The 71,079-nt window shown below is 46.9% G+C and overlaps 2 protein-coding genes across 4 annotated transcripts; one reads left to right on the top strand and one right to left on the bottom strand.

Annotated features, from left to right (window-relative positions):
* Nucleotides 1–39,229: 39,229 nt before the first annotated feature.
* On the bottom strand, nucleotides 39,230–69,511 carry MAB21L3 (mab-21 like 3). Of its 2 annotated transcripts, XM_073309207.2 has the most exons (8): nucleotides 67,200–69,511; nucleotides 56,668–56,844; nucleotides 53,306–53,446; nucleotides 49,687–49,758; nucleotides 46,460–46,751; nucleotides 43,358–43,539; nucleotides 41,868–42,062; nucleotides 39,230–40,905 (listed from the first exon to the last, which is right to left on the bottom strand). In XM_073309207.2, the coding sequence occupies exons 2-8, from the start codon at nucleotides 56,713–56,715 to the stop codon at nucleotides 40,672–40,674; spliced, it is 1,164 nt and encodes a 387-aa protein (XP_073165308.2). In that variant the 5' UTR covers nucleotides 56,716–56,844; nucleotides 67,200–69,511; the 3' UTR covers nucleotides 39,230–40,671. The 2 variants fall into 2 exon arrangements, with proteins under 2 accessions (XP_073165308.2, XP_073165315.2); XM_073309214.2 differs by lacking the exons at nucleotides 49,687–49,758; nucleotides 67,200–69,511 and having other exon boundaries at nucleotides 56,668–57,208.
* LOC140896986 (uncharacterized) lies at nucleotides 60,034–69,402 on the top strand. 2 transcript variants are annotated; one of them, XM_073309228.2, is made up of 3 exons: nucleotides 60,034–60,408; nucleotides 64,826–64,887; nucleotides 65,043–69,402. In XM_073309228.2, exons 2-3 carry the CDS (start codon nucleotides 64,839–64,841, stop codon nucleotides 66,011–66,013), a joined length of 1,020 nt encoding a protein of 339 aa, XP_073165329.1. In that variant the 5' UTR covers nucleotides 60,034–60,408; nucleotides 64,826–64,838; the 3' UTR covers nucleotides 66,014–69,402. The 2 variants fall into 2 exon arrangements, with proteins under 2 accessions (XP_073165329.1, XP_073165338.1); XM_073309237.2 differs by lacking the exon at nucleotides 64,826–64,887.
* Nucleotides 69,512–71,079: the final 1,568 nt, after the last annotated feature.

Below are 71,079 nucleotides of genomic sequence, written 5' to 3'. Positions count from 1 at the left end.
TGGAGGGCCTTAACCACCCTGCAGGGTCAGGCCCATAATTACCTCACTAGAAGCAGTGGTCTTTTGGGGGGGGCATACCAATGTCCAGGTGATCTCTGGCTGCCAGAATGGCCCTTTAGGGCCTGTGGGCAGCCAGGTGTAATTTAGAGAAGCCCCGAAGCTGCTTATTATGTTGGGGACTAGCCCGGCCCCTGACTGGCTCCAGGATCAGGAGAATGCAAAGATGGTGTAAAGCTACCTTTGCTCTCCCCTTCCCAATAAGCTGAAGCTAGGCCAGGGCCTGCACTCTGCATGGACGCTGCTTCCTGACTTGTGGACGTTCTTTTCTTACAGAGCAACCCAGTCGTGCCACGAAATCCATACAGAGAGAGCATCTAAACGGAAAATAAAAAGGATCCAAATGTTTATCCGGCCTATTAAGAGGTGCTGATTTATGACCAAGTAGTTGGCCAGCAGCGAGAGCTCTACAGGTGGTCGGTATTGCGTGTAATAAGCATGTGATGGAAAAACATTTCTCCCTTTCTCTCACTAGAGGCTGGGTGAGGATTTTCATTCATCCAGAGAAAGGGATAGGGCAAAATGACAAGGGTACTCATCTCAGAGCTGCTGTAAGGCATAAACTGGTCACCTGGTTCAAGGAGGACTCCTGTTTCATGCTTTCATCAGCTTGTGGGATAACACTGCATGGATACAGGGGGCGCATTATGGAAAGGTCATCCCTTCCTCCAAAGCACCGGGCCGTCTACGTGCACCCCTGCTGGAAGCAGCATTCTATTGGTCTGTTCTGGTACGGCAGGGGACAAGGACACAGTACTGGATGGATCACTGGTCTGATCCAGCGTGGCAGGGAACCAGGATTAGGTGGGCCACTGGCAGCTTCTCTGGTGGATTTCATCCCATCTACACATTCCTTTTCTTATCCCCACATGACTGTTGCAATTTGTTTTCCCTTGGCTGGGAGCCAGTGGAATGTAAACCACGCAGGCAGCCGGAGGACTAACCTAGTCCTCCCAGCGTCCTTCATATGAATGGACTGACCTGGAACAGCGCATGCTGCTGGTGCAGGGTTTCTTTGTGACCAGAGCCATCCTGCCACTCATGTGATGGTAGACAGAGAGAATGCACGGCTCTGGGCTTTGTCAATGGAAAGGGTGCATCAGTGTTCCCTGTAAGGAACACCAGGTTACAGAAGTCTGGTATGACAGGCATTTACTAGACTGCTGCGTGGTCGGAGTTGGACTGTGTTTTGAAGCCGTTGCTCTCCTGAACTCCTTTGAACGCCCAGATTGGAGTGTCTCCACCGGACCCCTCCCATCCTGTTTGAGTGTCCCCCCTGGAAATTCCCCGCCCTTTCTGAACGTCCCAGTGGGCTGTGAATGGATATGTGTGCTGTATGACTCCACCACTAGATGGGACTCTACAGCATTTTCCCTATAAACCTGGGTAATCTCCAAGCAAATCAAAGATTCAGCTTGGAACCATTCCCCAAAATGGGGTGGGGGGGCTTATGTGACGCTTGTCTAAACTTTCCAAGCTTCCTTAATTTGCCAGACTGGGTTAGAAATGTTGTGGCAACCGGCTTTCTGGTGATCACCTAGAATAAGAAAGTCCTGGCCTAAACAGCTCACAATCCTGGTCTAATACAAAATACAATAGGAGGGTGAAACAAATGGGCAGGCAGGAAGGCTGAGGGTTTAGACTAGCTGTGCACTCAGCTTCTAGGCACTGAGGGTTTTCTGTTAGTTTGTCTCTAATTAACACAATCATAAATCTTATTTTCTTCTAAAAATCCAGGACAGGAAAACTGTACCCAAGGTTATACACACAAATCTCCTGGGCCTAATGGCCTCGTAACCCACACAGGATCCCTATCCTGGTTACCATGATGCAAACTGTATCACTTGAACTCTTTGATGTCGCTGAAGTAGTGGTGAGTGTCACCAACCTCAAGCATTCAGGAGTCAGGCCCCAAAATATCATGAGACTGACTTTAAAATAATGAGATTTTAAAAAGTAATCATTTTGGGGGGTTCTTTTTATTTGCCTCTTAGTGTTTGAGCCTTCAGGTTCATATTTTCAAGCTTTTCTGGCCTAAGTGGAAGAAGAGCATCTTCACGATCTTATGACCCACCATGTAGTTTAGTGCAGATAGCAGGAAACTACAGTCAGCCTATGCATTTAATCCACAGGGAGTGAAGCTGTTGATAGTTGCCTTTGCTGAGGAAAGAGAGAGGAGTAACTCTGACATGTACTTAGAAGGAGAGAGGAGTGTTTCCTTCCCAAAAGGGATAGAGAAAATGTGGATGCTAGTGCCTGGAAGCCAACATAAGGCCCTATCTAAACAAGCACAGCACTGTGATTCTGGTATCACTAAGTGGTAATACATAAGAGACTGTCTAGTGATTTTAACTAAGGACATTACAGAAAAGTTACAGTTAACGTTTGAGCTTCCTCTATTCCAGACAGTGCATCTGAGACAACAGTCTGAGCTACTGAAATGCCGTCACTCAGCAAGAAAGTAGTGAAAGCCTAGTGCAAGACATAGCAATGTAAACATCCCCCCGGGAAAAGAGAAGCACTGTAAAAAATGCCCTAAAGTGCACTGAGTTCCATGGGTACAAATTGGCTAGTGTGTTGAGGATGGGAGGACTACTGGAGGGCACAGTCCTCTGGTTATTTTGGGCGACAGGGACTCAGAGGTGGCCAGGATAACTGTCGTAATGTACAGCAATTCCAAGGGCTGTTCAAAATTGCACTGGGTGCTGGGCCCAGAGTTCAGGGTACACAGAAGTAGCATTAAGCCATCTTTGCCCTTCCACTGTCCAGGTTGAACCACCCGAGAGACACAATGGAGAATCCGGTCCTATGCTTCCAGCACCCTCAACATGCACATTCTAGGACCTTGTTGATATACTGATTTAGGGCTCATCTACACTTGACATGTAACATGGATTAAGGTCTAGTGTGAAGTTAAAGTGCAGAGGCCATTCCAGAATAACTCCATGTGTAGGCAAGCCCTTAGAGAGATGTAGGCTCACACCCTTGTTCCAAGATGCAACTTGCAAGCCCTTTGCAACATCACCCCTGAATTTGACTGACTGAGGCTCCAGCTACGCCACAATCAGGGGTGTCAACAACAGCTTGCGTACATGGACCGCTGCTAGCTGTGGTCTAGCTAGCGCGCTAAAAGTAGCAGCTAGGTTGCAGTGACATGAGCTTCAGAGGGGGCTGTCCAAGCCTGCTTGGCTTCCCAACAACATACATGCATTGCGAGCCAGTGCCACCATGTCCTCACTGATGTTTTTAGTGAGCTAGCTAGATTATAGCTAATGCAAGCTGCAAATTACATCCCTGGGTGCAGTGTAGATGCAGACTCACCGAAAGTCAGCTCAGCACTGGTGTAGCACTGCCTCCTGGACAGGGGGCGCAAGGGCCAGAAGAGAGGAGTGTAGCAGGAGAAACAACTGCGAGGAGGGTGAAAAGAGGTGTAAGTTTAGGAACTGTAGGGTTGGAGATCACTGCAGGGTTGGGACAGTGCTTCTGCCTTATGGTCCAATAGCTCTCGGCAGGGAGTTATTGGACCCCACCCCGCCCTATCAGCTGACAATGGTGGTACGGAAAAGCGGGATTACTCAGCCTTCTCCCTGCCTCTCCAGCTGTCACTCATTTGGAGAGACTCTGCCTCCCTGGGCGTGGAGCCGGACCAGGCTGCAGAGCTGCAGCAGGGCTCCATGCCCTCTGAGAATGGAGTCAGAAGTTGGCCTGGAGTGAGGCTGCAGCTTTGAGAAACCTGGAGCCTGTTCAAATGGCTAGAAAGGATCTGGTTTATAAGAGAAAAGGGAGGAAGAGTGCCTTCCCCAGTGACTCACTTGGGGCGTGTGCATGCCACAGAATGGCTCCAAGCTTCTTCCAGAGAGAGAGAGAAAAAAAGCAGTGTGCAAAGGAACTGGGCTCACAAACATCACCAGCCATTTGTTAGCTCTGGTTATTTGTTATGGAAAGTTGTTACATACATTATCTAGAATAATAAACCCAGTGACACACTAGTTTAATTAAAAAAAAAAAAAAAAGGAGAGTCTTTGGGGTTGGGCTGAAGAATGTAACAGACCAAGAAGGCACAGATGTCCATCCCAAATGAGCTGGTACAGTATGTTCTCCGCAGAAGTTAGATCTGCCTTGACAAGGGAGGCACCCTGCAGGTGCAGGTGCGGTCAGGTCATATACAAAAGGCCAGTCACTCCTATTAAGAGAGCTAGACTAAAAGGAGAGAAAAGCCAGGCCTCAGGTTAGAACTGGTTGGAACATTGTGAACTTTTCACGAGACAAAAAAACAAACAAACTGTTCAGGAAAACCATGGGGCTCCCCTACCGCTTCCATCCAGCTGGTGCTCAGGTAGAAAAAGCAGCTTTGAAGATGATGTCTGGGATTACATTTCCCAAAGGGTGGCTTTCTTTCTGCAGGCACCACTTGTGCCTGCAAGACTGTGTGCGGGCATTTTTTGCACCTGCAATTGAATTTCTGGCATACATTTAAGCTATCTGATTGTGAGTGCCAATTCAGGCATGAGTAGCACAAGAACGCCGCTTTCTACCTGGAGCTTGGTTTTGTGGTTTTTAAAGAAGGGAGAGTTGAAACTCTTAAAGTTTATCAAATGTCACCAAATGAAATTAATAGGCAGAAGGTTTAAAAACAAACAAAAGGAAGTATTTTTTTCACACAATGCACAGTCAACCTGTGGAACTTCTTGCCAGAGGATGTTGTGAAGGCCAAGACTATACCAGGGTTCAAAAAAGAACTAGACAAATTCATGGAGGATAGGTCCATCAATGGCTATTAGCCAGGATGGGCAGGGATGGTGTCCCTAAACTCTGTTTGCCAGAAGCTGGGAATGGGTGACAGGGGATGGATCACTTGATGATTGCCTGTTCTGTTCATTCCCTCTGGAGCACCTGGCACTGGCCCCTGTCAGAAGACAGGACACTGGGCTAGGTGGACCTTTGGTCTGACCCAGTATGGCCGATCTTATGTTCTTATCCCTTGGAATCAAGAAATTCCAGCAGCTTCTGCCTGAGAGGATGTTTGTAATTAGGGAGGCAATTAATTAAAACAACGTGGCTTCCTCAGATGGTGCATAATGTATGGATTTATGTACAGTATATCCTAAATATAAATCCCAGACAGCCAAAGACATGGCCCAGTGTTGCTGAGTCTCATGCATTTATTGGAAATCTTGTGATATTTGGTGTTTTTTTCCCAAGCTCAAGCTCCTGGTGTCATGTGATTAGATGAAAATCTCAGCTTTTAGGGTTTTAAAAAAGTTTCTAGTGCAAATGGTTTCAGAGAAACGCTTGAAAACAGGACCCAGATGTACCCCAAAGGCTCCAGAACCAGAAAGCAAAGAAGAAAAAAAGCCACCTAAATCTCATGGTTTTTTAAGCCAATTTTGTGAGTTTTGGGGCTTGGCTCATGACTTCTGAGCACTTCAGAAGGGTGGGAGGGGCAGTACTGATAGTAACAGGCAGGCCATGGTGGGAGGGACCAGAGGGAGAGGCGATTAAGGCGATGTATTTGCATTGGCTTGTAATTTACCTCTGGTCATTTTCTTGCAAAGCAGCCATGCTAACTCTGACCCCATTAGCACCTCGGAGCTGGAGGCCCTTGAGCACGGTTTACAAATATAGGTTTCAGAGTGATAGCCGTGTTAGTCTGTATCAGCAGAAAGAAGGAGGAGTCCTTGTGGCACCTTAGAGACTAACCAATTTATGTGAGCATAAACTTTCGTGGGCTAAAGCCCACTTAATCAGATGCATGGAGTGGAAAATACAGTAGGTATATACATATTAGTTTACAGGGACCCTAAATAAATTAGTTGAGAGAATAAGAGAGAGATAGAAAAAAAGTGATTGTTGCAAGACTAGGATCTAATGTAACTGGGCTAAACTTCTACTGCCCTCGTGCGGCCATTTCAAGCACCAATTTACAGCTGCAGTAATGCAAAACCATAATCCATCTTCTCCCCTCAGCTTTCTTTACTTCCTGCTTAACTTGTTTCCTCACACAATAAATAGCTTCATTTCCATTCCCTAGTGTCTAGTTCTGCTTATCTTATTCTCAGGCAGTTTGTTCTGACATCAGTACTTGAAACCGCTGGCAACGGAGTTTCTGGCTAAGTGGATTATGGAAGAGCAAAGTAACTCAGGCTTTAACAAAGGGAAATGTCTCCAAACAGTGCTGAGGATTTCCACAGCTGCAGGAGTTTGGCTAGGAATGAACTCCACATATCCCCCCTACACTTCCACTTGCTGTTCTCATTCTACAGCATGAAGAAGATCAGGGGACCCATCCCTGCCTGCTCCCCCCACTCTCTAGTTTCAAAGGGGACATCCTCCTCCCCCCCACAAAGTGGCACTCGTTTGACAAACTTTTCCTTTGATCTACCTCAAGGTGAGCCTGCTGGCCATCTTGGCTTCTGACAATGAAATCAACGGTTGCATGTTCTACAGGAGTTCCTGCATGTTCATGCAGAAGTAAAGAGGCCTTAGTTGATATTAGCTTAATATTCCTACCCAAACCCTCAATCTTCTCTTGCTCCCATGTTATAGCGGGAGGGCAGAAGGAAGAGGCAGACAGAAGAGGAGACTTGGTTAGGTTAGGTCTGGTTAGGTCTGAGCTACAAGACACCACACCCCAGCTTTGCTCCTGCAGCCCCTTCCCCAAGTCACTTGGAACCAGCTGGCCGGGAGTTCTGTTTTACCAAACCAGAGGTGGCTTGTCAGGCTGAGGATGGTAAAGGCTCCCACAGCTAGAGGATACTGAATGATGGCTGCAGAAAGGCAAGCTTATAACGGAAATTCAGCGGCAATCTTACGACAGAGTGACTCCATGGCTGTAATAGTTCACGGGTACAGAGGAGCACTCAGCTTTGCTAAGTCAACAATGACACAAGAGGACAAGGGAATTCCCCATGGTCTAAATGTGATGTTCATTTTCCTCCTTTAGCTTTCTGTGTAAGACAACACATAAGAAATGTCACATTTGTCCTTTTAAAAATTAATTTCCCCAAAGAAACAAAATAAAAAGGTAAGTGACCTGGCCCCCAGCTTGATCCTTGGCAACACTCCAGCAACCTTTCAACACTTTATGAATGATATATTCTGAGATATGCTCCTTTCTCACTTCCCTGCCCGAAGGTTTAGTTGGCTCTAGCTTCCAACTACTGACTCTGGCTCCCCCGACGCCTGCTCTGACCAGTGGGCCGGAAACTGCTACCTGCTCCCCCTTATCAACAGGCTCTTAGACCTGCTATATGCAGCGCATATGTTCAAAGTTAGATCTACGCCAGACCTATAACCTGGTGTGTATGTGTAAGGGACATGAGTGGAAGACTGCCTGTCATACCTGATACGGCCACTACGGCTACTTAGTCATGCCATTCAGCCTACGCAACACTCCAGCAACCTTTCAACGCTTTATGAACGATATATTCTGAGATATGCTGGATCACTTTATTACCTACCTTGAAGACATTCTGATTTTCTCCAAAGACCTGGCTCTTTATGACAAGCACATGCTTAGTGTTTTTGAAAGACTATGCCAGAATCATCTATATGCCAAGCCAGAAAAAATGCAAGTTTGACAGGGACACCCTGGAATTTCTTGGATATATTATCTCATCCAAGGGACTGGGAATGGTCCCCTGCAAGGTGATGACCATCACCAATAGGGTGGCACTGAAGAATGTCTGCAGAATCCAATGCCTCTTGGGTTTTGCTAATTTTAGTAAATGACTTATCCCAGGATTCTCTGCTTTGGCCACTCCTCTCACTGCTTTGTTGTGAATGGGAGTCCAGTTTCCATGGTCCCCAAAAGCACAGGCTGCCTTTGATCATTTGAAACAGATTCATCGCCGTTCCCATCTCAACCCGCCGAGAGTCTGCCAGACCATTTACGGTGGAGGCAGATGCTTCAAACTTCACCCGGGGGGGGGGTGTGGGGGAGAGAGAGATCAGCACCAATCCTTTCCCAACCCGCTGCTCCCAATGATCAGCTTCACCTGTGTGCTTTTTATGTGTGAACACTCACTCCCACAGAGAGGAATTATGACATCTTGGACAAGGAACTGCTGGCCATCAAAGCAGCCTTTGAAGAATGGCACCATCTTCCAGGGAAGGAGTGGGACTAGGTTCCCAGTCCACATTCTGATGGATCACAAACATTTGCAATACCTAAAAAAGACCAGACACCTTAACCGGCAGTAGGTATGTGTCACATGATTCAAGTTTGTGGTTACCTACCAGCTGGGGACAAGAAACAGGAAGGTGGATGCATTGTTGCAAGAGGATGAGTACTACAAACCTGGTGAGGAGACTATGGCCATAATTCTCAAGAGGAGCTCAGCCAGCAGCCGCGCCCTGCTGCTTCCTCCTCCCTCGCACTGCATGGACACAGAGTGCTGTTGCCGGAGGGAGTGCTGCCCCCTTGTGGCTGGACGTCCCCACCAGAGGCCTCCCAACAAATCTGGGGAGGAGGCATGTGACCCCGCCCAGAACCTTTCATTTCTGCCTCCCACTCGGCACCAAACAACCAGCAAACTTGCTAGCCATTTGCACCAAAGAGATGATTTGGCAGGGCACTTATAAGCCACATCATTTAAGGTTATGACTAGCTCAGGAGAACGCTTTGCACCAAGTTAAGGGGAAGCTTTTAGCAAACCCTGAGTTCTAAAGGTGCTTGTGTGGGAGGGAGGATTAGGAGGGTGGAGGAGGAAGAAGCAGATACCCCAACAGGCGAACCCAAACATCTGATTGACGGGAATGTGAGATGGAACAGAATGGGTTTTCCCTTCAAGAGAGTACTTGTCTCCCTCCTGGGGGACCAAACCTCATCCTCCCACACAACAGGTGGGGACATACAAGGTGCTAGAGACAAGGAAAGAGGTGGTTTTAGGGCCCACACAGAGACCTAAGAAACCAGCAAGGGCAGCTACACGGTCCCCACCAGGCAAGAGCGCTCCTTTCTCACTTCCCTGCCCAAAGGTTTAGTTGCAGCAACAGCTGCATAGCAAGGCAGGTATTGCTTCACTCATGCACACAATTTACTCCTTGGGCCATCAAGTGGCTGGACTGCACAGCATGCCCCTTGGAATCGGGAGGGCAGCAAAGATCATGTGCTTGGTTCCTGGGAGAGCACAGAGCACAGGGCCCTGTCTTAAGCATCTTCTCCTGCTGGAGCAGCGCCCTGGGAATCAAGCTCTCAAACACTGGAGCAAGGCTCTGGGGTGTGAGCACTCGGCCCCTCTTGGAGGGAAGGGCTCTAGGGTCAGTGGGGTCACACCCTCCAGCATGGGAGGACTCTGCAATCCACAAGTGGTGTCACAGAGCACTCATCCTCCTGGCAGGGGAAGATTCTGGTCCGAGTTCAGCTCTTGGCAGTGGAGATAGCTCTGTACTCACCCCCTATGGGAAGGGAAGACTCTGCTTGCTGCGTTATTGTAATGCAGAGAGACTGCCACCATCTGAGGGTGGGATGAAGACATAATCACTATTGGGAGACACTGCCACCCAAACTACCATCCCATGCGGGATTAGACACTTTCAGCATTTCTCAAATGCAGCCACAGCCTTCTGAGCTGTGATGGCGGCGGGCAGGGGGAAGCAGTGGCCCCTCCCCCTCCCTGGTGCTCCTGGATACACCGCCTTGGTGTTGGTTGCTGGGTCCACCAGCAGGGGTTGGACCCTGCCCCACTCTGGAGACACCTCGGGCACAACACTCAAGGAGCAGCTGGTGAGTTCCCCACCTTCCAAGGAGCAGTGGTACTCAGGCTTTGGGCTTCAGTCCTGGGGTGGCGGGCTCTGGCTGTGGGGCTTCAGACTCCAGCAGTGGGCTGTAGCTGCATGGTGGCAGGCCCCAGGCTCTGTCCTTCGGCCACGGGGCTTCAGGCTCTGGCCCCCTACTGCTCAGCCCCAGCTGCCCCCCCAACCCCCCATCCAGGGCTTAATTTGTCCCCAAACTTGCTAGGGGTGAGTAAGTCTGCTGTGAAAAGTGATACCTGTATGCAGTGATGAGCTGCCAAAATCTGAAGAACCAGTTCATAGATATTAAGATCAGAAGGGACCATTATGATCATCCAGTCTGAGCCCCTGCACAACGCAGGCCACAGAATCTCACCCACCCATTCCTGAGATAAACCTCTCACCTATGTCTGAGCTACTGAAGTCCTCATATCATGGTTTAAAGACTTCAAGGAGCAGAGAATCCTCCAGCAAGTGACCCGTGCCACAGAGGAAGGCAAAAAACTTCCAGGGCCTCTTCCAATCTGCCCTGGAGGAAAATTCCTTCCCAACCCCAAATATGGCGATCAGCTGAACCCTGAGCATATGGGTGAGATTCACCAGCCAGATACCCAGGAAAGAATTATCTGTAGTAACTCAGATCCCACCCCATCTAACATCCCATCACAGGCCATTGGGCCTATTTACCATTGGGCCTATTAATTAGTCACTCGGGGTCTTCGGCGGCACTTCGGTGGCACGTCCTTCACTCGGTCCAGGTCTTTGGCAGCACCGAAGTACCTGTCGCCGAAGTGCCGCCGAAGACCCAGAGCGCTGCTGGATGAGTGAAAATGAAAAGGGGAGCCTCCCCAGCCGGGAGCTCAGGTGGGCTGGACAGGACGGTCCTGCGGGCTGGAGTTTGCCCACCCCTTTAACAACTGGTTCTAAACCGGCTTCAAAATTTAACAACCGGTTTGTGCAAACCGGCTCCAGCTCACAACTGCTTGTATGTTTGTTAGTATCACTTTTCAGAACAGACTTGCCAGCTAGCAATAAATAAATTACAATGATTTGGAGGTGTAGATGTGCATATGTATTTGTTTTTCCCTACAGCTAATTAAGTATTTTAGGAAAAAGTGTGAGAGCGGCCACCAGCAAGAGTTGGTGGCTACACTCTGAAGCCACCAAATAATTTGTCCCAAGAACCCCTGGATTAGATACAGAACAGCAGTGCAGAGTCACTCTCCCCATCTGGGTGGATTAGAGTAAACAGCAAGGCAGAAACTGCCCTCCTGAGACAACCACAAACACAGGGAGGATGGCCTCCCCATGGCGGATTAGAGATGTTACTGCCATGCAGAAGATGCACCTGCTTAGAAGGTTAGGCACAAAGCAGTAATGCAGAGATAGGGCCACCCCTTGGTGAGACAATGACATTACAGTAACACAGAAACTGCCAACAAAATGCTGGATTAGATGTGTCACTGCAATGAAGAGACATTGCCACCCTGTGGTGAGTTAGCAAGATAACAGCTATCATACACTGTCCTTCTGTCACCACCCTTCCTGTCTGGCTAGATCCATGACAACAGTGGGGGGCTTAGAGAAATCACAGTAGTGCAAATACTCCTCCTGTGTTGTTGGATAGAGACATAAGAATGAGGCAAGTACACCATCCTCCCCCTCCCAGTTTTAGGTTAGAGACATAACAGCAATGCAGATAATGCTCCCCTCATGAGAGCATTGTGTTTGCAACCAGTTTAAGAGCTGCTTGCCAAAAACCAAATGAAAGGCACTCGTATTAGAGACATGCATGGTTAGGGCTCCCAGCAGTTCTGTATTATAAGGGATGTCCCTTATTTGTGTAAAAAATTGCCCGTCCCTTATTAAATCAGTGCAGATGTCTTTTATCCCACATGTCAAGCAGGGACTAGTAGTGCCAGAGTGGCCCAGAGAGTTGCTCTGGCAACTGAAGTCCGGGAGAAAACAGCACGCCACTTTGCAAAGTGCCGCTGGGTTGATACTCACTCCCTTGTCGCAGACTTCAGGGTCACCCATCCCAGACATCTCTGGTGCTCCTGCTTCTGGCAGCTTCCCAGGTTTTGTCAGCTCTGCTCCCTTCCCAGGGCTGCTTCCCTGTGCACCTGGCCTCTTACTCCAGGGACCCACCACCGGACTCCACTCCACTCCACTCTGGCTTCCCTTCCCCATGCAGAGCATGTCTCAATCACTCCTCCCTCCACCTCTCATTTCCTGCCCTTCATAGGCCCAGGTGCAGCCTAGCCCCCTTTAATTGGCTGGATTGGGCTCACCTGCTCTGACATACAGCACAGGGTCCAGCTCGACTTACAGGGACCGGGTTTTTTCTCTCTGTTCTTTTTACGCAACATTCTTTTTAACACTCCAGGACCCCAACGTTCCCCCAGACCAACCAAAACATTCCTCTTAGTGTTTTAACATACCACGGTTCTCCCAGTCCCAGGAACCCTAGCACAGTCCCTCCATCACAATCCCATGGCTCCCGTCACCCCGAGTCTAATACAGTGGGGGCAAAATCACATCCCCAGCCTCACCGGGCACATGCAACATGCAGTCTTATCTTTGCTGCCTGGATTCAAGGTCCCTGTATGCTTAGGCCTTTCTGTCTCTGCGCACAGAGTTTCTACCTCAGCCTCAAGTTCATGAACCATGAAGAGTAAACGTCCTTTTTCCTCCTGGGTGTACAGAGGATCTGTGGCAAGTTGTTCTTTCTTGAACTTGAGGTATTGTAATTCATGGTCTGCTGCTTCTAATCACTCTTTAAGTTCCCTGGCCCTCCGGACAGGAGACATAAAACAGGTACCTGCTATCTCCTTCCCCATACCAGAGCCCTAGTTTCACTGCTGGCCCTTCATCTGGGCATCTATTTGTTGGTGTGGGCTGTTTGAATCCCCATGCTAGTTTGCTTAATGGGACGTCCAATCTAGGTCCTCTCAGCCCGCTGCCTTCATCCCCTCTCAAATATTCACAGGAAGGCCTCAAGGTTCTGGTCTGAGCTTTGCTAGGCCCGGAGCCAGTCACCTCACTGACTGCGTGTCCTGGTGCCTGTTGGCCCAATCATTTCTGCAGCCACTCGTAGGGTTGGAAGTGGACTTCTTGCCACCTCTGTTGTGCTGCAAATTGGGCCTCCTGCTGCTTTTCCATGAACAGCACGAGCAGGGCCCCAAGTCTGCTGTTGCTGCTGCTGCCCAGTCACTAACAGGTGCATTACCTCCTCATTCTGTCCTTTACCTCCCAGACTAGATGATGTCAGCTCAGCTTTCTTCTCCACACTTCCCTTATGTCAGGGCCAGTCTCTCCACCCATATGTCACAGCGCAGGGCTTCTCCCTGGCTTCCCAGCACTCGCTGCCACACCTACACGGTCTTCTTTAGGGAGATTTATTTTCTTAAACCAGGCAAGTAAACAAAGAGAAACTTGTAATTCAGTCCTTTTTCTCTCAGGCGTCAGGATCACTCCTTTCCCCCATCCATGTCTCTGCTACTCCTGCTCCTGGCAGCTTCCAAGTGTGAGTCAACGCCGCTGTCTTCCTGGAGGAGCAGACCCAGGGCTGCTTCCCTGTACACCACACCTGGCCCCTTGCTCCAGGGACCCACCACTTGAGTTGACTCGACTGCCCTGCACTGTGGCTTTTACTCACAGGGACCAGCTTCCCTGTGACACTGTTTTACTCACGGGAAGCCTTTGCCAATTAGACATTCAAAGTGGAATGTCAATCCAAATATCACAGCCAAAGCATGGGTTTTTCCTGGCTTCTGCACCCTAAAGCCAGATATACGTCTGTAGCCCAGCGATCACATTGCTTTATCTTTGGCAAAGAAAAATGTTTGTGATAAACACGTGATGTATTGCGTCACTCTTTGAAAGACATGCGTGTGTTATGAATCCAGAGGAGCCCTTGTGGAAAGGCAGTAACGAGACCCATACGTATACCAGATAGACAACCTTGGCTTGTGTTTATGAGGCAGTGGATACTGCTTGAAGGCATTTGGAAATCAGACATGACATATTTAGATGATGGCTTGAAAAACACTTTTTAAAAAACGATTTATTTCAAAAGTTTTAACAAGTTTACAAATCCTTGCCTTGTAAATATCAGAAACAAAACAATCATTACAGCAGTTAGCTTTTGCTTAAAGAGGCATTACACAGGAATATAGGCATCAGAAGATCTTTCTATTAGACAGGGTGTTATATTACATAGTGAGTGTCATTTCTAGTGATTTTATTATGTTGAGTGAAATCTCAATATACACAGGTTTAACAGACCAGGCATATCTAGCGAATGTTAATATTAAAGATAAAATTGGATAGGTGTGCTGGGTTGTTGTTTTTTTTTTTTTTTGCAGGTGAATGTACTTTTCCTGAGTATTGAATAAAAGGCAACCAGATATCTAAGTATCTATCTGTCCTCTCTTTATTTTCCTGGGTATCTCCCTTTTTTTTTTTTTTTTTTTAACCATTTGTCTCGCTATGGACTATTTTTTTTTTCCCAGTGAGAGGCTATCACTAGCCAAGCAGTTACCCAGGAAATTAATTCTTCATTTCCTTTTGTGTGATCATTTCCAATGGCAAACCCCAGGAGGATTACCATGGGATCATTTGGTAATAAATGTCCACTGATGTGTGATATTTGGTTACAGATTGCATCTCGATACTCTCTGACTGGACATGTCCACCAAATATGCACAAAATAGCCTCTTTCACCGTATATCCCCATTCAGTCTCTCTATATTATTTAATCTGATGGGTGTAAGGTAACACTGAAACAGTATCTTAAAAAAAACCAACACTTTTTTTATTGTGCTACAGACTCAGGTTGTTGATCATTTTTTCCAGATCATACCCCAGTCCTTTGGTACAATTTGTCTATCCACATCCTTTCCCCCAACATGTCATATATGGACATTTTTTGTTAGGAAAGCGATCTGCAAACATTGATATAAATTAGCTATAATTTTTTTGGTTTCTCAGTTGATTAGGTGCCATTTTTTTAGTAGAATGAGCTTTCTGTAGAGAACAGATTTTATAGTAATAAATAGAAACGTAATGCCTTACTTGAATGTACTGGTACTAGGGGAGAGTCAAAGTTCATTTTGATTTCTAAGTTAGAAAAATTTCTTTACTGGGTAGTTGGCCAACGATGTGTATTCCATGGCTCTGCCAATCTTCGAGGCTCTCTGCTTTGCACTTTGAGTTAAGATCAGGATTATTTGCAATCTGTGTCACTGGGGAGGGAAAAGCATTGATCTATCTGTAGTTCTATCCCAAACTCACAGAGCAGCCTTTGTTAAAGGATCTGAGTAAATTTCTGGAGGTGAGATTTTTTATTTATCTATGGTAGCCTTGTGATATTTACAGTGCCGCAATTTTCTTGTTCAATCAAGTCCCAGTGTTTGTCTGGGTGAGGGCGCTCCCAGTCCACTACTGCTTTGAGCTGGCTGGCTTGATAGTACCATAGAACAGCTAGTCCACCCTGTTTAATGGATCTGTAAAAAGTATCTGCATACACTCTTGGTCTCGTCTTATTCCATACAAATTCTAACATCCTCTGTATTCCTGCTATGGTTTTATATGGGATAATCACAGAAAGATTTTGAAACAAGAACAAGATCCTTGGCATAATGGTCATTTTGAATGTGGCTTTTCCTCCTAATCAAGACATTACGTATTTCCCCTCGCACTCCTAGTCTTTTTTCATTTGCTGAAACAGCGGATTGCCATTTAAATCATAGAACTCTTCTAGGATGTTTGAGAATTGAATTCCCAGATATCTTATAGAATGTGTTGCCCATTTGTATCCAAATGTTTTCTGGATGAATGCCTTCTCAGAGGCCAGCAAATGTATAGCTGGCATTTTAGATTTTGCAAAATTTATTGTACATCCAGGCACATTCCCAAAGTCCTGGATTTTCTTAGCAACTAACTCTAAGGAAATATTTGGTTTAGATAAAAATATTACATCATCTGCATATAATGCTCTTTTCTGATGTGTTCCTGCAAGTTTTATTCCTGTGATGGATCCATGGCTCCTTATCCTCTGAGGCCATTGCCAGTGCAAAAAGTAGAGAAGATATTGGACATCCCTGCCTAATCCCTCTTTAAAAAGAAAAGGAGTACTTGTGGCACCTTGGAGACTAACAAATTTATTAGAGCATAAGCTTTTGTGGGCTACAGCTCACTTCATCGGATGCATGCAGTGAGACGATTTTATATACACAGAGAACATGAAACAATGGGTGTTACCATACACAGTATAACGAGAGTAATCAGGTAAGGTGAGCTATTACCAGCAGGAGAGAAAAAACAACAACCCCTTTTGTAGTGATAATCAAGATGGGCCATTTCCAGCAGTTGACAAGAACGTGTGAGGAACAGTAGGGGGGAAATAGTTTTACTTTGTGTAATGACACATCCACTCCCAGTCTTTATTCAAGCCTAAGTTAATGGTGTCCAGTTTGCAAATTAATTCCAGTTCAGAAGTCTCTCATTGGAGTCTGTTTTTGAAGTTTTTTTGTTGAAGAATTGCAACTTTTAGGTCTGTAATCGAGTGACCAGAGAGATTGAAGTGTTCTCCAACTGGTTTTTTGAATGTTATAATTCTTGATGTCTGATTTGTGTCCATTTATTCTTTTACGTAGAGACTGTCCAGTTTGACCAATGTACATGGCAGAGGGGCATTGCTGGCACATGATGGCATATATCACATTGGTGGATGTGCAGGTGAACGAGCCTCTGATAGTGTGGCTGATGTGATTAGGCCCTATGATGGTGTCCCCTGAATAGATATGTGGACACAGTTGGCAACGGGCTTTGTTGCAAGGATAGGTTCCTGGGTTAGTGTTTTTGTTGTGTGGTTGCTGGTGAGTATTTGCTTCAGGTTGGGGGGCTGTCTGTAAGCAAGGACTGGCCTGTCTCCCAAGATCTGTGATGAGTCGTCCTTCAGGATAGGTTGTAGATCCTTGATGATGCGCTGGAGAGGTTTTAGTTGGGGGCTGAAGGTGACGGCTAGTGGTGTTCTGTTACTTTCTTTGTTGGGTCTGTCCTGTAGTAGGTGACTTCTGGGTACTCTTCTGTTTCTGTCAATCTGTTTCTTCACTTCAGCAGGTGGGTATTGTAGTTGTAAGAATGCTTGATAGAGATCTTGTAGGTGTTTGTCTCTGTCTGAGGGGTTGGAGCAAAAGCGGTTGTATCGTAGATCTTGGCTGTAGACAATGGATCGTGTGGTGTGGTCTGGATGAAAGCTGGAGGCATGTAGGTAAGTGTAGTGGTCAGTCGCAATATTACAACAAAAAATCTTCAAAAACAGGCTCCAACGAGAGACTATTGAATTGGAATTAATTTGCAAACTGGACACCATTAACTTAGGCTTGAATAAAGACTGGGAGTGGATGTGTCATTACACAAAGTAAAACTATTTCCCCCCCCCCCCCCGCACTGTTCTTCACACGTTCTTGTCAACTGCTGGAAATGGCCCATCTTGACTATCACTACAAAAGGGTTTTTTTTTTCCTCTCCTGCTGGTAATAGCTCACCTTAACTAAGTAACTCTCTGGTCACGCAATCACAGACATGAAGGTCGCTATCTTAAAACAAAAAAACTTCAAATCCAGACTCCAGCGAGAAACTGCTGAATTGGAATTCATTTGCAAATTGGATACTATTAATTTAGGCTTAAATAGAGACTGGGAGTGGCTAAGTCATTATGCCAGGTAGCCTGTGTCCTCTTGTTTTTTCCTACCCCCTCCCCCCCCCAGATGTTCTGGTTTAACTTGGATTTAAACTTGGAGAGTGGTCAGTTTGGATGAGCTATTGCCAGCAGGAGAGTGAGTTTGTGTGTGTATGGGGGTGGGGGGGATGTGAGAAAACCTGGATTTGTGCAGGAAATAGCCCAACTTGATTGTCATACACATTGTGTAAAGAGTTGTCACTTTGGATGGGCTATCACCAGCAGGAGAGTGAATTTGTGTGGGGTGGCGGAGGGTGAGAAAACCTGGATTTGTGCTGGAAATGGCCCACCTGATGATCACTTTAGATAAGCTATTACCAGCAGGACAGTGGGGTGGGAGGAGGTATTGTTTCATATTCTCTGTGTATATATAAAGTCTGCTGCAGTTTCCACGGTATGCATCCGATGAAGTGAGCTGTAGCTCACGAAAGCTCATGCTCAAATAAATTGGTTAGTCTCTAAGGTGCCACAAGTACTCCTTTTCTTTTTGCGAATACAGACTAACACGGCTGTTACTCTGAAACCTGTCACCTTAACTGCTCACTCTCATTATAGTGTGTATGGTAACACCCATTGTTTCAGGTTCTCTGTGTATATAAAATCGTCCTACTGTATTTTCCACTGCATGCATCCGATGAAGTGAGCTGTAGCCCACAAAAGCTTATGCTCAAATAAATTGGTTCGTCTCTAAGGTGCCACAAGTCCTCCTGTTCTTTTTGCGGATACAGACTAACATGGCTGCTACTCTGAAATCGAATCCCTCTTTGTAGGTCAAATAGGAGAGGTTTAACCCTATTAACTGGCACAGCTGCTTTTGAGCGGTGTGAAGAGCAGTTATCCACAGAAGGAACTGTGGGGAGGGGATCAAAATCCATATGGGACAGAACCTGAAACAGAATGTTCCGTTCTATTCCATCAAAGGCTTCCTCTGCATCCAGTGATAACCAAAGAAATTGATTATTTTTTTTCCATCTGGCATTACAGAGGATTCCAAGTACTCTCTGAATATTGTCTAACATTTTTCTATCCTTAATTAATCCAGTTTGATCTGGATTTATATAAACTGAGAGCACAGACTGCAGTTGGCTAGCTAGAATTTTAGCTAAAATCTTTTATGTTGTGAGTCTTCTCCATCTTTAGAAAGAACAACCACAGTAGTTGTGGAAGTGCTTTCCCTAACAGAATAGTGTTGAAGGTTCCTCTCAAGGGACCCACTAATACCTCCTTAAATACCTTGCAAATTCAGCTGGAAAGCCATCAGGTCCTGGAGTTTTACCACTCTTCACACTTGCTGTTGCCTCTACATTTTGAGATACAGAACACAGCTATTACAGATCACCCCAGTTAAAGCAAATTTCATACGGTTTTCTTTATGACGTTAATATAGCTACTGGTCAACTCTTCATTCCTAGTGACTCCTTTCTGGCTAGTCTTTAGGTTCTCCTCAGGTATCATAGAATCATAGAATATTAGGGTTGAAAGAGACCTCAGGAGGTCATCTAGTCCAACCCCCTGCTCAAAGCAGGACCAACACCAACTAAATCATCCCAGCCAGGGCTTTGTCAAGATGGGCCTTAAAAACCTCTAAGGATGGAGATTCCACCACCTCCCTAGGTAACCCATTCCAGTCCTTCACCACCCTCCTAGTGAAATAGTGTTTCCTAATATCCAATCTAAACCTCCCCCTCTGCAACTTGAGACCACTGCTCCTTGTTCTGTCATCTGCCACCACTGAGAACAGCCTAGATCCATCCTCTTTAGAACCCCCCTTCAGGTAGTTGAAGGCTGCTATCAAATCCCCCCTCACTCTTCTCTCCTGCAGACTAAATAACCCCAGTTCCCTCAGCCTCTCCTCATAAGTCACGTGCCCCAGCCCCCTAATAATTTTCGTTGCCCTCTGCTGGACTCTCTCCAATTTGTCCACATCCCTTCTGTAGTGGGGGTCCCAAAGCTGGATGCAATATTCCAGGTGTGGCCTCACCAGTGTTGAATAGAGGGGAATAATCACTTCCCTCAATCCGCTGGCAACGCTCCTACTAATACAGCCCAATATGCCGTTAGCCTTCTTAGCAACAAGGGCACACTGTTGACTCATATCCTGCTTCTCGTCCACTGTAATCCCCAGGGCCACTGTATCCGAGGTCTCTTGTTCAGCTTCACTTCTGCCATTGCCAGTACAGTTTCTAGTCTTTTGTCTTTTCTTTCTTATCTTCTTTTTCCTGGGTTTCACTGTTTGCCACACAAATGTTTTTCAGAAGCCTATTTGAAGTCACGACTTCTGGAGGGTCTTTTTGTACAGCCAAGGTTTGAATTTCTCTCCCAAGTGAGTGGACTGGACTTTTTCCATGTTTAAAGTCTCTTACTGTAGAATACTGATTTTGGAAGCCGAATGAGAGTTTCAGTGGGAATCCCCATCTGTAGTAGATATCTGCCCTCCCGTGTGTTGCTATAATTTACTCTAGCTCTCTTCTCTTTTTTAAAGTTAGGCAAAGAGGTCAGGGAAAATGTACCGCTTGTGGCCTTTGCGTATGAGCTCCGAATGCTCTCTGGCTTTTTTCATAATTTGATTTTTCGGCGTGTATTTGTGAAATTTCACAGTTGGGTTTATAACGATGATGACGACGACGAGGCCCAGCTAGGGGAAGCAGTGCCCTGTGTGCTTTCTGCACTTTTACCTCTTCCAGGGAGCTCAGATGTAACTCCTCCACAATTAAAGTGTTTACACATCAGTTTGGGAATCCTCCTTAAGCGTTTTCAGGCCGTCCCTTGATTCTGATGTTGTTCCTTCTCGGATTGTTTTCTTGATTATCCAGTTTAAGCTACATCTCTCTCTCCTTGCTCCATCAGTGCTACGCAGCTGTTTCTCTCTCACTTGCTTCTCTTAGGCTGGTCTCTAGCAGTGACTCGCTCTTCCAAATCAGCACTTTCCTTCTTTACTGTGAGAAGTTTGGTCGTCAGCTCATCTCGCATGGCCTTCAACTCAGAGGTCATCTCCAGAATGTCTGCTTGTAGCCATTTGATTTGCCAAACGTTTCTGCCTGATTTGGCTGCCTTGTGTTCATGTGGGGTCCGAGAGGTCTCTCCATGCTGTGAGCCAGAAACACTCTTCTTAGTGAGGTATCTTTAAATTTCTGGGTTTTCTTGGAGAATCCATCCTCTGCAACTCCGCATTCTATTTTTTGGGAGAGTTTAATAGGTTTAGAGGAGGGGTGGCCAACCTGAGCCTGAGGAAGGAGCCAGAATTTACCAGTGTACATTGCCAAAGAGCCACAGTAATACGTCAGCAGCCCCCTCATCAGCGCCTCCCACCCACCAGCAGCCCCACTGATCAGCGCCTCCCTCTCCATCCCCACACCTCCCACTCAGCTGTTTTGTGTCATGCAGGACGCTCTGGGGGGGAGAGAGGGCACAGCAGGCTGAGAGGAGGGGGCGGGAAGGGGTGGAGTGGGGGCAGAGCCTGTGGCAGAGCCAGGGGCTGAGCAGTGAGCACCCCCCCCGGCACATTGGAAAGTTGGCACCTGTACCTCTAGCCCTGGAGTCGGTGCCCATACAAGGAGCCGCATATTAACTTCTGAAGAGCCGCAAGTGGCTCCGGAGCCACAGGTTGGCCACCCCTGGGTTTAGGGGGTCAGTGGAGGCAGATTGCTTTGCTATCCCTTTGGAGCTCAGACTTCAGGCAGCCATGTTATTCTGGCCCCCTGCTGCTCCACTGAAAATCAAGAAAACACTTTTTTAATTTTAACAACAGACCGCAGCATTGGCAAGGAACAGGATGTGGAGGACGCACCCCTTAAGGTGAAAGTCCAAACAACTGGAGATTGTATGCAAATAATTTAACTTCCTCGTTTGCATATGTCATTATGTTTTTCAGCCCCCTCCCCCTTTTAAAAATTTCTTCTGCAGTTTTAATGGGCGTCACCTTCCCCTCCCCACATTTCTTTGTGACCCTGTCATGCTGCATCTCCCGCTTTTGTGTGAAACACCCACACCCACTCAGCGATCCCCATTGCACTCCAGCTGCTGCTGTTTGTATTTGCTGAGCCCCAAGTGGGGCTCTTTCCCTTTCCGTTCCACATCTGTGGCTCTTGGCTCTTTCGTGCTGCAGGGACCTTGCTGCCATTGTTCTATGCTTCTCTAAGGCCAGGGCCGTCCTTACCCATACGCAAAGTATGCAGCTCCGTAGGGCACCAGGATATTTGGGGCACCAAATTTCCTGGTGCCCTGTGCAACTGCATGCTGCTCCAGCCCCTGCCCTGCTTTTCCCCATGGCCTCCGTCCCAGCCCCACTCCTGCCTCTTCCCCAAAGCCCCTTCCCTTCCCACTCCAGCCCTGCCTCTTCCCGCCCCTGAGGACTACAGCAGGGTCGGGCCTGCACTCACCAGCGGCGGGAAGTGCAACAACCTGGCCCCAGATGCGCCGCTGGTGAGTGCTGGGTGGCGGATCCCCCCTACCCCCCAAGCCAGCCCCTCCCCCGCAGAGGCCTGGGGCCAGCCCTCCCGCCCCCAGAGGCCTGGCCCCCTCCCTGCGTGGGGGGGGGGGGCTGCGTAGGGCCCCAGAATAGCTAGGGACAGCCCTGTCTAAGGCCATTGTCCATCGTGCGAGGCCTATGCTTGGGATCATTGCCTGTCCACAAGGGCGATCTAGGCAGCTAGTGGAGACCCTTCAGCAAGCACACAATGTTGGGGTGTCCCAAGAGACCGAGGCACCCAGCAGATGTTGGGGAGGGATGTGCGGGGCACCAGAGCACACAGCGACAGGGCCGGATTAACTTTTTGTGGGAATATATTTGTGGGCTCCCATGGGGCATGGTGCAGGGGGGTGGGATGCTCAGTCTCGGGAGTGAAGGGTGGGGCTGGGAGCAATGATGAGGCACAGCACGGTGGGAGCAGCCCTGCTCTGCGCAGCCCAGCAGGAGGGCACTGTTTACGAACCTGCAGCTGCCAGACGCACGCAGGCCTGCTCAGCCCTGTGCTGCCAGCATGTCCTTTCCCCAGCACCCCCTCGCCCAGAGACCTTCACTACAGATCTCTATGCCCAGCCCCCACCCCTCCCAGAGACCTCCCCCGCTGGCCTCCCACCACAACTGCACAGCACTCTGCACACCACACCGCTCGCCCAGCGCCCCCCGTCCATAGACCTTCCCACTGCCCACCACCTTCCTCACAGTCCCACCATGACAGCTGCATAGCACCCCATATTCATGAGGGGATTCTGCACCAAAAAATTAAAAATTCTGTGCACAATATTTTAAAATTCTGCAAATATTATTTGTCAATAAATAAATGTGGAGGCTCCAACATGGCAGTGGGGAGCACAGGCCACGGTTGCATGCAGGTGGGAGATTACCCTGCAGCCTCCCCCACCCCACCCCAGGACAGGGACTCGGCAGTGAGGCTGCACCTGACTCTGACACAGTGCAAGGGCCAGGCCTGCTCCAAAAATATCTTGGGGCCCTGCCCCCTGTGCCAGGCGCACCATGTGTGGGTGAACAGGCTCAGCCCAGCAGCAGGATCCAAGAGCAGAGGGACTTAGTGTGGGGGGATCCAGGTGGGGGTAAGAGAGTTCTCTGTGGGGCAGTCTGGGTGCAGGCGGCTCAGTGGAGGATCTGGATGCACAGAAGCTCATGGAGGGTTCCTGGTGCAGGGGCAATGGGACTCTGCAGGGGATCCAGGTGAAGGTGTGTGGGGCTCAGCGCACGGGGCTAGGTGCAGGGGAGGTAGGGTTCATGTGAGTGGGGGTCCAGGTGCAGGTGATTGGGGCTCAGTGGGGAGGGTGTCTGGGGGGGCTCACCGGGATGGTACAGATGCGGGGAGGTGGGGCTTGTCAGGGTGAGGGTTCGATGGGCCTGCTTAACGGGAGCCCCAGCTTCTGCCAAGGGGATGCCACATGCTGGGCTCCAGCTTCCCCCCTGCCCCCGCTTCCTCCATCCCCTTCTCTTCCCCACCCCACCCCCTTCCTTCCCCACTGCCTCTTTCCTCCTAGCCCCAGCCTGTCCCTGCCCTTCCCTTCCCCACCATAGGCACTCTCTGTTGTACAGAAAACAAGATGGCTCCCAGCAGGCAGAAAGGGAGCTCAACCAGCACTAGGACTGTCATAAATATAAAGGGAAGGGTAAACCCCTTTGAAATCCCTCCTGGCCAGGGGAAAGCTCCTCTCACCTGTAAAGGGTTAAGAAGCTAAAGGTAACCTCGCTGGCACCTGACCAAAATGACCAATGAGGAGACAAGATACTTTCAAAAGCTGGGAGGAGGGAAAGAAACAAAGGGTCTGTGGGTCTGTCTATATGCTGGTTTCTGCCGGGGACAGACCAGGAATGGAGTCTTAGAACTTTTAGTAAGTAATCTAGCTAGGTATGTGTTAGATTATGATTTCTTTAAATGGCTGAGAAAAGAATTGTGCTGAATAGAATGACTATTTCTGTCTGTGTGTCTTTTTTGTAACTTAAGGTTTTGCCTAGAGGGGTTCTCTATGTTTTTTAATCTAATTACCCTGTAAGATACCTACCATCCTGATTTTACAGGGGGGATTTCTTTATTTCTATTTACTTCTATTTTTATTAAAAGTCTTCTTGTAAGAAAACTGAATGCTTTTTCATTGTTCTCAGATCCAAGGGTTTGGGTCTGTGGTCACCTATGCAAATTGGTGAGGCTTTTTATCCAACATTTCCCAGGAAAGGGGGGGTGCAAGTGTTGGGAGGATTGTTCATTGTTGTTAAGATCCAAGGGTCTGGGTCTGTAGTCACCTAGGCAAATTGGTGAGGCTTTTTAACCAAACCTTGTCCAGGAAGTGGGGTACAAGGTTTTGGGAAGTATTTAGTGGGGAAAGACGCATCCAAACAGCTCTTCCCCAGTAACCAGTATTAGTTTGGTGGTGGTAGCGGCCAGTCCAAGGACGACGGGTGGAATATTTTGTACCTTGGGGAAGTTTTGACCTAAGCTGGTAAAGATAAGCTTAGGAGGTTTTTCATGCAGGTCCCCACATCTGTACCCTAGAGTTCAGAGTGGGGGAGGAACCTTGACAAGGACCCAGAAGGTGGCATCCTCTGAGCAGCACCCTCTTTTTTCAGGTGGGCAGCTCTGTGCTTGGAAGAATCCATTACCAGAGCCTTGGTGGGGGATTACTAGGTGAATGGGATGCCCTGGGCAGATGTTTTGAAGATCTTTCCATCCGAGGATAGGACTTCTGGGGCATTATGATAGGTCTTCCGGGGACCCTTATTTCTGGCAGCAGTAGGTTCTGTAGCACTAGATGTGTTTAATAGTTTTCAGTCAACTCAGGCAGAGGAGGCTAACGATGAAATTATAGTACAGAAATTTGAGGAGTATTGGGCTCCATGCAAAAATAAAACATCAGAGAGATGTTTTGATACGATATTCCTGCTGAATAAACTCTGAGAAGACTGAAAGTCCTGAATACTTCAAGGATAATAAATAGTCAGGAATGGATGTCTTTAAGGATTGAAGGTCACACTGAGCTGCCAAAGCAAAAAACCTTTCCCTTTGGATCTACTTGTGACTCTTGTAGAAGCCTTTCTGCTTTGAATCAAAGTATCAGAACAGCTCCTGTCTAAAGCACTTAACCAGCTAGCATCCAGGCGGTCAGATACAGAGACAAGGGGGTACAGGTGTAGGATCAGGCTCGGATTCTGTGACATAATGTTCAGGAGATCCGGAAGAGCAATGGGCAACTGAATCGATAGATGCATCTGTTCTGAATACCGGAATGGACACACCCACGCTGATGCTATCAGCATTAGTAGGGCTTTGTTCCATCTGACTTTTCTGAGGCCCTCTGGGGATTAATGGGATTGGCAGGAAGACATACATCAGGTCTGTATTCCACTAGCTCAAGAATGCATCTGTAAGGGAGCCTGGGCTCATGCTGCTTCAGAACAAAAATGTGTGGCTCTTGTGCAAATTGGTGGCTGTATGTCGGGGGACCAGTACCCCCCATCACCCTGGGGTGGGATACGTGTGTGGTAGCCCCACGGTTAAGTCAATATGGTTGTGCTCAGCCACTGGACTGCATAGTCCAATGGCCAGAGTCAACAGGACTCCCCTTAACTGCAGGGGAGTGTGGCCCAATGGCTGGAGCCAATACAACCACCCTTGACTGTAGGGAGGTGTGACCTAGTGGCTGGAATCAATATAATCATCCTTGGAGGCAGGGTAGGGTGGCGTAGCAGCCCAAGTCAATACAGCCACCCTTGGAGGCAGGGCAGGGTGACCTAGTGGCTGGTGCCTGGGAGCTGTCACTGGGGGGAAGGGGAGGTGGCCCCGGTAGGGCGGCCTGGGGCCACCCGACTCTATCGGGCCCTGACCCAGGGCCCTAACAGCAGTTGAGCAGCCCACCACTGGGTAGGCAGGGAATCCCACCGAAACATGCTGACCTCCTGAGGGTGGGAGGTACCACTCCCTTACCCTCCCTGGGACACTTCCTAGCGGCTTTCCTACAGCAGAGGTATCAGGGCCTCCAGGCTCCTCAGTGCCGGACGCTCCCTGGGGTTCTACTGGTGGCAGGCCTCCGGTTCAGGTCTCAGGGTCTTCGGCTCCTATTGGTAAGGGCTCTAACGGCTCCTGGGCTGGAGCCCCTACCAAGCGTCCTTCCTCCTCAGCAGAGTGCCCAGACTGAGCTATGCTGCTCCCTTTTATGCTGCAGCAGCAGTTGGAGCATGCCTAGGAGGGTCAAGGGGGTGTGGCTTTGGCTACTGAGAGCACTGCTTTAACCCCTTTTGCTCCAGTGCGGGGCCAGTCTACCCAGTCACACTGTAGTAGGAAAAGAGCCTGAGACATAAGCTCTTGTATCAGAGGCCTGGTATGAGGCAGGACCTGCTCACACAATCTGGCAAGAACAGGGCTGAAATTGCAGAAATACACATTCCTAAGATGTGCTAGTCACAGGTGTTTGTGCAAACGCGTCCCAATATCAAGTGGTATCAGAACATCCCAATATCAAGGATGGTACAAAAACATTCCCCAAGGATAACAGGATCACACTGATCTCTCCTAAATGGTAAGATCAGGATGACAGTACGTAATAAAGATGTTTTGATCGAACCAACATGTACAAGGTGATGGGTGATAACTAGCATTGTTGGGAAGCAGTAACTAACTATGTCAAACGGGCAATACTAACTTGTTTGTATCAGGTGGAACAAAGCTCTGTCCTTGTCTCCGTGCGTCCCGCGTTTCCTGGTGGATTTTGCTAGCCTCAGAGGCTCACTGTGACCCTCCACGTAGCCCTTCTCTCTCTAGAGCAGTGGTTCCCAAATTTTAACAATCTGTGAACCCCTTTCATTAAAATGTCAAGTTTCACGAACCCTCTCCTAAAAATGAATATTTCCAGAAATTTTCTCCTTTACCTGAGTATAAATTATAAAAGCAGTGATCTTGGAAATATAAAATTTGTTTTTATGACATGCTTATTACACACTATTTATTAATTATGTATAATTACAGTATTTTTATTACATTATGAAAATGGCAACACTCTTCCAAGATCTCACTTTCGTAGTGTGTATCATTTTGAATAAGCCTGTTAGAAGACAAGGTTCCTATGTTTCATCAAGGAGTATCAGATGTGAAACAGCAGGACGGTATTTAAGAAGCCAACTCAAATAGTTCCTCCTACACAAGCATTCAGGTCTTGAGCAGTCCAGGCAAACAACACACGTTACAACCAAGCTTAAACTTGTTCTTCATAATAATTTTAAAAACAATACTAGCTGCCTATTTAATTTTAAAAGCAGAAAAATATCCACCTCCCTTTTTATTTTGTATAAGGACTCTTGAAGTTTAAATCTCCTCAGTGTGATAGATATGCTTGCTTTGAGCTGCTTAGCTCTTGGAAATTCAGGGCCTCTGGGCTGCTGGCCCCATGCTGCCTGCAGTCCCTAGAGACAGCTCTGTCTGCCATTAGGGAATTTTTTCCCGAGAACCCCTGTAACATTTCGCAAACCCTCAGGGGTTCACGAACCCCAGTTTGGGAACCACTGTTCTCGAGGCAAGGGTCACAGCTTACTGAGCCATTTTCATCATAAGCCAGCAAGGGAGATAAGGAGAAGCAACCCTCCCTCACACAGTCTTTGTTGTCTCCCAGCCTCAGTGATTAATCAGGGAAGGGAGGGGAGAGCCCGGGCCCGCCCTCTACTCCAGGCTCCAGCCCAGGGACCCTAATAGTAGCAGCTATGGTAGCTGACTTTTTGGAAATAGGATGTGTACAATTCTCTGGGCCACTTCCCCACGGCAGCCGCCACTCAATATCTTCTTCACCGTTACCTCAGGGCCTCCTTCCTTGCGCCAGATATGGATTTGTACTGCTTAGTTCCTCCAACAGCACGGCTTCCTCCTACAGCTCTTGACACGTGCACCTCACTGACTAACTGGGAGGCTTTTAACTAGTTCTAGCCAGCCCTTGATTGGCTTCAGGTGTCCCAATCAACCTAGCTATCTCCACTGCTTTCTAGAAGGATCTTAATTGGCCCCAGGTGTCTTGATTAACCTGGAGCATCTGCCATTTGGTTACCATGGTACCAGGGATTTGTTTAGCCTGGGGCTAACATACTTATTCCTCACTACTTTACTATAGCCATCTGGCCTTGCCCCGTCACACAGGGTATAAAGATGCATCTCAGAAGGAGTATCTTTGTCCAGCCAAGGGGGGAATGGAAAGTCCCGCCATTCACTGAGCTGCATCCACTGTCACTGGCATTAGGACCTGCAAATTTCATGCTGTGGCTGCCTGGTTGACAAACTAATTTCAACTGCCCCAGAAGAGGCCAAAGATAAAGTCTGGATGTAGCAAAAGTATAAAGGGGCCACGTGGCCCAAAAACCCAAGACAGACTTTCACTGAAGTCCTTGGGTGTTCATGTAGATTTGAAATGAGTGCATTACACTGCAAAATCTGTCCTGTGGGAAATAAGCTCTCACGGGCCTTGAACTGCACCTATGAACAGTTTGAGTGGGAGTGAGAGTTGACTTGTCCTGATTGATCTGGAGGCCTGAAATGGCAAAGAGGTGGAGAACCATTCATACTGCATTGTGTTAACCAATATATGCTAGCTAGCATGTATATATATCGTATTAATAATATATATTATTTGTTCATATAAGGGATGTGAACATTGGTTAAAAAAGTTAATTGGTTAAACTATTAAAATTATATAATTTAACCAGTTAACCGAGGTCACTCTGGCGGGCTGATGCAGGACAGCAGGGGCTGCGGTCCTGCTGGCCTGGCATGGCCGGGCCTGGAGCAGCTCCAGCCCGCTCAGCATGGCTCAGCAAGGGCTAGGGCCACTCCGGCCAGGCTGAGGCTGAGGTCCTGCCAGTCTGGCCTGGTGCAGCTGGGGCTGGGGTCCCACCAGCCGACCGGCCCGACTCGGCCGGGGCTGCTAAGGCTGGGGAGCTTTTGGCCAGCCACCAGGGTTAACGGTTAAGGTCCAGTTAACGGTAAGCCTAATGCTTAACCATTTAACCTTTTACATCCCACACACACACAGTTAATAATAGTTATATAGCCCAAAGTGGCCTATACCTTTTATAATTGTGTACAATTGTGCTAAGTGTCCCATAATAACTGGCATTAGCTGAAGTAAGTTTTGGCTTAAGTAGATAGGAAAATTGTCAGAATCAGTATATATGAGTGTTTTACCATAGCAACAGCTAGAGAGTTATTCCCACAGGCCAGTACTGGAATGTCCCAAAGGAAATGGACAAGATATATGTGTTTTCTACCCTGGTACAAATCAAGGAGATGCATTCACAGACTAGTACCTGGAATGCTAGTATCCAAAACAAACAAGGAAAGGAACATAAGTCAAGGAACTGGGAGGGACTGCTGGGTTGGATTTTAGTGATGTGTCAAGAGTTTTATAACTTTTAAAATATCTTATAACTAGTCCTTGCTGCACTGTGTAACTTTGGGAGCTCACTTTCTGTGTAAGGTGAATGTAACATTGCTGCACAAGATGGCTTCCCAGAGACTGGTATCAAATAGAACTTTTTTTCTGTACAATATTATTATTGGCTTAGAGCAATAAACCTGACTGATGTTGCTTATTTGGTCTCTTGAATGTATTTCATAATGAAGCAAAGTAAGGTCGAGCAACTGACTATACAATTTATCAACAACTAAGAACACAAAGAGAGGATTAGGAAAAACCTTTTCACTAGGCGGGTGCTGAAGCACTGGAATGCGTTACCTAGGGAGTTGGTGGAATCTCCTTCCTTTGAGGTTTTTAAGGTCAGGCTTGACAAAGCCCTGGCTGGGATGATTTAGTTGGGGATTGGTCCTGCTTTGAGCAGGGAGTTGGACTAGATGACCTCCTAAAGTCCCTTCCAACTCTGATATTCTATGTTTTGCCCCAAATCAGCCAATCTTTGAGATATAAGTAAATGTGCAGTCCTTGTCTTCACAAATGAGCTGCTAAGATTGATAGGCATTCAAATAAAAACCCTTGGTGCCATGGAAAGGCCAAACTGTAATGCTCTGAGCTAAGTAGACAAGCACTTCACTGGGTAATGTACTGACTTTTAAGCATCTAATGGATGAGGCAGACAAGATTTTCATCGGGTGTCCTCTTGTTCTTGCTGTTCATCTCATTCTGTGAAGGTGCTGTGTTGTAGATACAAAACAGAAAGAAAGATGGCTGCCAAATGGGGGCGGGGGAGGAAGGGATTTATGTATCAGTCTAGGACTCTTGACTGTGGACTCAAACTTGCTCCTGAGGCCAGGTGTCATGTGATCAGCAACGGTAGGAGAGGCCGAACTTCTCCTTCTCTGGTTCCGAGGTCTTTTCTTGGGAGGTTTTAAGGACTTTTTTGGGTAATGAGATGTAAGCAGTGTCAGGATGAGCTCCACCCTGACATCTGGTGGTGAGGTGTGGCAAGTTGTGGAAAAGAACTTCAGGGGCCGATCTCATTTGCATAGGCACACCCACCACGCCTAGAATGAGACCATAGCTGCCCAAATGGTCACTTTGGCTGCTGTGGGATCCCCAGTGTCTCTGTTATTGGGGCAGGAAGAATAAATTGTTATTACCCTGATTATGGGAACTGTGCTTGGAACTGTACGTGGCCTTTTGTTACGATGGAGGGATTCACCATCATCTAAGTAGCACTCGCTAGGCAAGGGTCATGGGTTCCAAAACTGTGTGAATGGAGAGAGGCTGGGGACAAGTATTAATACTTGGTGGCATGGGCCCCTTGGTGAGGGCCTTACATGCTGATTGCACTTCCTCCTCTCTCCACTGTGGAATATCAGAGCTAATTTTGATTTCATTAGAAGTCTAGTTATAGGCTGCTGAGCTCACTTTGGGCTGACAGTGCACCAGCACTGGGGCTCCCCTACTATAAGCTGAATTCACCTAAGAGCTGAAATCACTGAGTGTTGTGTTAAGTAGTGGGGGAGCCAGAAGATATATTGTGGAGCAGTTTGCGGGACGGCTGGTGAAGCAGTTCGACATGGAGCAGTGTGTGGATGGCAGGAGCTGCTTGTGGGCCGTGGAGCTGAGCGAAGGAGTTCGTGGGGCGGCTGGCGGAGCGGAGCGCAGCTGAGCGAAGGAGTTCGTGGGGCGGCTGGCGGAGCGGAGCGCAGCTGAGCGAAGGAGTTCGTGGGGCGGCTGGCGGAGCAGAGCGCAGCTGAGCGAAGGAGTTTGTGGGGCGGCTGGCGGAGCGGAGCGCAGCTGAGCGAAGGAGTTCGTGGGGCGGCTGGCGGAGCGGAGTGCAGCTGCGCGAAGGAGTTTTGTGGGGCGGCTGGCGGAGCGGAGCGCCGCTATGGAGCTATGGGGCGGTCAGCTTCAGATCACGTAAGGTGCCTCTTACCCCCGTCCCATTTCCACCCAGGTTGGGAGGTAAAGCTCCGCCGATAAACTTTCGAACTCTGGGGCTGCCCTGACCAGGGACAGAGACTTTTGGGGTTGCTGGACTCAAGAACCAAAGGGAAAAGGGCATGCCCCAATTTGCCTGGGGTGGGGTTGTTTTTGCTCATGGGTTGTGTTATGAATCCGGTTGGTGGTGTTTCCCCAACATAATGCCACATTGTTTCTCTCTGTTATTAAAAGACTTTTGCTACACTCAGACTATGTGCTTGCGAGAGGGGAAGTATTGCCTCTTGGAGGCGCCCAGCGGGGGTGGTATATATTTGTCCCAGGTCACTGGGTGGGGGCTCGAGCCGGTTTGCATTGTGTTATTGGAATGGATCCCCTAGATATTGAACCCGGCCCTTGTTGCTGCCAACTCTGACGGGCAGAAGGGTTACAGATATAAGGAGGCTGGTCTTTGCTGTGAAAGGTTTGAGGCCTAACCCACCTCTTCTGGGCTGGAGTGTAGAGGCCTAAACCCAGATACTCAAAGGTCGTGTTCAACTTCCATTGGTTTCAAGAGGAGTGGAGTGCTTTGTCAATACTGGAGTTAAAAAGATCATGACCTCCCAACGGTAGGGTCTCAACTGTGCTGTGAATCTCATTTGGTTTGCCTAATGATTGCAGGCAAGATGCCTTGTGCATGGTGACAGAAGTAGCCCTTGTGGCTAGGTCAAAAGCATCTAGTGCTACAGACAATACTGTCTTGGCAATCAGCTGACCTTCAGTATAAATGGACTTCAGTTCATCTTTTTGAGTCCTGTGTAAGTCTATCCACAAACTGGGAGATTTTGTCCAATCTGAGGTGATCATATTTCACTAGCAAAGCTTGATAATTTGCTATGTGAACCTGGAGGCTAGCAGAACTGATCTTCCTTCCAAATAAGGAAAGTTTCTTTGGCTATTTATCATCAGGCATCAATTTAGAAGGCTGGTACTATTTTGTTTTCTTGTGTACTGCAGCCACTAGTAGAGATCCAGGGACAGGGTGGATATAAAGACCCTTTTGGAGGGACTTGATAATTGTGATTTGTTCTTTTAGAAGTGGCTGCGATAAAGGCCAGGGTCTGACACAGATCCTGGCCAGCTCAAAGATGCCCTCATTAATGGGCTATTACTCTGCCTCCTTCACCACTAACAGGTACCACTGTGAGGGCCAAACTGTGCCCTGAGATACACAGGCCTGGGCCACCACCTCAGCTCATGTCACTTAGCATAGCTGTGTTGATTAACACCAGACATGGAGCTAATCCACCCCTGAAGCCATAACAGCACAGGTTGTAATCTGATCAAAAGTCATATACTAAGCCAAGCTGGGCTTGGTAAGATTTTGATTCACTTTCAAGAAAAGCCCAGCAGCTGCCTGCAATAGTGCTAGGAATTCCTTACTCCTCCTGCTGAGTGAGTACAGAACCACTACCCCAGAATAGAGCTTGTGGACAAGCATAATTGGCCTCTTTCAGATGTGAGGTAAAATTAGGGTCATGACCAATTGTGTTCATGGGTTATGTGACCCAGGGTGCCTGGGCAGCCCTCACTGAAAATGCCAAGGGCAGGGCAGGCTGCAAAAAGGAGAACAGATTCTCCCAAAGATGTGTGGTTAACACTGAAGTTAAATTCACCAACCAGTCACAAACTGTGCTCCTGATCCCCCACATTGGTTATCAAGAAGCACACAGGTCCAATACAGGCAGAAGTTATTTGAAACTCTGTTCACTATACAAAATGTTCTTCTGACCCCAAAAGGCCAGCTACGTAACCAGGTCAATATTAGTTTGGATCTTACCCAACATACCACGCTGCCAGCCAATCCTTTAGTGTCTAAAACTCAAGGTTTATTATAAAAGAAAGAAAGAACAAGAAGAGAGTTGTTAAATGGTAAAGCAATCACATACATAGAGACTTCAAAAGTCCATACATCAGATTCTTAGCAGCATTGGTGAGTTTGCTGGCTTGAAAGTCCCTCTGGAACACACCCACAGTTTGAAAGGGTAATTCAGTCCTTTGCAGTGGTGCAAGTAGGACCCATTTCTTACCGGTACGGGGGTGGTGGGGCACCAGCTAAAGGGGGGATGTGACCTTCCCACGTGATACTCCATGTGACTTCTCTCAGCCCAGGGCCCCCATGCTCTCCCCATCCCCTCCCCATGATTCATCCCACATCACTGGGGCGGGGGGCTCTGTCCTTCTCCTGCTGCCGGAGGAGCTGCCGGCGTTCTGCAGAACCCCCAGCCCCGCCCCCTGCCCTGCCACGGAGCTGCATCTCCTCTGGCGCCATCTGTACAGCAGCAGCCCTGCTGGAGGACAGGGCTGGGGGTTCTTCCCCTTTCCCCACTGGGAGGGGCAGCAGGGAAAGGAGCACAACTCCAGCAGCAGTACTGCCCCCAGCCTCCCCCTGCCAGCCCCGTCCTCCAGCAGGGCTGCTGCTGTACAGACGGAGGAGACGCAGCTCTGTGGAAGGGCAGGGGGCGGTACAGCCATGCCAGAGGAGCTCGGCTCCTCCTGTGTCTTTCCGGTACACCGTACCGGCTATAAATACCCTGCTGGTATGGCGTGCCAGACCGGACCACCCTACTTGCACTGCTGGTCCTCTGTTCAGAGCTTCAGTCTGCAGAAAAGTTCCTCCAGAGGTGAGAAGCAGGAATGAAGACAAAATGGCCTTTTAATATCCTTTGCCATGTAGGGTGACCAGACAGCAAATGTGAAAAATCGGGATGAGGCTGGGGGGTAATAGGAGCCTAGATAAGAAAAAGACCCAAAAATCGGGACTTTGGTCACACTATTGCCATGTGGCCTTTGTCCCAAACACAAGCCTCACAGCACGTGGCATGGAAAAGCCTTAGAGTTCTGCCCAGAGGTATGCCCCTGCTTGTCTTGATGACTCATAAGGTATAGTCCTTGGCTTTTTCAATGGGTTCATTGTACAGCTGATGACCCTTTATGGGCCATCAAACCGGCTAGGCAGAGCTGATGCCAATCTGTCTGGGGGGTGTCACCCAGAAACAAGCACAAGTCTGGAAATACAGCAATACCCTATGTATCTATAACTCAGAATACAAAGGTGATAAAAATATATAAACAAGATTATCATACTTGGCAAATTGTAACATTTTCACAGATATCTTACACAGCATATCTGGTCCGATTCCTTGCAATTTTATATTATTGGCATCAACAATATCCTGAAGTGTCTCCCATATTCCATACAGCATCACAGGTTATCCCACAGTTACTTTTCATAAGAGTAGTACAATCAAATCTCGTGTCCTGGTCAGAGTCCATTGTTCAGGATGACATTCTGCATACCTCAAATCCCCTCTGCAGTTTCAGGTGGATTCAGTCTGCTTTACTTCCTGTCATAAATTACCATATGGCGGAGGTGCGTATTGGTAAACCGCTGCTGCGTACCGTAGCAGCAGAGGCTCCATATGAGTGGTGGGGGAAGAGAGAGGAGCACCACTAAGCCCTTCATCCACAAGATGTCACGTCCATCTTCTGTGGTTGGTGGTATGGTAGGTACGAGGCACCTGTCCCAGCTCCGTGGCTCTCAGAAGTCATTCCTAGCACCAGAGATGTGGGACAGGCCCTGATTCCCTCCACACAAACCCCTGCTCTGAGCTGCCTCAAGGGACACTAATATAAACCTTCCTTGACCTGGGACCAGTGCTCCCTGCACAACAAGCCTTCCAAACACAGGTTTCAGCCATGTGGCACCCAGGCAGTCTTCTAAAGGCTAATGAGTGGGGGCTGGTCGGGAACTTTTGAAAAAAATTTGGTCAGAAAATGCTGATGCATCAAAACTGGCACTTTTTGCTGAAACCTATCCGTGTCAATGCAGCTTCCATAGGGAAGGCGCCTTGGGTCCAGGGTGGAATTTCTGGTCAAAACCAGAGTTCACCTCAGAGATTAGACAATACCCTGTAATTATAAGCCTCACCTGGGAGACCTTCAAGTTCTTCCTGTCAGTCAGACAGAACCTGGCTCTCTCCTAGACTGGGCTGTAGTGGGGCCAGATTGCACTGCAATGGCATACCTGCATTTTTGCTGCACGGAGAACAAAATGGCATTCTCCAAATGGCATCCTCCACTTAGCATGACCTCTCATGCACTATTCAGGACTACACCACTACTCTTATGCCAGGGGAGTGCCCTAACCAAAAGGCTATTCTGGAGTGGGGCCTAATCAATCACTCCTGTTGGAGTTGTTCCATTTTGTATAAATTAAATATTCATTGGGCCACAAAAAGCAATAGACAGACTCTGTAGTCCAATGGCTAAGGTACTCACCTGGACTGTATGAGACTCATGTTCACATCCCTGTGCTGAATCACACTCTGATGGGGTGGTGCTGGGTGTCTTTTCTTTTTTTGAAACTTCTTGATTTCATTCCAGGGTTGAATGGAAAAAGAGTTGTGAACCTTTTTGAGAGTTCAATGGATAGGAAAAGCAGTTCCTACCCAGCTCTGAGAAAGAAGCATGGGGCAAACCTCAAAGGCTAGGGATCTGGATTTGATAAATAGCCAAACTCCCATCCCTGTGCTCTGGACCATGAGACCTGAATAAACTTAGAGATGTGTTGCTTCCATTTATAAAATCAAGGGAGAGAGAAAAGGCAGACTATAGAAAAAGTATTCGTGGCCATACCACAACTTGATGCTAGAGGGTGCTGCAAGTCCACAATTACCAGTATAGGTGGAAACTTGGCATTCCCCAGCCCCTTCCATCACTTTTCAAGTTCTTTGCAGCCCTATTGTCATCTTCTCTTCATCTTCACTGTGTGGGTGACCCTAGGATGGGGGAAGAGGCCAACCTGGAGAATGGACGGGTCTCTTTATAGCCATTTTGGAAGCTCCCCATTTCCTTTTTTCTCTCCATCTGGGGACTGGGCAGAGAAGGGGTTGTAACTGAATGCAACCCCTCTCCCACCTTTACAGAATTATAAAGGGTGGTGGAGATGACAAGAGAAACAGTGAAGGAGCAGTAGTGACTGCTGTACAAGCAGAACCTGCAAGCTTGCATGAGATTTGCATACCATGCATGCTGAAGGGGGAAGGTTTGAAAAGACCCACAGGGAAGGACCTATCATGGAGATGAAACAAAATTTCCCTGAGTGCAGTGATCACATCAGGCAGAGTCATCTTTGTTGGTGCTGCTAATGGAGACCTCTTATCGAATTCATATTGAATTCCCTTCCCAGCATGAGTGCTGAGAGGAGGTGAAAGACAGGCAAGTGCTGTAGGGGAACTGCCTTAAACAAGACAGTAAGTTCTGGGGAAAGGAGGAGAGAGGGGAAAGGGGCTGGAGGTGAAAAAGAGTAGTCTGGGGCAGGAGGATGGAACTGGAGGACAGAGAATGATGGTATCCTGCTACCAACTCAGAAATGGACAGGGATACAAAAATGAGCCTATCAAGTCCACGAGACCTCCTTCGAGACAGACACTCAGGCTGTTAGCTTGGATGACACTTGTATTCCTTGTCATGTCAATAATGTTATTGAAGTTAGAGCTTGGGAGAGAGAGTATGAGAGGGCCAGACATGGGCAAAAAGCATCCTTGGATATGAGAGAGAACTGGGACAGAGATGGCCTTTGAGAAGGAGGGGCTGGAAAGACACACGGGGAGGGAGCTGGAAACAGATTATTATTATTAGGGCTGTCAAGCAATTAAAAAAAATTAGTTGTGATTAATTGCATGATTAATTGCACTGTTAAACAATAATAGAATACCACTTATTTAAATATTTTTGGATGTTTTCTACATTTTCAAATATATTGATTTCAGTTACAACACAGAATATAAAGTGTACAGTGCTCACTTTGTATTTATTTTTATTACAAATATTTGTGCTGGAAAAAAAACCAAAATAAATAATATTTTTCAATTCACCTAATACAAGTACTGTAATGAAATCTCTATCATGAAAGTTGAACTTACAAATGTAGAATTATGTACAAAAAATAACTATTCAAAAATAAAACAATGTAAAAAACTTTAGAGAGTCTACAAGTCCACTCAGTCCTACTTCTTGTTCAGCCAGTCACTCAGAAAAACAAGTTTATTTGCATTTACAGGAGATAATGCTGCCCGCTTCTTGTTTACATTGTCACCTGAAAGTGAGAACAGACGTTCACATGGCACTGTTGTAGCTGGCGTTTCAAGATATTTATGTGCCAGAGGCACTAAAGATTCATATGTCCCTTCATGCTTCAACCACCATTCCGGAGAACATGCGTCCATGCTGACGACGGGTTCTGCTCGATAATGATCCAAACTGGAGTGGACCGATGCATGTTCACTTTCATCATCTGAATCAGATGCCACCGGCAGAAGGTTGATTTTCTTTTTTGATGGTTCGGATTCTGTAGTTTCCGCATCAGAGTGTTGCTTTTTTAAGACTTCTGAAAGCAGGCGCCACACCTCTCACTCCTCTCAGATTTTGGACGGCACTTCAGATTCTGAAACCGTGGGTCAATTGTTGTAGCTATCTTTAGAAATCTCACATTGGTACCTTCTTTGCATTTTGTAAAATCTGCAGTGAAAATGTTCTTAAAATGAACAACATGTGTTGAGTCATCATCCCAGATTGCTATAATATGAAATACATGGCAGAATGTGAGTAAAACAGAGTAGGAAACATGCAATTCTCCCCCAAGGAGTTCAGTCACAAATTTAATTTACACATTATTTTTTTAACGAGAGTCATCAGCATGGAAGCATGTCCCCTGGAATGGCTGCCAAAGAATGAAGGGCATAGGAATGTTTAGCATATCTGGCACGTAAATACCTTGTAATGCCTGCTACAAAAGTGCCCTGTGAACACCTGTTTTCACTTTCAGGTGACATTGTAAATAAGAAGCCGGCAGCAGTATCTCCCGCAAATGCAAATAAATTTGTTTGTCTTAGCGATTGGCTGAACAAGAAGTAGGATTGAGTGGACTTGTAGGCTCTAAAGTTTTACATTGTTTTGTTTTTGAATGCAGTTCTGTAACAAAAAAAGGCTACATTTGTAAGTTGCACTTTCATGATAAAGAGATTGCGCTACAGTATGAGGTGAATTGAAAAATACTATTTCTTTTGTTTATCCTTTTTACAGTGCAAATATTTGTAATGTGACAGGGTCAGGCCAGATGGCTACAGGAGAGTGATAGAAGACATATATTAGCCCCAGGTTGAGTAGGTCACCTTTCCCTGGGTAAGGCAACAGGGAAGGTTCCAGAACAATCAGGAACTTTCTGGATACAATTAAGACAGACAGGTTGATTAGAACACCTGCAGCCAATCAAGAAGCTGCTAGAATCAATTAAGGCTGGCTAATCAGTGCACCTGAGTTTAAAAAGGACCTCACTTCAGTTTGTGGCGTGCGCGTGAGGAGCTGGGAGCAATAGGCACTAGGAGCAGAGAGTGAGAATGCGTACTGCTGGAGGACTGAGGAGTACAAGCATTTTCAGACACCAAGAGAAAGGTCCTAGGGTGAGGATAAAGAAGGTGTTGGGAGGAGGCCATGGGGAAGTAGCCCAGGGAGTTGTAGCTGTCACACAGCTCTTCCAGGAGGCACTCTAGACAGCTGCATTCCACAGGGCCCTGGGCTAGAACCCAGAGTAGAGGGCGGGCCCAGGTTTCCCCCAAACCTCCCAACTCCTGGTCAGACACAGGAGGAGTCGACCTGGACTGTGGGTTCACGAAAACGGCCAAACTGAGGGCTGCCGTGAATCTCCGAGGCAAGCAAATCCTCCAATAAGCGCAAGACCCACCAAGGTAGAGGAGGAACTTTGTGACAGTAATAAAAATAATAATATAAAGTGATCACTGTACACTTTGTACTCTGTGTTGTAATTTAAATCAATATATTGAAAAATGTAGAAAAACATCCAAAAATGATTAATAAATTTCAATGGGTATTCTATTGTGTAACAGTATGATTAAAACTGCGATTAATTATGATTACTTTTTTAATCACGTTTAATTTTTCTTTATTTAATTGTGTGAGTTAACAGCGATTAGTCAACAGCTCTAATTATTATCTATATTGTGGGAGGCCTCGCTGCCCCAGTCAAGGATCATCGTGTTGGGTGCTGTATGCACTCATCATGAAAAGACAGACCCTGCCCCAAAGAGCTTATAATCACATGAAAGGGTGTAAGGGGCTAGAGCAGAGCTCATGATGATCCCCTGGCCATGATAGCTAAGAGAAGGTGTCTTTTTAAATTATGTGAGCATGTTATAATCCAGCCAGCAATTTACGGTTCTAGAAAATAAAACACTTGATTTTAAATTTGAGTCATTTAAGAACATTAAACACAACATTCACTTTAGAACTTTTTTTGTTTCTTTTTATATGTTATTTATATAAAGCTCTGGAATCCTCTGCAACTAGGAACCTTTGACAAATTCTCCTTCTGTCTCTAACAGCACTCAAATATACAGGTGCTAAAAGGTGAGAGATCAGTTCGTCCCCCAGACAGCTGGGCAGAGCCAGATGTGCTAGAGAGCTCTGTCACAGCAAACACCGCCGGGGGCTGACAGCATGGCACTACACAGGTGGCAAAGGCAAACCCAGGAAGCCTGCCCCAAGCAAAATGTGAGACAAAAAGACCACGAGGGAAAGGCAAAAAACAGTATCTGAACTATTCAACACTTATCAATTAAACTCTCTTTACCATGAGGGCGGGACCCACATTTAATTGTGGAGGGAGGTGAGAGAGACTGGCTCTAACAATAACACCTTGTGATTGTACCGAGGTCTCCATTTGAGTATCTCATTGCACTGTACAAACATTCATTCAGTCTCACAACAATGCTGTCAGGTAGGTAGGTATTAATTCCATTTTACAGATGGGCGAGGAGGCAGCATAGAGGAGTCAAGTGATGAACAGAAGGCCTCACAGCGAGTAGGTGGCAGAGTAAGGTCTCCTGATTGCTAGTCCCCTGCTCTTACCACTAGACCACTCTGCATTTTGGCCTATGAGCCATAGGACTAGTGACAAACAGTGGGGCAGTATCTAGTCTGGTTTGTTTTGGGGATCTGGATGGCAGTGGCTCCAAGACAGGCAGCTCAAGCTGTAGAAAGCAAATTGCAATGGCTGGGCATCAAGAAACCCTCTAGTTTTGTCCTCTTACTGCTCTCAGTTTGACTCTTCTCTTCCATACTGCACGTGCCACACGTCTCACGTTCAAGGTCACAGCATCTACTGAAAGGTCAGGAAGAACAACTACAGACAACAAGAAGGGCTAGGTAGTAAAACAAGATTGGGATAGCAGGTTCTCCCTGCCTCAGTCCAGGCAGAGCACGGGGTTCTCCAGGAAGACGGCGAGCTTGCCTGCCACTAGGTCCAGGTCGCTGGTGTTGGCATACTTGAGCAAGTTGGTGCCCCTGACGAAGTAATGCTTCAGGAAGTGCTGGCTCACGCACTTGTGCAGCTTCTGCACCATACGCAAGAAGCCTTCCCAGAAGCAGAGCCAGTCCTTGGTGCGCGGGTACTTCTCGCATGTCCAGAACAGCACCATCTGCAAGAGGCAGATGGGAGGGAAGGAGGAAGGAGAGATGTTACAGGGATGCTGCCAAAGATTCACACAATTAGCGAAGGTAATTTTTCTGCTGATGAAAAGTGCTGTAGTGACCGCCCTGACGACTGAAGGCAATGGCAACGCAAGCGTCTCCTGCCACTTTACCTCCCCCCTGACACAGAGGGATCATGCTAAGTCAATCCTAGCCCTCCTCTCTAGTTACCATACCAACAAGGATACCAGTGGTTCACCAGGGGCTGGGGAGTGAGACCCACCAAATTCATTTCAGAGAGGCCACCAAACAGCCATCCATTGGGAACAATTTTCAGTCACTACTGACCTCGGCGGGCTTGGAACCAGTGACCACCACCAGCATTCACTGTGTGACCCTGGACAAGTCACTTCCCCTTTCTGTGCTTGTTTCCTACCTCTGTACTTACCTTGCTATCTCAGAGATGGTTCCGAGCATGACCGGGTAAAAACTTTGAGCTCCTCAGACAGAAGTCTCAGTAGAAATGTAAAGTGGGTTAGGTTGTAGCAGGCAAAGTAGAGTATAATATAGGATATTGGTCAAGAAATAGTGTGTGATCATGCAGTTGAAAGCTGTACTGTGATGCATATGGGGACTTAAGGTAGCATGGGCAGCCTTATCTCTGAGACTGCCTGACTTGTGTGTGTTTACCTGTAACTGTGCAACCATAATGTTCTTTTAACAAATCTTTTTGTGTGGAATGTAGACAAACAACAATTCTCACACCATGTAAGGAAAATAGATTAATGTGATGAGGGTCGTTACCTTTGGTGTTCGCTAGGGGGCACTATAGCCACTTGGGCCAATTATTGTATTGTAATTGTTGCTACAGGCCTCCCGCAGGAAAGACACTGTGGCTGCTGCTCTCTCCTGATGACAGTATATTCCCCTGCCCCGCTCAGACCTCACCACTCTTGCCTGCTATACACACCTGTAGGTGATAGGTCGTCAGGACTGGCTTATTTCCTGTACACCAGACATCCTCCTTCATTTGTCTCATGACCCGGAAGCACTTCATGCGGCAGCCACCGTCCTCGTCAAGGCCCTCTATCAGCATGTGCTCAGCTCGGGAGAAGCCCAGCTGCCAGTGGTAATTGGAGCGGGCCAGGAGATTAAAGCCAAATGACTGCAGAAGAAAGGGGGAGAAGCTACAGAAGGGGAGATACAAACTTATCTTCAGAGCAGCATGAAGGGAGGATAAGGGAAGGATCCACTGCACCTGCCTTTTACCACTTGAGATCAGGTTGTGCATTATGGACTGAGTTACAAGGGACAGCAAGTTTGGGTTTCCTAATTCCCAGTGGACGTCTGTCCACATCAAACCAGGCCAGTTCCTCACACATGGATATTACTCAGTCCAGAGAGACCCAGCTCCAAAGCAGAAGAGGGAGCTGCAAGCAGTGCTGCACTGGCAGAACTGTCTGGGGATGTGGTAATGGAACAGCAGGGCCCACTGCACATCAGGATGAAGAGGCAATTGAGTTACATGGGAAATCCCTGTACTAGAACAGCAAGAATCAAGCAACATTGTTCACTATGTCAGGATCGAGGTGGCCAGAGCTCTGCCAGGGGTGTAAGACCGGACTTACCATGGACAGGGCAGGACAAGATGGAGGGGCATGTGCAGAGAGGGGTGTGTGTGGGACAGTAAGAGGCAGAGTGAGAAGACCAGAACAACAAGGATGGTGCTGGTCAGGATTGAGTGGCATTCGCAGAGCTGAGGGAGAGGCGTGGGGAGTCTTGCTCAACATCTGTCTATACAGTTTCCATACATTATCAAACCTGCACAGGATTCACAAACACTAATATTAAGAAACCTAGTACACTTAAAAACATCTGAATACTTAGAAATGTTTATACTAAAGAAAGTAGCCCTTCTGAGCATTTAAGAAGCATGACTCTTTCTCAAGCTCTTTCTAGGTCTGATTTCAGGTCAGGAAGATCATTTTAAATGGATACAGAACAGGGAGACCTGAAACCTTAAGACTGACCCCCCTAGAAAGAGAATGATGCCACTAATTGGAAATCCAGTACTGGCTGCTTGGCACGCCTCCTCCTCTGGGGAGCAATATCTGCAGACTATGGAAGTCAACAGAGCTCTCAGTGCCTGATGGAAAATGGTCTCTTCCTCCCCATAAAGGGCCTGGTTCTCCCATCTTGCACTTTGTGTTATTATTTACATCTGTGCCAAATGAGTGACAAGTGGGTAGAAAATGCTGCTGTTCTGATTTGGGTCAAGCCACCCTGACAACAGTGTGCCTCAACTTTTGTGCTTCTCAGAAGCATTTGACACCGATATCGTCTGAGAGTTCCAGCAGGTTTCCTAGCTCTCAGTTGGGAGAGGTTTTCGACAATATGGTAAGACCTTTCACAGCGTTACTAGCCCTTTAAGTCCCCCTCCTGTGCCAACCTGCTTTGTACCTTGATGCACTGTACTTTCTCCTGGGAAGGCCAGCGCTTGAAGCAGCGGGGCCACCGGGCTCTCTCAGGCCAGCAGGTTGGGATTTCCACAGTAGGGACCAGCTCCACCTCTACCTGGGAGTCTGGTGTCTCCACAGCAACTCGGACCACTGAGCTGAAACTCTCCAGAATGCTGACTTTACCTGGGAAGGAAAGACGAGAGGAGATGATAAAGACAGGGCTGACCTTATGCATAGGCCAAGCAAGAGGCCGTTTGGGGCTATGTATCCCTTGCAAACCCTGCCCCTCATGGACCTGCTTCCACTCTCACTTTCTAACAGTGGGACCAAAGAAAACAACTCACCACCTGGATCCCCCCAGGGCACCAGGACAAGAGGAGGAGGGGGCAGCAACTCAACATCTTGTTTCCCCCTCAGCCTCGACCCTTTGTCTGTGTGGGGCCAAGCACATCACAAGACCAGCACAAGATAAAGAGGAGCAGAATTGCTGCAACCTAAATGTCTTCAGCAACCCACTGGCACAAGAGGCAGCAAGGGAGCTCAGTGAGTCTGAGTGGAGAAGAGTCTCGACTGAGCCCTCGGCTTCAAAGATCCCCTCCTCTTTAGGGGAAGTCTAGATCCATGAAACTCTGTTGTGAGGCGTATCTCTGCCCCTAGTGGTTATTAAGGCTATTGGGAGAGTTAGGCATACTCTGGTCTGGCTGGGAACTCATAGGGAAGCCAACTCCTGTGGACAGTCTGACCAGTCTGAAGTGACGATGGCAAACTGAGGCACTGCAAAGCCTCCAAATCTGCTACTGCGTGGCAAAGAGGCAACAGTGAAGTCAGGGAAGTGTTCAGGTAACTTAAGCTGTCTTTGACAGAGTTTGTCCTATTTGAAACCAGTTAATCACACTGTCCTACTTCATTCCCTTTCTTCTCCCATCTGTTGTGTTCCAGAGGAGTCAGCACCATATGCCCAGACATCTTTGATGAACCAAACAGTTTTGGAGCTGTTGCTTTATAGAATGCTAGGTTTTCACCCTGACCCCTTGCCTTCCACATAAGTAAAATATCTGAGGCAAGAAACCAAAACATTTGACTTTCTGCCAAGCCATAGCATCTGCTTGGTGGTGGGATTTTTTTTTTCTTACCACTCCATCTCCCTCAATAGTAATAAATATTTGCTATAGGAGTGAGTTGCTAAATGAATTGGTTGAACACTGAGTTTGATGTTAACAGGTCTCTCCAGGATCTTGCAAGACCAAAATCCAGAGTTACATTTGGGTAGGGAAAGTGGAATCTGTGTGTTTGCAATGCCAGGATGCAGTGTCATCCCACTGAAAGGAAAAGTTGTCCTTAGAAGAGAGGCATCATGGTCTGAGGTCGGCCTTGGACAAGATACAATCGATGTGCCTCAGTTTCCCCAGCAAAAGAATGGAGATAATCATACTTACTCACATCAGAGGGTGTGGGTTTAATAAGTTGAAGCCAATAAAGTGCTTCAAAGATGACAATTGGTAAGTATTATTATTATTATTATTAAGGTGGCCTCCCATAAGCTAGCAGTTAGAGGTGTCTGCAGCCACAGCTCTAAAGGAGTGTTTAAAACACAGCACAAAGCACATCAAATCTGCAATCAATTCTTCAATTTCTTTTGTATGGAAGGCTGGGATGTAAACACATATTTTGGAGCTGCCTATGAGAGGTAGCAGCAATGTTGCTGAAAGTGACCCTGGGTGACATTACTTCGAAGCAGGATGGGGTGGGAGCAGCCTGGGCATAGCCAATATTGGTCTAAAGTCTGAATAAAGATAAAGGGTTTTGCACAAGGAGAAGATCTGCCACCCAGCCACTCAACTCTACAAGCCGCCAAGCTATGAAAACCTGGGGCTTCTCTAGGGGAATACTCACCTCCAAGCAGTCGTGCCTGCAGCCGAACATACGTTACACACGGTGCAGGCCACTGGCAGGGGTGGCAAGTAGTCAGCGTTGGGCCCTTCCCAGGGCAGGAACAGTGCTGGCTGCCCCACTGCCCACTCAGGTTTGACCCCGCCGGCCCTGCATCATGATGGGAGGGCAGCAGTGCCAAAACAGACTGAGTGGCATTGCAACATGGTGTACGGGGGTTGTAGCACTATTCAGGTTTGGCACCACAACCCCTGCATCCAAACCCGAGCGGCACGGCAACCCCCATGCACCAGGTTGCAATGATACTCACTCAGTTTCGGCCCTGCCGCTCTCTTGCCCCTGCCATAATTGAGCAGTCGTGGGGTCAAACCTGAAGGGGCAGCGCGGCAGCCAGCACTGCTCCTGCTCACCACTGCCATGGGGCTGGCTCCTGCACCAGGCTCCTACCCAGCCTCACCCCACAGCAGCCCATGTCCCCTCTGCTCTGCCCACAGGATACACTGAGTGACAGCCTTGAGAGCTGGCTGGGAGTGGGCAGCAGGGAGTCTTGGGGCGTACCATGTCAAAAAATACCTGAGGGTGCCCCTGGCTCCCAGTACCATTCCCAGTCCTCTTTCCGTTCACTGTCCTAACCTTCATCCACACCAGAGAGTGTCTTTCTGGTTGGTCTAGGCCCACAAAGGAATGGACTTAAACACCAGCTGGTCATGGACACAGGTTTCAACCTCAGCTGCCTTCATTTAAAGACATTTGTAGGCAAGAGGTACCAGTTCTTGCCCTCTGCAGAGGGCACAAGGACACCCCATGGAAGCTCTGCAGCTTGGGCTGGAGAAGCCTAGAAGGCCTATCGGACCCACGTAATTTCTGGCCCAGCAGAAAGAGGTTATTTTCTGAAAATTTAGGCAAAAGAAAATGTTGATTTTTTTGGGGTGGTGCTGAGGGAGGATGGGGTCCGAATTCATAACAGAATCCAAACATCCCTGAGCACTGAGAGCTTGTAATCTGAACCTGGGTCGGGAGGTCTTACTTGTGCAAATGGACCTCATCTTCATCAAGGGCCAGTGTCTCCTCAACTCTGGCGTGTGTGAGCCAATCTCTGCTCACAAGGAGTGAGGCAAGTGGCCTAACACCCGCTAGGGGTAGTGATCACAGTCCCGTCAGAGGACTGCACTTGAGAGGCAGACTCCCTTCACATCTTTCCCGCTCAACTCACTGGAGAGGTGACAGGAGGTAATTGACTTCTCCATCAGCTCCCTGAAGATGGCAAGGACCTTGGCTGGAACGAGATCACCTTCGATGTTCACCTCTGTCTCATGCCACTGCTGCAGACTCTTTGAGAACTGCTCCACCTCCAGCCACTGCTGCAGCTCCTCTGGATCCCGTACTGGGGAAAGGAGCTTTGCTCCATGCACGGTGTAATACCGCCAGTGCCGTACCTGGCGCTCCCGGTACCCTGTCAGGCCGCGCAGTGGGACTGTGATGAGAAAGTGGCTGGGCGCTAAGACCTAGAAGAGTTCAGAGAGATTGAGAGAGGAAATGAGGGCAGATTTACAACCTGGATGCGGGAAACATGGTCACAACAGGTAGAATCACTGGGGCTTCTAAGCAAAAGGGAAAGTCACGCTGGAATGGAAGCAGCTCCGTGCAGATAGGTCCTACTCCAGGCCTATCTGGCTAGGACGCGGTCTTAGAATAAGGCTAGAATGTGGCAGCCATGTGCTATTTAGGTTCACAAAACAAGAAAACTGTCATTAGAAGGAAGCTGAAGTGACCATCACAGGCAATGCTACCAACGTCAAATTGGAACACCATTGGCTGATTTGTTACCTCTCCCTCCACCTTCCCCTCCTTACCCTTCGTTAGATCCATAATCTTCCATGGTTAGCTCTGCAATTGCAAAAGATGCAGTTACAGAGAGAGATGCTAGGATGGAAGGCAAGATGTGTAAATTATTGCCTGAGTATTCTTTCTAGAGATGGGCCAAGAGATTGCTCGTAGTAGTAATAATGTCAATGCTCACTTCTCTAGCCCCTTTCACCCAAGAATCCAAAAGTCCCTTAAAGACATTAGTAAAATAAGCCTTTTACAGCCTGCTTTGTGGTGGGGAAATATTGTCCCCATCTTACAGATGGGGAAGCTGAAACAGAGAAAAGTGAAGTGACTTTCCCAAGGCCACAGAGTGAGTCAGTGGCAGAGCCAGGAAGAAAATCCAGTAGTCTGGTCACCTATGTCACATGGAATTGTTTCTGCTCTTTGATTGGGTGACAAACTTTTAAAACATGAATGTAATAAACAAGGTGATAAATAACAAATAGCCACTAGTCTTGTTTGCATATCAATACGGTCTTCATATGAAGAACAGCCATTCTCCAATAAAAAACTCTTTGTGAATAGTGAATTAGCAGGGGAATGAACATAGTCAAACCTATTAGCTACTCAGAATTTGAACAAATGTTTCCTAACACTGTTTTTGGAGATTTTAAACCATCTCAGCTCTCTCGGTCCAAACAACGTGGCTAAAACATCCAGATGTTTACCACTCTGAACTCTGAAGCTTTTCAGCTTTGCTTATCACTAATCATAACTCACCCTGACATTATTAGAGGAAAACCTATGAGAGAAACAGAATCTAAACTGACAGCAATTGCTGGAAGGTGGTTACTCCAAGGTAAACAAAACACTATGCCATTCTCCAGTAATGGTCCAAAGCACTGTAGTAACACTTTTGGTAGCTCCACTCACTTAGGGTATTGCTACTGAACACGGTAGGATTTTTTTTAAACCGAGACTACCAGCAGGAAGCATAGAAATGGCAAATGCAACAGCGGAAACCTTTGCTTAGTCAAATCCAGTTCACCGTTTATATAAGGGCAGGAGGAGGAAAGAGGACAGTCACCACAGGAAATTTCAGAACAAAATGGACCCCACAAGAAATTTTTTTTTTGTCTCTGGATGTTGAGAAATAAGCAAAGCCAATCTAGGATCTACATGCTACACTCATTAAGAACAGAATACAGCAGTTTTCATGGGATGACGGGCTTATTTTACAGTGAATCTCCTTAAAATCACATCTGCACAGAAAAAATCATGCAGGACAGAATCCATTTTTCCCCCAGCCTTTTCCTGTTCTAAGATGTCTGCTTTTACCTGCTCACCCTGATCGTAATGTAATTGTTCGGATGTAACCTGGGAACCACAAATGCTCCCCTCCTAGTGAATTACTGGTGATCCACAGGCTAAGAAACACTAGTCCAGTGATCCGAGCCAGATCCCAGGCCCTAATGCGAACTCAGCCATTGCTTAAGCCTTGCTCAGACTGAGATTCACTTGTCACTTCGAATTACTCTTAAAGTGTTGTAAGGCCTCTCTCACTCATGATGACTGATTCTCCTGCAGTGTGTTTCAAGGAGATATTTTAAAATCTCACTTCTTCAAGCTGTCCTGGCTTGCGAGAGAATCTCTGTGTGGCCTCGGGGCAGGGCTGCTTTGTGCCACATGATCACTCCTGCCTCAAACATTGGGCTTAAAACAACAGCAGGGCCTCAGTGAATGAAATATCATTGAATCTGTGCTGGGTAACGTCATACATGAATCTCACTTTTCAGAAGGCTGGAGATGCGGTGAGCAAGCCCCAGTGTATTGAACAACCACGTTGCCATTCCCCAACTTTCAAAAATCATGAGTCGAGCCATAAGAGATCATGAGATTTAAACAAAATAGTAATATTCTGGGGGGTTCTTTATATTCACCTTCTGGTTTCTGAGCCCCGGGGGCTGCACTCAAGTCGTGCTTTCAAACTTTTCTCTGCAACCGTGAGCACTAGAAATGTACTTTTTTGTTTTTCAAATGAAACCTGAGATTCTCATGGAATCACAAGACTCCTGCAGATGGGGCTTTAGCAGAAAACACCAAATATCAAAAGACTCCAGACAGAATCACGAGAGTTAGCAATAACGGAAGAGGTGCATTCACATTGCAGGCCATTGGCTAAAAAGGACTCACACCCACCTTTGTCTTTCATATGGACATTCTGTGCCTGCTGAATTTACTACAAGCCCCAGCATGCCATGTACCACTTTTATCTGAGCAAAGCCACTGGGAGCAAACTAGAACAATCTATGCTGGCACCTGTAGTCTGCTGCCCATTCTCCTGTATTAAAAACAGTTGGTACAGTTATGCAAATTAGGTGCAGCCCAGCCCTTGGGCTCCTGGCAAAATACAAAGCATTCCTTAGATGGGTACCTCAGTATAGCAAGAAGGAAGCAGTAAGTTAGAAACAAGAGTCCTGTGCTCAGAGCTCCCTTGCAAGGAGGCTGGGAAGGTCAGAGGGGAGATTAGCTATGCGGGTGAGGGATCTAGTGTTTGGAGAAGAGGAATGGTTGAGGATGAAGCAGGCATGGGGGCAACTGTTTGGAGGAGTCTGTGTGAGGTATTTGTACCTGGACAGATGGGTGAAATGGGCGTTTCCCCCGAAGCAGAGCGGACCACTTGGCCAGTAAAGCTAGCTGATCCTGAGAGAAGCAGAGAGGAAAATAAGAAGTACATGGAGAGAAAGCACGTGCCATACAGTTAGTTCTTGCAGCATTTTGGAGTTTCCGCTGAGCCTAATAATAAAGAAAAGGTTGCACAGCTATTGTCCACAGAGAAAATACACTATAGGCCTTATCAGTGCTGGTGGGAAGTGCTACAGCTCTGGAGGGGGTGCTAAGCTGCCCAGCTCTGCCTCACCAACACCCCTCAAGCTGTCCCACCTACCCCGGATTGACCACCCCTACTGCAGGAGGGGAGTCCCATCTCTACAGCTTGTTTAATCTGTAGGATCTGTGTTGAGGCCACCAACATGGTGTCAACTGTGTGATGGTGGTTTTGCAATCTGGAATCTCTCCGCCAGGAACTGAATTGAGACCCCCTAAACTCCTTTTGTACAGGCAATAATATTTGAATCAGTGACCTATATGTGAAAGGCTTGAGACCTGATTAAATCTCTCCCTGTGTAATCTACCAACTGGACAGATATTGCCACTAGAGTACTATTTCCTGATGACAACCATGGGGTATGTTCCCTTTTCATTGGGTGTAAGAGGTATTACTTACCTGTAATTGTTGTTTTCTGAAATTCTGACCTGTATATAAATTCACATTCTTGGGCCTGTTATAGCTGCTATCTCTGAAGAACTCCCACTGGCAGGCATAGGAAATAAACAGTGCAAATACTGGGCAGGGAGATGAAAATAAAGCCCTTTTCTGAAGAATAAACCATGTCCACACTGGAGCATCTGGCTACCAGGAGCAGGTAGATTGGCTTTGGCAGTTTCTGGGTAGAGCTGATCAGAAATTCTTCAACAAAATGATTTTCTGTCAAAAAATGCCAATTTGTCAAAACTAAAACTTTTTGTGAAAGGGAAAGGGTCAGTTTCGACAAATTCCTCCTCTTGACAAATTGAAAAAGTTTTGAAATTGTTGAAATGAAAAAAGTTCCATTTTTTTGGTTCAACATGGACTTTTCGTTTCCGAGTTTAAGTTAATGTATACTAAAAATAGTTTTTAAAATAAAAAAGGTCAAAATCAAAAGAAATCTTATATTTTATCAAAACAAAATGTTTCAGTTGACCTAAATTGATTTCCCCCTCCCAGGTATTTAGTTTGTGAACATTTTCAAAACGTTGACTTTTTGTCCTGATTCAGGATGAGAAATCAGAAAAAATCTTCCCAAGACAAGGAAACAATTTCTTGCCCAGCTCTATTTCTGGAAGAACACAGTTAGGAATGCCTAAAATACAACATGGATGTCTGGATCTTCCCAACAATTGGGATCCCACAATATTAAAATGATTCCTGTTCCTAAAAGCAACACCTCAAAAGTTCTACTGCAAGGACCATAAGAACGGCCATACTAGGTCAGACCAATGGGCCATCTGATCTAGTCCAAAATCCTGTCTTCCAACAGTAGAAGGTGCTTCAAAGAGAATGAACAAAACAGGCAATCACTGAGTGATCCATCCCATTGTCCACTCCCAGCATCAAACACAGACTGGCATGTGCTCTGATGTCTTTTCCACCACATTACTCTCCCAGAGGCAGTCACAGCAATAACTTTATGGGCTTTGTTTTGGAAGCAGGAGTAGCTAGTGCCCTGCGCTAACTGTCATTACCTATAAATACATCTTTTACAACTCCATTCCTACACAATATAGTTAACAAACAGATACAGTCCTTCCGTCCCCCAACTTGAATATAACATACATATTTTTAGCACTGGATTTAGTTAAATATGGATAATACACTAGCCACTTTACAGATAGTTAAGTTTTCAGAGTCTCACTTGGGCAGAGATTATTCCTGATTATTCCCTCAAAAAAGATTATCTTGCTTTTTTTGCAGGCCTCAGCAGCCATTCCGTCTTGGACTGGGATCTTGCTCAATCTTGCATGTTAAGCGGAATTCATCTAGGTCAGTATGGGGACCAGTTGAATGATGCACCAAGTGGTGTTTGTGGTTTGGAGTGTGGCACTCTTTGTGGATCAATACAGTAGTACTGTGCTGCTGGAGATGCCATATTTCAAAAATGGCCTAAGAATGACTAAGACTGCGTGCCCCAGAGCATAGCCAAATGCCAACTCGGGTAATAATGTTCTGCCTCCCCAAATACCCACTGAAGCTTCAATCACATATACTTATTTTTTTCAACTTTCTGCCCCAAACTCTTGCAAAGATTGCTCTGTGGTTTTATTCAGTTGCTTTGTTCCACCCTAGAAGTGACTGCATTTCAGTAATGGGGTCTATAATGCATAACTATAACAACACAATGCCCTTCAGGTGAAAGGGTCTGTTTAAATTTATTATTCTTTCATTATTAAACTAATTTATTTTGGACTTAAAGAGCCACATGAAATAACCAATCTTCACACTGGCAGAGTTGAGAGTGAACATTCTTATTCTGGTGGGTATCTGACAGTCTAATCCAGGGGGAAGTTTCACTTTTCCCTCCAGCAAACTTACACCCTCATGATGAAAATGGAGAAATTCCAGCTTATGAGTAAAATCTCTGAAACCTCCCCTGGTGACAGAAGTCCCTTAGTTATCCATGTTACACACGGCAGCAGTAGCAAGGCAAACTAACCAACTCTCTAATCTTGCCTTGCCAGATCCTCCTGTAGCAGTAACAAGGGAATTCAGTCACCACGGTCCCTTCAGACCTTGGCTTCTCTGCCGAGACTGCCAGTAAAGATGACAATGTGCCAGCTAGAAAAGGAGTACTTGTGGCACCTTAGAGACTAACCAATTTATTTGAGCATAAGCTTTCGTGAGCTATAGCTCACTTCATCAGATGCATACTGTGGAAAATACAGAAGATGTTCTTATACACACAAACCATGAAAAATGGGTGTTTACCACTACAAAAGGTTTTCTCTCCCCCCACCCCACTCTCCTGCTGGTAATAGCTTATCTAAAGTGATCACTCTCCTTACAATGTGTATGATAATCAAGTTGGGCCATTTCCAGCACAAATCCAGGTTTTCTCCCCACCCACCCCACAAACCCATTCTCCTGTTGGTGATAGCTATCACCAACTAAGCTATCACCAACAGGAGAGTGGGTTTGTGGGGGAGTGGAGCGGGGTGGGGAGAAAACCTGGATTTGTGCCGGAAATGGCCCAACTTGATTATCATACACATTGTAAGGAGAGTGATCACTTTAGATAAGCTATTACCAGCAGGAGAGTGGGGTGGGGGGAGAGAAAACCTTTTGTAGTGGTAAACACCCATTTTTTCATGGTTTGTATGTATAAGAACATCTTCTGTGTTTTCCACAGTATGCATCCGATGAAGTGAGCTGTAGCTCATGAAAGCTTATGCTCAAATAAATTGGTTAGTCTCTAAGGTGCCACAAGTACTCCTTTTCTTTTTGCGAATACAGACTAACACGGCTGTTACTCTGAAATGTGCCAACTATGGGTGTGTGTTTGTGATATGGACACCTGCCCACTATGAACAGGGGTGAACCACCAACTCATTGCATGCAGCTCACCAGACAGTACACTAAACCCTTCGCCCTTACCCTAAAATTCTCGTTGTGAACACCAGAGTTGGAGATGGCCTGAAATCGCGCGTCCCTGTAGCTGATTTCTGCGGTCAGCTGTTGGATGATCTTCTGCACCTCGTCCACTGTCTTAGACACCAGGTGGTGTCGCCGTTCCACCTGTAGACATCAAGCAAGTCACTTTACATCATAGTGGACTGCAAACAATTTCTGTCTCCAGCCAAGAGATCACCTAAACCTGAGGCATCTTGAAACGTGTGTGAACACATGCGTGTGTGTACAGAACTCTGGGCAATAAAGGTTTAGAGTTCTCCTCTTGATAATTGCCAGCTTACTCCATCTGGTAATAATGGAGCTCTGGCTGGAGGCTCTAAAGCAGATGAGGCCATTCAGGAGTGTACTGCAGCATGGAAGGGTAGGTAGAGAATTCATTATTTTGGAATCTCCGACACCTGGGTACACTCTCATTCTTTGGCCGATTTTGGTTTTGGCCCAAGACTATGCAGCTTTTCCTTTGTGTAGGCTAGCCAGTCACTGATCCAGGAACTGTAGCCTCCTAGGAGCTTGTGTGGCTCAGGTATTCTCTGCTGGGTCAAGCCCATTGTGACAGAAAACACTGACTCAAATTCATTCCTGGCATAGGCTGACGCAACTCAACTGACTGGTCTGAATTTGGTTCAGTGGCCCTATATGTGTGAAGCATAGGAGCAATTCCATTCCTAAAGGGTGCTGAAGTTCCTCCTCTGTGCTGATCTCAGCGGTAACCACAAGCTCTCACGAGAAGTTCATGCCTTGCTGTACCCTCCCTCCAGTCAAGCAGTACCAGCAAAATATTGATTATCACGAGTTTTAGTGGAACGGAGGAGGTGGAGGATGAACTGAGGTGCAGGATGGGCAAACCAGATAAATAAGAACCAGCATGAACTGTCCCACACCAGCACAAGTGCAAGGCTCATACAGGGATGATACAAGATACAGGCATGAGTCAATTATTTAGGGTTTAATCGAAGGAATATACAAGACCATGCCTAGTGAAGGACACTGGCATGTTCCACACATGCTCCTCACACATTTGTCAATATGGGATGCAGGCTTATCCACACCAAACCATTCTGAGGCTAGTTCATTGCTACTACTAAGTAAGTTAATTAACATATGCCTAATTACTCCTCCATCCAGGGATCGCTATGCAGGATGATGAGTGAGGACTGTTCAATGCACCTCCGTTCATCCCAGTGCCTGATCTTATATGATGAGGATAGAGGCAGTGAGGAAGAAACCCAGCAGAAACTCAACAGCCAGCGTTAGCAAAACTAATTGGGAGAAAATGAAACCCACCAGAACCTGCAACCAAAATCCCAACCAAACTATTTGCAGATCTGAAATCGCAACATTTTGAAATAACAGCACTGAGGCTCAGTGAGGGGAAGTGATTTGCCCTTAGGCCACACAGTAAGTCACTGGCAGAAACAAGAATAAAAGCCAGGTCTACTCCCAGTCACTTCCTCTGACCTCTGCACCTTAGTTGCCACTGATTCACTCTTCATTAGAGTACTGTGTCTCTGAAAACTCACCATTGCCATGGTGGTTACCACTACATCTAGTAATAGATGAACCTCAGGCCCCAGAATATCTTAGGTCTGCAGAAACAGGATGGAGGGCTTGGGAGAAGTGGCTTTCCCATGAGATCTCTGATGTTTGCCACTTCCCATCACAGTTATAAACACTGTGCTGAACAGCCTCTTTTGCCATATACTGGTGTTTCCCTTTCCAGATCCCAGCTTTGGACGTGTCAAAGCAAATGTTAAAAACTGAACACCAAAGTATTAATATTTTGAATATCAAAAATGGGTTTGGTTTGGGATCTGGAGCCAAATGTAGGTCAGGTCTAATTCGTCACTCCATCTCCATCCAGTACATATTTGGATTTTTTCATTGCTACAGGAGTGGGTTAACAACACTGATTCAGAAAAAAAAGCAGGCAGTAGCTTACAGGCAGGCTGGTGGCTGGCTGCTGCCCTGCCTCCCTTGGGAGGAAGATCAATGACCGAGGAGTGGATAGAAAAATCCATACACTTAATAGACACAGTTGTAAAAAACCGTTCAAGTTAACATGCATAAATTATTACATGGTATCTGTGCTGGTTCATTATATGATTATAAGTTTTAACAAACAGGCTGTAAAGTGACATGCTTTAATACAAAATAATAATGATTAATAACTGGAACCTTGTCTTTCTCACTTAGGCGGATGCTGGAAGAGAGTCGCTCTCTGAGGGATGGGAAGCTTCTGGTGGAACCTAAAATTCTGGTGGCTCCGGGCCCCATTTAAACGCTACTTCTGGTGCTCGGTACCACTGCAAATGAGGCAGCACACTACCACAAATCTCTCTATGCACAACCATGCCCTCCGGTTCCTGTGTCACCCTGCAACAGAAATCTTTACAGCGAGAAGTACTAATGGGCAGAGTTGGCTGGAAATTTTCGGATGGAACATTTTTCCATTGGAAAATACCAATTTGTCAAAAGTGAAACATTTTGCAAAAACGTGTTGATGTCAGTGATCTTGAGTTTAGAAAAAATGAACAAAGTTCTGATAAGGGCAAAACATTTCCACCTTTTTGAAACAGAAGCCTTGATTTTCTGTTTAATATTACTTTTTGTTCAATTTTGGTATTTAATAAATATAAAACATAAGTTGAAATTGTAACAAAACATTTTAGTCGACCTGACATGATTTCTCTTTGTGCAGACAATTTCAATTTTTTTTTTGGTTTTGGTCCATTTCAGAATAGAAAAGAAAAAATTCAAAATCGGAGCAGTTCCCATGAAATTGAAACCTGGTTCCTGCCTAGCTCTCTTAAAAAGGTTAGATGGCTTGTTTAGATAAGCATCCAAAGTTTAGGAAAAGGATTAGTATTCTAGTATTATCCACCTCTTCCTAATTATTAAACACATGCATTATCTTTCCTAGAGACAAACTTGCTGCTATATTTTTGGTCCTGCTTCTACCAAATCTGGGTCTTTGGCTCGATAAAGATGAACCCTAGAATCTCTCCTAGTTCTAAACACAAACAACTCCAGCTGTAACCACATTTGAAATTCCAAGTTTGGAGGACAGAGCCCAAAACACAAACTGGTTCTGAAGAGGGACAGGATGACCATGTAGGGAAAAGCTAAGAGGCCACCAAACCAAATCCTTTGCTAAGGTTCTGAAAGGGAAGCATTGGAAATGTCACTAGAAATCTTATCATGATACTTAAGACCCATTTTGTCCCAAGACTCAAGACTCAGACAAGCATCCAACCCTTGATTTCTGAACTTTTCAAGACCATCCCTACTTGTGGAGACAGAGAAGAGACATACACACAAAGACTTACCTTATTCTGGATGTAAAATTCCACATCTTCTTCAGTGAATGGTTTCATGGTAGGAGTTCTTCCTTGTGCTCCAAAATTTAATGTTATTCTCTTGCTTGGTTCTGGGTGTTTGAGAACCACTTCCAGCTTTTGGTCTGCAGCCTTCCTTGCCTTGCAAACCCAAGACACCTAATTCCTCTGTGGATGGAGAAGAGGGGAGACAAGCTGGGAGGTTTGCTTGTTTTTTCCATTTTGTGTTACAGTTTGTTTCAACTTACTAGGAAAAAACATGTCCAATTATCTTTTTCAAGCTCTGGTTTTATTAATTATTATTATTATTTTCAAATGGTGATTCTTAACATATATAAAAAATATCCCAGACACTGCTTTGCCTTTGGTCTGAATTCGAAGCACCTTTCAGACTTTGTTGGGGATTCAGAGCTCTCTTGCCCAGCATTATTTGCTGATTGCCACAAACACTTCCCTGTTTTCTAACTCTTATAACTAGATCGTGTATAAACCCTTTCAAAACACAGAGAAACACTCCCTTGTCGAGGTCAATCCACCCACTTTCCTTCTGTAGCTGTACTGCTAGGTTTACGTTCAAATCACTCATTTGGGTTGCAGTCCACGGCCTCTGCTCCTTATATTTCCTCTCTCTTTCCTGCTGTATTGACAGTAAACGTCGCACCGCCTGTCCCCAGCCTGCAGTTTGCTTCGCCTTCTTTACAATAAACAGATATAAAGCTTCCTCTTATTAGCTGCCAGCTGCCCAGATAACAAACCCAACACATCGTTAGAAGGGAAAACCATTGATTGGGCCTTATTGATCTGATAAGAGTTGGTGGCTTTTAAAAAAAGGGTATGTCATCCTGGGGGAGAGTGGCAGAGCCCTGTAGAGACGTGCTGCAAACTGTCCCTGGTTAGGAAGAATGGGCTCACTGTTTAGCAAAATAGTTATTTTGGCCCAGATCCACAAAGGTATTTAGGCTCCTAAACTTCCACTGATTTCAGCGGAAGTTAGGAGCTTAAACACCTTTGAAGGTCTGGGCCTTCTCCACTCTGTGTTCTCCCAGCCCTCTTTTGTGTGTTATTACTTGTACAGTGCCAAACGCAATGGGGCTCCTGTCCTGACACTACCACAATACACTTATTATTGTTCATTATTAGCCAAATGATGGTAATGTGCTTGGTGCTGTACAAGACCCAACAGAAAATATGGTTCCTGCCTCGAGGAGCTGATAGTCTAAAAATCAAACCTGCTTCTGGATCTCCCAGAGTATTTTCTATTGTCCGTTTACTTAAAGCATTAGTCTCCCAACCTTCCCGCCACTCATTCTCCTACTCCTTTTGGGGCCCTTCTTTAAGGTGATGGCCCAAAGGATTAGCAACGTTGTGAGCTTTGCAGGAGAAGTCAGATTTAAGGTGCAGAGAGAAGGGAATGTGGAACAGTGGGCTAAGGAGGGCACTGCAGGAACCAGGGATAGAATGGAAGAAGATGTAAGGAGAGGCGGGACAGGACACACTGGCAGAGCACAGGGAATGAGGGAGGGTAAGGAACATTTTAAATATTCAGACTCAATTTAAAAAAGTGTGTCCTTATTGCCCCTCTCCACCCTCTCTGTTCCTAGTTAGAGATTTCAAATCCAGGAAGGTATGAGGACACCGTAGTCATTTTTCTTCACCTCATACACCCACAAGGCTTGTATGTGTGTGGTGGATTTCAGATTCCCGTTTTCCCATGCCCACCAGCTGTCTGGTGCTATAGCAGCTATTGGACAAACAGGCATCAAGGGATCTGGTCCCAGTCATTTCACATTAAACAATAACACACAGCACTTGATGGTTCGAAAGCACTTCACAAAGAGGAATTTAATTCTCACCCCATGAGGAAGGCGAGTATAAGCAGTTTGGGCCAAGGACCCTCTTTTTGTCACATGCATGCACAGCACCTAGCACAGTGGGGGCCTGACCTTTCTTTGGCAGCCTCTAGGTGCTACTGCAGTGCAAATAATAAATCATCATTAGGATTATTACCCTCCTTTTACAGATAGGGAACGAAGACTAAGAAAGGAGAAGCGACTTGCCTGAGGAAGTGTCAAAGCTAGGATGAGAACGCAGGAATTCCTGACTCCCAGACCGCTGCTCTAACCAGTAGGTTTTGCTGCTTTATTTGCTTAACTTTAGTTAATTCCACTGGAAAACAAAAAAGCCAGGGGGCGGTGCAAGAGCTGACCCCAGCAGCTAATGGCAGACTGTGGTGTACCGGCCCATGGGGGATTCCAGTGGATTTTGACATGCCTATTTTGGAATCACAGTGTTGCTGAAGGACAGCCAGGAAATACTGTGTACAACAAAGGGAAAGCCTCTGACACAGGCAGTAAAAGTCAGGTAAGCACAAGGAGTGTCAGCAGCTCCTGCTGGAAAGTGAAAGTGTCGGGTTTGGCCAGAAGCAGCAAAGCAGCATGGGCAGCAGGTGCTTACTTGTCCCTGGCCTTGTGTCAGGATCAACAAGTCAGAGGCAAATACACCAACTTGTTGTTACAAAATACGCGAGGGAGGGACGGAGAGCACTCTAAAGGGGGAGAGAATAAAAGAGGGTTGTGGGAGGGTAGAGAAAAATAGAGAGAGTGGGGTAGAGAAGGGAAAGAAAGCAGGGGAGAGAGAGAGCTCTGTAGAGAGAGTGGGAAGAGAACAGAGAAATGGAAGAGAATATAATCTAGGGACCCGCAATGAGCACTTCTGGGTGGGCTGTACAGCAGTTTGTTACAGCGGTGCGGTGAAGCCTCCATCAATCTTCAAGCCGTGAACCTTGATCTCCAAGCCAAATGCAGGATTTCCAGAGGCTTTTTTGACCAGCTAAACTAAAAAAGCGCACCTGAGCTCCAATCTGGCCTCCCTATGGCTGCTTCAACCCTCATCCCATTTGTAGCTGAAAATAAAACTGGAGAGGGAGCAAACACTTAAGAAGGAGGGAAAGAGAACCAAACCACAAAGGCACCTGGACTGATCAAAGCAGCGGGGTACATAACAGGGATGTGCTGCCAGAATGATAAAAACAAACTCCCACAAAAGTACTTCCCCCGAGTTTATGAGCAAGTCTGTCCCAGGAGACATGGGCATCAGAGAGAAGTGGCAAGGGAACAGGGAAATCGATTCATTTGTTTGGCTATTTGAACAAATGGCTCTCTCAAACCCCTAACCAGGGAGTGAGGCAGCACCATGCAGCAGATTCCTCATGAGTACCCTTCCTGGGAAATACTTAGACTTTGTTTCTAAAATAGAGTCTGCTCAGTACTAACTGTAGCTCTTTGAGTGAATTATCTGTATGGATCACACTCTTGCAATGGGGCGGCGTCCTGGGCCTTCCACTCAGATCTTGTTAGAAAGCAGTATCAGTCAGGGCCACATGGATTCTGAGCAGGCATGGACCAATGCTGAGTGAGGATGATAACAAAACTTTATTTAAGTAATGGGGAAAACCAAGTTTCACTAAGGGAGTTCCCAAAGTACTAGGCCTCTGTCATAAATATAAAGGGAAGGGTAAACCCCTTTAAAATCCCTCCTGGCCAGAGGAAAAATCCTCTCACCTGTAAAGGGTTAAGAAGCTAAAGGTAACCTCGCTGGCACCTGACCAAAATGACCAATGAGGAGACAAGATACTTTCAAAAGCTGGAAGGAGGGAGAAAAACAAAGGGTCTGTGCCTGTCTGTATGCTGCTTTTGCCGGGGACAGAACAGGAATGGAGTCTTAGAATTTTTAGTAAGTAATCTAGCTAGGTATGTGTTAGATTATGATTTCTTTAAATGGCTGAGAAAAGAACTGTGCTGAATAGAATGACTATTCTTGTCTGTGTGTCTTTTTTTGTAACTTAAGGTTTTGCCTAGAGGGACTCTCTATGTTTTGAATCTATCTACCATCCTGATTTTACAGAGGTGATTCCTTTACTTCTATTAAAAGTCTTCTTGTAAGAAAACTGAATGCTTTTTCATTGTTCTAAGATCAAAGGGTTTGGGTCTGTGGTCACCTATGCAAATTGGTGAGGATTTTTACCAAACCTTCCCCAGGAAGTGGGGTGCAAGGGTTGGGAGGATTTTGGGGGGAAAGACGTGTCCAAACTACTTTTCCCAGTAAATCCAGTTAAAGTTTGGTAGTGGCAGTGGAAATTCCAAGGGTAAAGGGTAAAATTAATTTGTACCTTGGGGAAGTTTTAACCTAAGCTGGTAAAAGTAAGCTTAGGAGGTTTTCATGCAGGTCCCCACATCTGTACCCTAGAGTTCAGAGTGGGGAAGGAACCTTGACAGCCTCAAACTGGAGCAAGACTTAAGCATATGAGATGTTTCAGATGGAAAAGACCTTTTATATCACATCTAATCCACTTCCCCTTGGACACTGCAAGATTGTGCCCTACAATATTCTCTGGGGCTGTGCCAATTTTTAAATACCCCAAGCAACGAAGCTTCAACCCCTCTCTTTGGGATTCCACAGTAGAAAAGATCTCACTGTCATGATGTTTTGCCAGGTGTTCAGCCTAAATTTTCCCTTTCTCAACTTCATACCAATATCCCTTAAGAAAGCAAGACAGACAGAGAGCTGGAGCTTTGTTTTGAAACAGTTTAGTTCAGGATGGCTGGGAGTAAGCAAACAAGTTCCTCCCACTGGAGTAACACATCCAGTCAGACACTAAACATAGGTACATTCTGGAATGAAAATAAGCCCTAGCACAGCTAAGTGATCAGCAATGGGGACACTGATGGCTTTGCAATATCAGGGTCACCACAGTCTAAGTAGGTTAGGCCAAGACATCCAGCTGGAAATAGACCATAGAAAAATGCCAACTGCCCCAGCGTTTCAGCCTTAGTGAGCTAGTTTGCTAGCCCATGAAACCTTCCATATTAACATTTCCTGGTAGCGCAGCTCACCAGCGTGCCACCCAAGCAGTCTTGATCATGGGTACTCTCCTGCCATTTTGTGATTGCATCAAGTCCCACATAAGAAAGGCCATATCGGGTCAGAGCAATGGTCCATCTAGCCCCGTATCTTGCCTCCTGACAGGGCAATTATCGAGTGATCCATCCCTTGTCCTCCACACCCAACTTCTGGCAGTCAGAGGTTTAGAGACACCCAGAGCACGGGGTTGTATCCCTGCCCATCCTGGCTAATAGCCATTTATGGACCCATCCCCCAAGAAGGTAGCTCATTCTTTTCTGCACCCTGTTATGCTTTTGACCTTCACAACATCAAGCAACAAGGAGAATGAAGAGACCCTTGTGTGGGGCTAGCAGGTGGAGTTAGGGATCCTTAGAAATACTGTGCAGAGTAGCTGTCTCTAGCAATGACCAACTGCTTCTCAAGCCGTGTTTTACGCAGGCTGCTCTGGGACAAGACCTGCACTTGATCGGTTTACTTTGGGCAAAAAGTTCTCTGCATTTTACTTTTTCTTTCTTTAAAAAAAGCCCAGATTTGGTCAAAAGCGATGTTTAAATAACAGTGCCCTGGGAGCGTTTAGAGGCGAGAGGAGGAAGGTTTTCTGTGAGTGCTGCTAATTCATTGTGACAGCATCGAAGTCACACACAGCTGCCACATTGACATATGCTCCCCCCATCCCCATCTATTTCCTGTCCATGGCCTCCCTTCTCCCCCCACCCTCCCCCTTACCAGGGAGCCCACAGGCCACTCGGGGCCTCGTTCAAATCGGGCACTGCATGATGTCGTCATTGGAGGGCGCCTTCACCAGCGTTCCCCCCACCCCCACCAGCACCCTTTGTTGGCTGCAGGGCATAGAGTGGCCACCCCACCCCTGGGGGTGGGGCTTGGCCCCGCTGGAGCTGGTTGCCCGCTGAGGGGAGAAGCTGGAGCCCCTCATGCAAGTGTCAACCTTGCTGGGCGGAGGCAGAAGGGGGAACCCTCCTCTGATTGGCTGCCTGCCCCACGGCCCTGTCTCCTGGGGGAGAGCAGCCACTCAGAGCTGCTGCAGGAGGCTGACAGAGCTCTTCCCCCCTCCCCTCAGGGGATGAGATAGGGCTGCCAACCTTCCAGGATTCCCCTGGAGTCTCCAGGAATTAAAAGATTATGGTCGTGTGATGAAACCTCCAGGAATACATCCAACCAAAACTGCCAACACTTGGCTGAGAGGAGGGCAGGGCAGGGAAGGAACAGTGGCACCATGCTCTCAGGACGGGAGAAGGAGCCGAAAGATCCCAGGAGCTCAGGGTGTCTCCGCTGCCCCTTCCTGTGAACAATGGGCAGGAGCACCGGGCGAGCAGAGCAAGCCCCCCAGTGCCACTCCCTGGCAGGAGCATGGGGGGTGTATGTGACAGGGGGGAGGGGAGGAAAGACTACAGGAAGAAGGGGTGGGGAGGGCCCCCCACTTGCTTTGGCCCAGGGCCCCCTAAAAGCTTAATCCACCTCTGAACGCACCATGTGTGTTGAAAGGGGGGAGGTTTGTGGAGTTGCTGTGTGGTTGGGGTTGTAGTGGGCTTGCCTTAGGGCCGGGCGGCTGCCAGGTTTTTCGCACTTCAAAAGTGCTTACCCTAGCTACAGTACTTACCTAGCTCCCATCACCCTAGTATTTGAGCACTGCGTGTGATGTATTCATCCTCCCCACATCCCTCTGAGCTAGGCCGAGCCATCATCCCCATGTCACAGACGGGGAACTGAAGCACAAAGAGATTAAGTGACCCACTCAGGCTCATCACACACGGGAAGGCTGTGACAGAACCGGGAACCGAACCTGGACTGCCCACAGCAGGTCAATGCTCTGCTTCCTCCCACCACCAGGCTTGGGAAGGACGAGAACTCCACTCCAGCTGCCCGCACCCCCTTGGGGCCTAGGAGAGGGGTGAAGAGCCCTTGGAGCTTCAGAAAGAGTCAATATGAGGGACTGGAGGAGCAGGCAGATGTGGGGCTGGGGGTGTGAAATTAATAGCTGGGCTGTGGGGGGCAACACACAGTTAGCTAATTAGACTGTTGGGGCCTGGGGAGAAGGTGGCAGCTCTGCTCCATCAGCAGCCCCGAGCGCTTCTGTAGCAGGGCCAGAATCACCTCATGCTGTACAGGCGGGGGAGCTGGCAACAGCGTAACTGCTACCCCTGGGGGGTTCGAGAGACCAGGTGGGTGAGGTAATATCTTCTGTTGATGGTGGGCAGGGGGAAAGACAGGCCAGAATACTATATAGACTTTCAAAATGTTATGCTTTGAGGGGAATAGCTCATCACTCTTGAGCATTTGGGGGATGGGAAGACCGGCAGCACAGGATCAGCCCAGATCACATGGCCAGGCTCAACATGTGTAAAAGCCCAGCCGTAGCGCTGAGCCGGCAGGCCCACAAGGCAGATTTTATAAAGTTACTTTTCACACTAGAAGCGCATTTGGGTAGTGCTCAGTATTACTTCCCCAACGGGCCAGGCCCCATGCAGAGGGAAAGCAGCCTCCTCACCAGTCGTCAAGACGTCTTCCTACAGCAACTTGGCTTTTGCTTGCAGGTTACAAAGTGTTGCCAGTGCTCATGATATTCGGTGTTTGTCTTAGAGAGCCAGGTGTTGAAATCAAGTGATTATATGAGAACCTCAGCTTTCTTTTTATAAAAGCCTCATAGGATATGGCTACAGCTATGTAAGCCCAGGGTCAAGCCTAACCCCCACTTGCGTCCACACTCCCATTGTGCTAACTTAGGGCTCAGGCCCAGGGCCCTAGGACCGTGCAGAGCTGGAGGGTCTGAGCCTGTGTTAATCTGGGACCTAGGGTCTGAGCCCTGTTGCTTTCCTGTGTGGACGAAGACCCAGCTTGACTCAGGTCCCAGAAGTCCTCCAAACGTATCCCAGAGTTCCCAGAAGCAGAGGAGCAGCACTACAGGCCGCAAGCAGGGGCTGGAAGTGCCATTGCTGCCTGGCTGAGCATGGTGCCTGTGGCAGCTCTTGCTCCAGCTCCTCCCCACTGCTGGGAAGGGTTCCCATATTTCAAGTTCCCACACGGGGTGTTTAGATGTTGCTTGTAATCATTAGAACTGGGAGCACAGGCTGTTGGGAGTCTGAAAGGACAGGAAACAGGAAGGAGGGGGAGGAGTTGAGAGGCTGGAGAAAGCTACAGAGGGTGCAGCAGCAGCTTGGTAAAGAGATTTCCACTTTGAAAATAAAGTCCTGTTGAAGCTTGTTAGTAACTTGCCTGATTGCTACAACAGTTTGGCGACAAGGATGGATCTTCTGCCTCTGAACCCACCTGCACCCTTTCTGCAAAGCCCAGGTGAGCCTCCAATTGCTTTTACTACCTGGATCCATATGTTTGAGACTTATCTGTTTGCAATCAGTGCTACAGAGATTTCTGAAGAAAGCGTGCTCTGCTAATCCACTGCATTGGAACAGAAGGGCAACATATTTCTTACACTTTTCCCCTTGCAGATGATAAATATGAGACTGCACTCACTGCATTAAAGAACTTTTTTGTACCAAAAGTTGTAGTAGCTAATCGCTACAGATTTCGCCAGCATGAGCAGAAACCAGGGGAAACTATAATGCAGTATATTGCTTCCTTGACGAGTCTGATTGTAATTTGTGACTTTTGGAATATGGCAGATAAGATGATTAGAGACCAGCTCATTGAGAAAACCACCATGCTTCATGTAAGAGAACGCTTACATCTAGAACCACAACTTACAGTAGAAGAAGCAATAACCATTGCTACTCAGATTGAGTCAGCTACAGCTGAAGCCAAAATAATGAGCATGGATACAGGAGGCACAGTCCAGGCTGTGACTCCTTTGCAGGAAAGTTCACTACCACTGCAGACACACAATTGCAAGAGGAAAACTAACGAATCAGCAAATCAAAATACAGTAAAAGCATGTTTTCGCAGTGGATCCCCACACCACCTTGCAAGCTACACAGGATGTCCAGCAAAAATAACTCAGTGCAATCATTGCAAAAAGACTGGACATTTTGCTAAAGTATATCGCAGTAGCCAGTTCAATCAACAGGTGCATGCAGTTACAATACCAGATGTTACTGTGCTGAGCGTGGGCAAAATCACTACTGCACGTATTCCAGAACAGATAAAGTGCACGGTAAACGTTTCTGCCACACCCTCAGGCAAACCACACTCTATTCAGCTAATGTTGGACACTGCCTCAGCCGTATCTATACTACCTGATTCCATCTATTTGCATTACTTTAAAGACGTACCTCTTACTGAACCCAAACTTCACTTGGTGTGCTACTTGAAAAACCATATTCCAGTACGTGGCTGCCTGCCAGTAATAGTTACTTTTGGTGATTGCTGTGTAACTGCAGAGTTCTACATTGTCCAGAAGGTCACGCCTATCCTTGGCAGAGATTTATTGGCTGCTTTAAATCTCAGGGTAGTTAATGGATGACTTGATCTTCCTCAGCAAAGCACTCTTGTGGTACACACACCAGTTTCAGCTGGGACCCAACACCAGATTGAGGAGAAACTCGGCTGTGCTTATGGGTTTCTGCATAAAGTTAAAATGTGGAATAATGTGGTACCTGTACGACAGAAGTTATGGCGCTTACCATATTCAGTCTGTTTCAGAGGAACTTAGAAAACTTGTTCAAAAGGACATTATTGAAGAGATCGACTCCTCAGAATGGGTTTCACCTATAGTCGTGATGCAGAAGGGTGGAGGCATTCACCTTTGTGTGGACTTAAGGGAGCCAAATAAAGCTATTGTGATTGACAGCCATCCTCTTCCTCACATAGAAGTATTTGCAGAACTCCATGGAGCAAAGATGTTTTCTACTCTTGATTTGCAGAGCGCATACCACCAGGTTATGTTGCATGAAGATAGCAGAGACCTCACAGCATTTATTACACGAGGGACTATTTCATTTTAAAACGTGTTCCATACCGTCTCGCATCTGCCCCAAGTGCCTTTCAAAAAAATCATGTCATTGATACTGAAGAATCAACGTGGAGTTCAGTGCTATCTGGATGATATTATCGTGTTTGGAAATACTTCTGAGGAGCATGACAATAGCCTGCAGTCTGTACTAAACTGCATCAGCTCAGCAGGCCTCCAGTTTAAATAGATCCAAATGCAAATTTAGACAAACTGAACTCTTTCTGGGGCATACAATTTCACAGGCTGGCCTAAAGCCTATCCAGATCATATCCTGGCAATTTCAAATGCTCCTCCTCCAACAGATTTGCAAACCTTACATTCCTTCTTGGGTCTTACCTCCTGGTATGCAAAATTCATTCCCAATTATGCTTCTGTCATTCAATCGTTACAAGAATTACTACAGGGAAGTTCAATCTTAGTGTGGACAACGGATGCACAAGCTAGTTTCAAAACAGTGAAAGACTTGATTGTCCATAGTCCAGAACTTGCACTATTCAGTCCTGCATTGCCCACAATTGTAACTACTGATGCTTCTGATTATGGACTTGGGGCAGTTCTCACACAACTGCACGAGGACAACACAGAGAGGACTGCTGCATTTGCTTCAAGGACATTAAGTAATGCTGAGAGAAAATATTCGACAGTCGAAAAAGCAGCACTTGCTTGTGTCTGGGCTACTGAAAAATGGAGAACTTACCTGTGGGGCCGCACGTTCAAGTTGTGCACAGATCACAGCCCTTTGACGACGTTGCTCACCACAAAAGGACTGGGAAGAGCAGGATACCATATTGCTCGATGGTCTGCAAGACTACCCTCTTTCAATTATGAGCTGGAATATAAGCCTGGAAACCAAAATGTGGTCGCTGATTGCCTTTCTCGCCTGCCTTCGCCTTCACCAGATGGTCCACCGGAGGATGAGGATGTAGTGGTTGCGCTTATTACAAGTGCTCTCACTGCAGTTACAAGAGAACAATTTCAAGCTGCTTGTTCAGCGTGTCCAATTCGACAAAAAACTACGGGAATTTCTGACAAAGAGATGGTCCAGTCACCCTAAAAACCTTGACCCAGTTTTGCTGCCTTATTTTAGGGTTTGGGATGAACTTTGTTTGATGGCCTTTTGCTATGAGGTACACACCGGCTCCTTGTGCCAGAAGAATTACAGTCAAAACTCATACACCTGGCACACGATACTCATCGAGGAATTGTCAGAACCAAATGACTATGGGATCTGTATTGGTGGCCAGGGATGGACTCTCAAACTGAAGCACTCATAAAATCCTGTGTCACTTGCCAAATGCATGTGAAGACAGCAGTGACATGTACCCCTCCATTACAGCCTGTTCCTCTTCCTGAATCTGCATGGGAAAAAGTGGTGATTGACATTGTTGGACCCTTTGATACTGCTCCAATTGACTGCCGTTATGCCACCACTTTAATAGACTATTTCAGTAAATGGCCTGAGGTAATGTTTACATCGCAAATCTCTTCTGCTACAGTAATTAAGTTCCTCTCTTCAGTTTTTAGCAGGGAAGGTAACCCCAAAGAACTGGTTTCAGATAATTGTAGTCAATTATTTTCCCTGGAGTTTGAAACTTTTCTAGCACAGAGGAAGATTTTACACAGAAGGTCATCCCTATATTACCCTCAAGCCAATGAGGAAATCAAACAGTTTAACAGAAGTTTGAAAGAGTTTGCAAACGGCTAAACTGGAAGGGCAATTGTGGATACCCTTCTCTACTGATTTCTTGCAAGCATACTGGGCTACACAACATGCCACAACGCAAAGATCACCCACAGAGTTACTGCATGGGAAACAGATGAATACTAAACTGAACATTGCTGGGATTGTTAAAGGCACGACCTGAGGCCCCAACCGAGGATGATGTGAGAAAAACCGTTGAACAGAACCAAGCAAAGTCTAAGGCTTTCACAGAGAAGCAGTGGGGTGCTAAGAAACCAAAGTTTGAGTGTGGTTCCTTCGTTAGAATACGAAAACCTGGAATTTTATGCAAAGGGGACCATATATTCACAGCTCCTCTTAAAATCAGAGAGATAAAGGGGCGGGTATGGAATGCTTCTTATCTTGCACCTGCCTATGCACCAAGAGGAGATTATGCCAACACCCAGTCTGCACTGGATGACTTCACCGTAGTACCAACACAACAAGACATTGCACTGGAACCAGGGCTTGAGAGACGGCCTGTCAGACCCAGACGACCACCTGTCTGGACTAGAGACTATGTTATGTAGTATCTACGTGTTTTCAATGCAATATTTCTGCCAACAGTATAGTGTCTTGTTTCATATTTGTTCCTGTGGTTAGAACAATAATGTTTATTTTAAGTGGGAGAGTTTCTTAAGAGAGGAGGGAATGTGGTGTTTAGATGTTGCTTGTAATTATTAGAATTGGGAGCACTGGCTGTTGGGAGTCTGAAAGGACAGGAAACAGGAAGGAGGCGGGAGGAGTTGAGAGGCTGGGAGAAAGCTACAGAGGGTGCAGCAGCAGCTTGGTAAAGAGGTTTCCACTTTGAAAATAAAGTCCTGTTGAAGCTTGTTAGTATCTTGCCTGGTTGATACAACACCACACAGAGGACACTGCCCACCCCCACCCCCCACTTTTCCTCAGACGTTCTTGTCAACTGCTGGAAATGGCCAACCTTGATTATCACTACAGAAGGTTTACCCCCCACCCCGCCGCTCTCCTACTGGTAATAGCTCACCTTATCACTCTCGTTACAGTGTGTATGGTAACACCCATTGTTTCATGTTCTCTATGTATATAAATCTCCCCACTGTATTTTCCACTGAATGCATCCGATGAAGTGAGCTGTAGCTCACAAAAGCTTATGCTCAAATAAATTGGTTAGTCTCTAAGGTACCACAAGTCCTCCTTTTCTTCTTGCCAGGAGGAGAGGTAGCTGTGGGGGATGGGACTGGGGGGGGGGCGCGGGGAGGGACACAGTTTCTACTGTACAGTTTCTTTCCACTTTGACTATCTAACATTTATAAACAAGTATAATGGCCTCAAAAATAAATGTAAATCAAATTTAAATGTACCTTTTTACATATAGTCAGCCCTTTCCTACTGCACTTCTTGGGCCCATGCACATTTCTTTGAAGAGCATATCTTGCTCAGCAGTGGTTGACTGCTCATCAAGTAGCCATGGAAGATGTGTGCCTGAAGTTGTACTGTACAAGCAGGATCCCATTCAGCGATTCAACAGTCAGTACCATGCCACCCTTCCTTCTGCGCTGCTCCCGGCTAGGGTGTTGCCTTCAGAGCTGGCGGCCGGCCAGCAATTGCCATGCTCCAGCTGCTCTGAAGGCAACACCCCCAGCAGCAGCAGTGCAGAAGTAAGGGTAACAAACCAGTGAACACGCACACTGCTATTAAGGCTTGCCAGGAATTGCAGTTCTACCAAAACTGATGTTGGAAAAAAGACGAGCAAGGAAAAGTGACGGACATTTGTTCATATTTCAAAAATCTGCCCGGACAGAAATTGGAGGACCAAAAAAAGAGCTCATGTCCAGGAAAACCTGGATGTATGGTAACCCTGTGGGCGGAGCTTGTCTGGAGCAGGGAGCAAAAGCTGACAGGCAGGAGCAGCATCCCCTTCCCCAGCCATGCTGAGCTGGGAGCTCTGCTGCTTCCCTTCCCTGCAGGGCAGCTGCATTGGTCCCTCTCTGCTTGCTGCCCCTTGCTCTCAGGCCCACCCTGCCCTCCCTGGGGCTGTGGGGGCATCCTGCATTGTGAGGGCAGTGAGTGACAGCCAGCCCCAAAACTTCTTCACAACCTCCCAGGGATCCCAAATCCCTGCTTCCTGAGCTGCAGCAAGGGCAGGGCTAAGGGATCCCGAGGGTGCTGGAGCACACTACACCCCAGGCCTGAGTGATACATTTCACCCTCTGCAGCTGACACCAGCCAGGCTGGGTGGGTGTCTTTTCTCTGATACCTTCATTTTATGGTCAAACTTCAAAACAGACAAAAACAAATAAAAACCAACCAACCAAAAACACCTTCATTGAACAGCCCAGTTTAAAAATTAAGAATTGCAAAGTTTCATTATCATTTGACAGCCCTAGAGACTGATGTGCTAATTATCCTCAGAGCAGGTGCACATGGTCATTGTCCTGCCATGGGACTCAGCCTGGGGAGCCCAATTATCAGATTAGATGGTAGGTCAGTATAAAGCCTTCTCAAACTGCCGTCATTTGACTGAGATAGTCACCAAGGGAGCGGATTATGTACTTGTGTGTTCTTTACGGGCACCTGAGGCCTATCAATAGCCCCGCCACAGTTTGGAAACAGGGTGGGCAGTAGAGTTTTCCCACAGTGCACCACAGTCCTAGGGCTAGAGTGTCAACATGTAGAAGGTGGTAGGCACTTTGGGATATGTTTACTTTGACTCGGATCTGTGCACTGCAGTGTAGACGCCTTCAAGCACAAGTCAGAAAATTCTTAATCTAGGGTTAAAATGCAATGTAGATGCTCAAGCCCAGGGTTCCTCGATCAGATGACTTGAGTCCCACCAACTTTAGGTTTACATTACTGTGTAGACATGATACCCTTAGTTGCA

Source organism: Lepidochelys kempii, chromosome 1 (assembly GCF_965140285.1).
Source record: "Lepidochelys kempii isolate rLepKem1 chromosome 1, rLepKem1.hap1, whole genome shotgun sequence".
NCBI lineage: Eukaryota > Metazoa > Chordata > Testudines > Cheloniidae > Lepidochelys > Lepidochelys kempii.
This window is presented reverse-complemented; position numbering and strand designations above follow the sequence as displayed.

Excerpts from the sequence above, each read along its gene's own strand:
- MAB21L3 (XM_073309207.2), bottom strand. The coding sequence starts at position 56,715 with ATGAAACCATTCACTGAAGAAGATGTGGAATTTTACATCCAGAATAAG. Across the intron at positions 53,447-56,667 it reads AATTTTACATCCAGAATAAG|GTGGAACGGCGACACCACCT; the intron begins GTAAGTCTTTGT and ends TGATGTCTACAG. Across the intron at positions 46,752-49,686 it reads CATTTCACCCATCTGTCCAG|GTCTTAGCGCCCAGCCACTT; the intron begins GTACAAATACCT and ends GAACTCTTCTAG.
- LOC140896986 (XM_073309237.2), top strand. The coding sequence starts at position 60,360 with ATGCTGCTTTTGCCGGGGACAGAACAGGAATGGAGTCTTAGAATTTTT. Across the intron at positions 60,409-65,042 it reads ATGGAGTCTTAGAATTTTTA|ATGATAAATATGAGACTGCA; the intron begins GTAAGTAATCTA and ends TTCCCCTTGCAG.